General features: G+C 44.6%; 2 protein-coding genes across 3 annotated transcripts in view; one reads left to right on the top strand and one right to left on the bottom strand.

Moving 5' to 3' along the window:
* The window catches only part of LOC121567030 (ATP-sensitive inward rectifier potassium channel 1-like), a 9,058-nt gene extending 3,811 nt beyond the window's left edge, over positions 1-5,247 (bottom strand). Inside the window, exon 1 of the mRNA XM_041876969.1 lies at positions 5,146-5,247. The gene's annotated coding sequence lies outside the window, so the exon portion shown is untranslated. The remainder of the gene's footprint in view (positions 1-5,145) is intronic.
* Positions 5,248-15,006: 9,759 nt separating this feature from the next.
* LOC121558463 (G protein-activated inward rectifier potassium channel 4-like) lies at positions 15,007-65,566 on the top strand. 2 transcript variants are annotated; one of them, XM_041871841.1, is made up of 4 exons: positions 15,007-15,387; positions 35,831-35,913; positions 43,950-44,823; positions 64,211-65,566. In XM_041871841.1, exons 2-4 carry the CDS (start codon positions 35,851-35,853, stop codon positions 64,567-64,569), a joined length of 1,296 nt encoding a protein of 431 aa, XP_041727775.1. In that variant the 5' UTR covers positions 15,007-15,387; positions 35,831-35,850; the 3' UTR covers positions 64,570-65,566. The 2 variants fall into 2 exon arrangements, with proteins under 2 accessions (XP_041727775.1, XP_041727779.1); XM_041871845.2 differs by having other exon boundaries at positions 64,158-64,301.
* The last annotated feature ends 6,523 nt before the right edge of the window (positions 65,567-72,089 follow it).

The raw sequence follows: 72,089 nt of genomic DNA, 5'->3' as shown, positions 1-72,089 counted from the left end.
GATTGCCATGGCTCAGACTACACAACCCCACCATCAATTGGATCACAGCCTGAGACCGTGCACTGACTACCGGGGGCTGAACGGAGTCACCACCAAGTACCAGTACCCCCTCCCTCTGGTTCCATCGGCCATCGAGCAGCTGCGAGGGGCCCGGTACTTTACCAAGTTGGACCTGAGGAGTGCCTACAACCTAATCCGGGAAGGAGACGAGTGGAAGACGGCATTCAGCATTACCTCAGGCCACTATGAATACTGCATCATGCCCTACGGCCTCGCCAACGCACCTTCCGTGTTCCAGTCTTTCGTCAATGACTTGTTCCGAGACATGCTGAGTAGACAGGTGGTGGTGTACATCGACGATACGTCAGAGCGGTCCAACTCCGCCTCCGGGATCACAACCTGTTGGTGAAGGGGGAGAAATGTGAATTCCACCAACAAGCCATCTCCTTCCTGGGATACAGGATCAGACCTCAGGGGGTGTTCATGGAAAAAGCGAAGATGGACGCCGTCAGGTCATGGCCAGTTCCCACCACCATCAAGGGCCTACAGAGCTTCCTGGGCTTCACAAATTTATTCTGCGTTTCATCAGGACCTTCAGCTCCATAGCCGCCCCGCTCACCTCTCTCCTTAAGGGGGGGCCTCAGAAGCTGGCCTGGAACCCTGAGGCTGACGCTGCCTTCAAGAGGCTGAAGGAGAAGTTCACCACAGCGCCCCTCCTAAAACACCCAGATCCAGCTCGTCCTTTAATCCTGGAGGTGGACGCATCTGAGGAGGGCGTGGGTGGGGTCCTCTCCCAGCGGCAAGGTAAGCCAGAGAAAATGTATCCCTGTGCCTTTTTCTTGAAAAAGCTTACCCCCGCAGAGAGGAACTATGGAGTTGGAGACAGGGAGCTGTTGGCGGTGGTCCTCGCTTTGGAGGAATGGAGACGGTGGCTGGAGGGTGCAGTTGATCCATTCCGGATTCTCACTGACCACCGGAATTTGGAGCACATATGGGCAGCGAAACGGATGAACTCTCGTCAAGCCAGGTGGGCCCAATTTTTTACTCGCTTTCAGTCTATTCTGTCCTACCGCCCAGGTTCCCAGAATGTGAAAGCCGACGCACTCTCCAGGATGCACCATACCAGAGAAAGGAAGGATCTGGGGGGTCCTATCCTGCCACCGTCTCTCATCGTGGCACCTGTCTTTTGGGATGTGGATGAAGACATCCGCCTGGCGGCTCAGGAGGACCCAGGGTCTGCCAATACCCCTCCGGGGTGCGTGTATGTACCCACCAGGGTCCGTGACCGGCTGCTGATCAGGGCGCACACCACCCTTACGGCAGGGCTCTCCGGTATGACGAAGACACCTCGGAACGCCCCGGCAGGCAAACTAGTTCCTCTCCCATGCCTCAGCGACCTTGGTAACACCTGTCCATAGACTTTGTCACCGACCTCCCACATTCTGACAGCTTCACCACAGTCCTGGTGGTCGTAGATTGGTTCCCCAAATCATGCCGTTTTTTGCCCCTAACTGGTCTTCCTTCTGCTCTCCAGGTCGCTGAGGTCCTGTTCCAACAGGTTTTCCGGCATTATGGACTTTCGGTAGACATTATCTCGGACCGTGGCCCCCAATTCACCTCCCGAGTGTGGAAGGCTTTCCTGGAGAAGATAGGGGCCATGGCCAGCCTCACTTCCGGGTATAGGCCTCAGTCGAATGGGCAGGGGGAGCGCATGAACCAGGAGCTGGGGAGGTTTCTTCGTTGCCACTGTCAGGACCGGCAGGGTGAGTGGGAAGGGTTTCTACCCTGGGCAAAATATGCCCAGAACTCCCTCATTCAATCCTCCACGGGGCTCATGCCCTTCCAGTGCGTCCTGGGGTACCAGCGGCTCTGGCCCCTTGGACACCCAGCCAGACCGATGCACCCGCTGTCGACGAGTGGTTCCGCAGGGCCGGACAGGTCTGGGATGCCGCCCATGTCCATCTTCAGAGGGCCATTCATTGGCAGAAGGACCAAGCCGACCTCCACCGCAGTGAGGCCCCCGTATTCCAGTCTGGTGATTGTCCACAAAAAACCTCCCTCTTCGCCTGCCCTGCAAGAAACTTAGCCCCCGGTTTGTGGGGACGTTTAAGGTCCTCCGGCGGATAAATGAGGTATCGTACCGGCTGCTCCTTCCCCCTCACTACCGTGTCTCACCCACCTTTCAGGTGTCTCTCCTCAGGCCGGTGGTTCCTGGTCTTCTGGCTGATGCCGTCCCCCGGTATACGCCCCCTCCGCCCCTGGATATTGACGGGAGTCCAGCGTATGCGGTGAGGGACCTGCTGGACTCCAGGTTCCGTGGGGGACGGCTCCGTTACCTGGTGGACTGGGAGTTGTATGGTCCTGAGGTGAGGAGCTGGGTTACGGCTGGACATTCTGGACCCCAACCTAATTTGGGACTTCCACCGTCGCCGCCCTGACCGGCCCGCTCTTCGTCCTCGGGGTTGTCCTCCAGACCGGCGACGTCCTGCGGCGGGAGCCGTGCATCCAGAGCGGGGGGGGTACTGTCACGTCTCCTCCCGTTGCTCCCCTCCGGTGCTCTGAATTGCCGGTCTACTGAGCCACCGGTCTGAGTGCACCACCTCGGCAACACCGGAATGGAAACCCAACGCACCCTAATCACCTCCACGCACCTGCACCTCATCATTTCATCACCACCCCTATACATCCCTGGACTGTTCTGTGTTGTGTTGTGTGTGATTGTTAGTGTCTTGTCGTGTAGTCGCTCTTTGTTGTTCTCTTGCTCAGTGTTAAGTAAACCTTTACATTGTTGATTCCTGCATCTGCGTCCTGCCTCTTTGTATCCTCAGTACTCGTACAGAACCTCATAACCCTTTCACACCTAATCATTATTTCTTCCCCAGTGTTACTGTAATGTGATGTAACGAATGCTGAGATAATTTGAGGTTTACTTTGATACAATGCTTGGCTGATGCTTTTCTATAATATCCTTTTGAAATAGTGATAATTTTATTAGTCATTTTCAGTAATAACTATTCAGCAATTAATGATTTCCTCTGGGAAATCGGATAATCATTTTTTTAGGTGTATTACACACTGTTCTGCAACCAATGCCAAGGTAATAGCGGCTATTTCCGCCCTTGTACTCATCAGTTTGTGATTAATTGCAATGTTATGACTACGCTTATTCACATTTTAATGTTTGAGCCAATTAAATACTTCACTCAATATTTACACTGATAAATGTAAGCATATGTTGTATAATTTGCTTCTACAGTGAGAGGTCAGAAAGTTTGCAAATTATTTCCCCCCTTTCTGAGAGAGACTGTGGTTACTGTAAATATCTCAAATAACAATAACAAAAAATCTCCCAAGACCATATCCTTTTAATGTTAAGATCCTCAACAATATACAAGACCACAAACTAGCCTATACATGCACCGGCAAACAAAGTTTGGAGTGGAGTAAGATCAATCATATTACAGTGGCTTGCGAAAGTATTCACCCCCCTTGGCATTTTTCCTATTTTGTTGCCTTGCAATATGGAATTAAAATGGATTTTTGGGGGGTTTGTATCATTTCATTTACACAACATGCCTACCACTTTGAAGATGCAAAATATTTTGGGGGGTGAAACAAGAAATAAGACAAAAAAACAGAACTTGAGCGTGCATAACTACCACATATTCTCAACTGGATTGAGGTCTGGGTTTTGACTAGGCCATTCCAAGACATTTAAATGTTTCCCCTTAAACCACTCGAGTGTTGCTTTAGCAGTATGCTTAGGGTCATTGTCCTGCTGGAAGGTGAACCTCCATCCCAGTCTCAAATCTCTGGAAGGCTGAAACAGGTTTCCCCTCAAGAATGTCCCTGTATTTAGCACCATCCATCATTCCTTCAATTCTGACCAGTTTCCCAGTCCCTGCTGATGGAAAAACATCCCCACAGCATGATGCTGCCACCACCATGCTTCACTGTGGGGATTGGGTTCTCTGAGTGATGAGAGGTGTTGGGTTTGCGCCAGACATAGCGTTTTCCTTGATGACCAAAAAGCTCAATTTTAGTCTCATCTGACCAGAGTACCTTCTTCCATATGTTTGGGGAGTCTCCCACATGCCTTTTGGCAAACACCAAACGTGTTAGCTTATTTTTTTTCTTTAAGCAATGGCTTTTTTCTGGCCACTCTTCCGTAAAGCCCAGCTCTGTGGAGTGTACGGCTGAAAGTTGTCATATGGACAGATACTCCTTCAGGGTTTTCTTTGATCTCTTTGTTGCCTCTGATTAATGCCCTCCTTGCCTGGTCCGTGAGTTTTGGTGGGTGGCCCTCTCTTGGCAGGTTTGTTGTGGTGCCATAATCTTTCCATTTTTTAAATAATGGATTTAATGGTGCTCTGTGGGATGTTCAAAGTTTCAGATATTTTTTTATAACCCAACCCTGATCTGTACTTCTCCACAAATTTGTCCCTGACCTGTTTGGAGAGCTCCTTGGTCTTTATGGTGCCGCTTGCTTGATGGTGCCCCTTGCTTAGTGGTGTTGCAGACTCTGGGGCCTTTCAGAACAGGTGTATATATACTGAGATCATGTGACACTGAGATTGCACACAGGTGGACTTTACTTAACTAATTATGTGACTTCTGAAGGTAATTGGTTGCACCAGATCTTATATAGGGGCTTCATAACAAAGGGGATGAATACATAAGCACGCACCACTTTTCCGTTATTATTGTTTTTGAATTTTTCGAAACAAGTTAATTTTTTTATTTTACTTCACCAATTTGGACTATTTTGTGTATGTCCATTACATGAAATCCAAATAAAAATCCATTTAAATTACAGGTTGTAATGCAACAAAATAGGAAAAATGCCAAGGGGGATGTCTGCTTACTGGCAGACATGCCACTTTTCACTCATAGTGTTTTGGGAAGCAGTGCTACTTGGAAGCAAGATGAACATTAGCGGAATGCCAATAAAAAATATATGCATCACATATTTTTAGGAGAGAGTATTTGTAACACGACAAGCTCACCCTAGGCTCAAAGTGGGTGCATTTAAACATGATAGATATCATCATTGCACTGTTGTTATAACAGTAGAATACCAAGTGACTCACTGGATGATAATGGCCCAACTACAGAAGTTGAGATCCTCACTCAAACTGAGCTTACCTGTCAGTGCAGAAACTGTGAAAATCCAAAGTTGTGTTGCACACTGGATCCCCTCTGTCTCTGTCGCTCTCTCAGCCAGTCTCTGATGGTGTGCCCTCTGAACTGTAGTTAGTGTTCTGACACCTCTCTCAGTACTACAGCTGTGTGTGCTTTTATAAAGCCTTGCACTGATGGGATTGGAATCACTTCAGGTGATGTTTACACACACACAAACATAAAGTAGGCTACCCATACAGCCCTCCAGCAGGACTATTGCGTGGGCATGTGTTTACCCCACACAGCGCCAGTACCCAGGTCCAGCCTGACTGCCTCCTGCCACACCACCAGTGTCTTGGGCAGGGCTCTCAATGTCTAGATCAAGAGGAAGCTGTGTGCCACTGTTTACAGTACACATACATGCACAATCACACACACACGCTTGTGTGTGCTGTTAATGGGGGAAATAAAGATCTTGAATCGTAGCCAGATTTTGTGATGATACGTGTGACATAGGATATGAGCTGTATCTGCTATTGAATTGTCAACCTGAGTCAAACAGTGATGCTGCATTTATGATGCACAGTCCCATTCCCCTGGCCTACCCATAGCTCACAGTTCCTGAAGTGTTAAGACATCCACTTTCCCATTTCCTTATTTACATTTTTACATTTTAGTCACTTAGCAGACGTTCTTATCCAGAGCGACTTACAGTAGAGAGTGCATCCATTTTCGTACTGGTCCCCCGTGGGAATCCAACCCACAACTCTGGCATTGCAAGCGCCATGCTGTACCAACTGAGCCACATGGGACCACCTTATTCACAGATGACTGTAATATTTCTGAGGCCTAGTGAGCTCAACCCCATTGTGAATGAAAAGTAGACCTAGCAACATAAATAGGTTAGACTATGAAAGATCAACAGAGGAAGAAGATGAAAGAAAGAGACCATGTCCTCGATCAAAACAGATAGCTCTCTTGGGTAAAACTAGTATTATGTTCATTCATTGGGCGTGGAGGAGATGTGTGAATGTGAGGGGTGGGGGGTAGACTTTGTGTGAAATTGTGTTTGTGTCGTCTTTCAAAAAAGGTGGCATTATTATCTTTCAGTGAGTTCCAATAAATATGACCCTTTATATAGGTATGTTGACACACAAGAAGGGATCATGGCTGACTGAAATTATTACTTAATCTTCCTAGGTATAATGGTTCCCACTAGTTACCACATCCACAAAGTCAAAATTGACTATATCGTATAAAAAAAAAAATGAAAACTAAAATGAGCTTTTTGGTCTTAATTTAAAGTTAGGGTTAGGCATAAGGTTAGCAGTGTAGTCAAGGTTAGGGTTAAGGTTAGGTGTAGGTTTAAAATAACATTTTAAGAAGCTACATTTAAGAAATAGGCAGGGTTTATGACTTTGTGGTAACTAGTGACGACCAGGTATAACACTCAGAGAAGCAAGCTTTTGTCATTATGATTCTAGGACAGGGGCATACAGTTGTGATGTTTTTGTGTGGTTGAGGAGAGTGAGGCTGTAAATATCAATGGTACTGTTCCAGTTAGACCTTGACGTGGCTTGCAGGCTTTCCTCAGACACTCTGTGGTTGCAGGTTACCATGATAATATAATAATAATAATATGCCATTTAGCAGACGCTTTTATCCAAAGCGACTTACAGTTATGCGTGCATACATTTATTTTTATTTTTTTGGTGTATGGGTGGTCCCGGGGATCGAACCCACTGCCTTGGCATTACAAGCACCGTGCTCTAGCAGCTGAGCTACAGAGGACCACGATGGCGTCTTACAAGTGCAGGTATAGACTCTCAGGGTCACATAGAGTGTGTGTGAGTCCCTTCCTCCCCTGCCTTGTGAGAACAGGTTGCATTAAATAGCCTCCCATGGCACGTCCTCCCCTCTGAAGACTTCATGACGATTAAGCAGCCTTCTAGCTTGAAGAAAGTAATTACACCGAAATGAAAGAAAAGGACTAAATGAAATCTGAGCCTTTGAAAAGCTGAAAATCAATTCCTTTCTCCAGTGGCCTTTCTCACCCTGTTCTGTTCTGTGAGGGTACAGTGTCGTGTGCTATGGTATGAGTGCCAATGTAATTTCTTACAGATGTAGGATCTTAATTTGATCACCTTGTTGCAGGACAACCTTCCTGCAATGCAGGACATTTAAAACTTGTATTGATTTTGAGGTTTAAAAAGTATTCTAAAGTTTGTAATTCCCACTTTCAGACTTAATTTTCCCTTACAAAGTATGTATCAACCCATACAAAAATGTCCATTAATTATAATCCACATTATACTTGTGATGAGTACTGAGGATACGAAGAGGCAGGACGCAGACGCAGGAATCAACAATGTAAAGGTTTACTTAATACTGAGCAAGAGAACAACACAGAGCGAGTACACGACAAGACACTAACAATCACACACAACACAACACTGAACAGTCCAGGGCTACATATGGGTGGTGATGAGATAATGAGGTGCAGGTGCGCTGAAGGTGATTAGGGTGCGTTGGGTTTCCATTCCGGTGTTGCCAAGGTGGTGCACTCAGACCGGTGGCTCAGTAGACCGGCAAATCAGAGCGCCAGAGGGGAGCAACGGGAGGAGACGTGACAATAATTCACATTTCCTGTTGCCGCAGGATTCTTTTCCTGCTGTAGCAAACAGGCTCAAATGAAGATCCTACATCTGTAGAATGTTATGTGCCACTAAGAGGTGGAAAGAGCACCATTTGTAAGAGAGAATATTAAGTTAAAGTCCAACAAGCTTTTTTTATTGTTCCCCCTGACTGGTTTAGTTTCTCCACGTCTGCTGTTGTAGATACCACCGCACCATAATTAGATCCCCTTTAATTTACAATTACAGGTACAGTCCTTCACATTTAGCTGTTGTTTGTTTGGGTGATATAAAAGCTTCCATTTATGGTTGTTGTGGAAATAATATAAACATTATTTTACCACTTTATCCCACTGCTGAATATTTCCCTTCAGCCTGTAATCTTTTCCTCTGTCTGCACTTCACTCCACTTCAACAACATGAGGCTGATTGGGATCAGAATGAGCCTATAAAGTCGACGTACTGATCCTTCTAACCCCGCCAGGCCTCCCTGAGAACCACAGAGCTGTGCAGCTTGATGAGGTATTACTATCAGACATTGGTGCTGATCAAACACTGTTCCACTTACAGAGACAAAACCCTGGCTGGAGTGGTTCTTCCTCTGATCCTGACAGCGCCTCCCGGCAGACAACATTTTATAGACAACACTGTTACAAGAGATGGCTTACAACAAGCCTCTCTCTCCATCCCAGCCAGCAGCCACAGCCTGTACTAGTTATTCACCTCTGCAACAAACCTGCTGCGATACTTACAACGGTAGATGCACACAGAGCACAGCAGCTGTCAGTGCAATTCTTCAATTATTTACTGTTATACGTATTCTCTCCCCAGTGTCAGTGTCAGGGCTATCCTTCTCGCAACACACACCATTGTGTGTAAGTGGTCTAGTCTTCCAGTCGAGTGCATCCTTGCTTTCCTGTTTTTAAGTTGAAATCCCAACCCTCTTCTCGAGAAATTGTTGCAGTTCTCACTTTAAATAGTGTGCCTGATAGGAGGAAGAAAGCAGGAGAACCTAACCAATACTTCAAAAACATTGACAATGTTTTTAACTGAGGTGTCTCAGATAAATTGTTCAGTGGTTCTGGAATGTTAACTTTTACCTCCCCATTTGATTTATTTTAAGAGCCCCATAGAGGAAATGAAAGTGTCCTGAACAATAGGATAGAAACCCATTATATGAGCTTGAGTAGATCTAGCTGAATAATGTATCCACATAAAATAAGTAGGTCCACACACTATTAGATAATTCATAATTTAAACACTAATAGATGTTCTCTTTCCCATAAGTTAGCTCTTGCATCAAACATGTGTACGTATATTGATGTTTGGCTGGTAAATGGATGGTCTAATCTGGGGTTGTTCTTGAAATATCCTTTCAGTCTTTGACCAGCAGCTCAATTGAAGACAATGATCTACACGATCTGTATGTACAAAATGTTTGCTTTGCTGACAAGGTGATTTATTGAAGTCGGTCCCAGCACAGATGATAAATTAAAAATGTAATCATTTTCTGGTGCCAATCAATATGCTTCATTATGAATTTATCATTGCCATGCTATTAATGGTGGCCCTCTGCTTAATACCAAATGCAAAATGATAATTTTGTGAAGAGGATAAATATTGTAGACATTAACGCAGGGACTGCACCTTAAAAGCAGTTAAAATCTAGAACTTTCTGCTGCACTGTTTAGTCAGCCAACAGAGCAGATTGATTATGGAATACTATTTTCATTTTTGAAGCAATTTTTATTTATTTATTTATTTATTTCACCTTTATTTAACCAGGTAAGCCAGTTGAGAACAAGTTCTCATTTACAACTGCGACCTGGCCAAGATAAAGCAAAGCAGTGCGATAAAAACAACAACACAGAGTTACATATGGGGTAAAAAAATACATAAAGTCAAAAAATACAACAGAAAATGTATATACAGTGTGTGCAAATGTAGCAAGTTATGGAGGTTAGGCAATAAATAGGCTACAGTGCAAAATAATTTCAATAAGTATTAACACTGGAATGATAGATGATTATGTGCAAATAGAGATACTGGGGTGCAAATGAGCAAAATAAATAACAATATAGGGATGAGGTACTTGGGTGGACTAATTTCAGATGGGCTGTGTACAGGTGCAGTGATCGGTAAGGTGCTCTGACAACTGATGCTTAAAGTTAGTGAGGGAGATAAGAGTCTCCAGCTTCAGAGATTTTTGCAATTCGTTCCAGTCATTGGCAGCAGAGAACTGGAAGGAATGGCTGTCACGATCGTCGACTGAAGACACGGACCAAGGCGCAGCGTGATAAGCGTACATTTTATTTCAGTACACAACACGAACAAAACAACAAAACGAACGATACGTGAAGTCCTGAGGTTACAACACCAAAACAAACCTTACGGAACAAGATCCCACAAAGACTAGTGCAAAACAGGCTGCCTAAGTATGGCCCCCAATCAGAGACAATGAGCTACAGCTGTCTCTGATTGGGAACCACCCTGGCCAACATAGATATAAACGATCTAGAACAAAAAACATAGAAAACTAAACAATGAAAATCCACACCCTGGCTCAACATTTAAGAGTCCCCAGAGCCAGGGCGTGACAGTACCCCCCCCCCCAAAGGCGCGGACTGCGACCGCGCCACACAAACACAAGAGGGTAGGGGCCGGGTGGGCATTCCGCCTCGGAGGCGGATCCGGCTCCGGGCGTGACCACCACCTTTTCTCCACCTACCCGTTGCGTCCCTGGTCTGGTCCCGCTGACTGGAGCTGGACCCGACGACGGTGGACCAGACCTTACCGGCTCCGGACTGGAGCCGCTGGCCGGAGCTGGACTGGACACCGGTGGAGTGGATTGCTCTGGCTCCGGAGTGGATCCGCTGACTGGAGTTGGACCGGACCCTGGTGGAGCGGATTGCTCTGACTCCGGAGTGGAGCAGCTGACCGGTGCCGGACCAGGCACCGGTGGAACAGGCACGGGCCGTGCCGGACTGGACACACGCACCACTGGCTTGGTGCGAGGGGCAGGAACAGGCCGGACCGGGCTGGCGACGCGCACCACCGGCTTGGTGCGAGGGACAGGAACAGGCCGGACCGGGCTGGCGACGCGCACCACTGGCTTGGTGCGAGGGACAGGAACAGGCCGGGCTGGACTGGGAACACGCACCACTGGCTTGATGCGGGGAGAAGGAACAGGCCGGGCTGGACTGGGAACACGCACCACTGGCTTGGTGCAGGGAGCCGGAACGGGCCGGGCCGGACTGTGGAGGCGGACTGGAGGTCTGGAGCGGAGAGCTGACACAACCCGTCCTGGCTGAATGCCTATTTCCACACAATATGTGTGAGGCATCAGCACAGGACGTACAGGGCTGTGCACTCGTACTGGCGCTACAGCACGTGGCACTGGCGCAGGATATACGGGACCGAGGAGGCGTACTGGAGGCCACAAGCGTTGAGCCGGCACACCCCGTCCTGGCTGCATGCCCACCTTAGCACGACACGTGCGTGGTGCTAGCACCGGACGTACAGGACTGTGCCGGAACACTCGCGGCACAGTACGTGGCTCTGCATAACACGGAGCCTGCCCAGTCTCACGCTTCCTAGCCTGAGTACGGGGAGTTGGCTCTGCTCTAACTCTAGGCTCCGCCAACCACCCTTTTAGCCCCCCAAAAAAATTGTCTTGGGGCTGTTTCTCGGGCTTCCTCCTCGGCCGGTACCCTCTGCGATGCCGCTGCTCCTCTCTGTAGCGCGCCTCCACAGTCTCCTCCCAAGGACGCCGATCCATTCCGGCCTGAATCTCTTCCCAAGTCCAGGATCCCTTCCCGTCCAGGATCTCCTCCCAAGTCCAGGCTGTCTGTTCCTGGACACGCTGCTTGGTCCTTTTTTGGTGGGATCTTCTGTCACGATCGTCGACTGAAGACACGGACCAAGGCGCAGCGTGATAAGCGTACATTTTATTTCAGTACACAACACGAACAAAACAACAAAACGAACGATACGTGAAGTCCTGAGGTTACAACACCAAAACAAACCTTACGGAACAAGATCCCACAAAGACTAGTGCAAAACAGGCTGCCTAAGTATGGTCCCCAATCAGAGACAACGAGCTACAGCTGTCTCTGATTGGGAACCACACTGGCCAACATAGATATAAACGATCTAGAACAAAAAACATAGAAAACTAAACAATGAATATCCACACCCTGGCTCAACATTTAAGAGTCCCCAGAGCCAGGGCGTGACAATGGCGGCCAAAGGAGGTGTTGGCTTTGGGGATGACCAGTGAGATATACCTGCTGGAGCACATACTACGGGTGGGTGTTGCTATGGTGACCAATGAGCTAAGATAAGGCGGGGATTTGCCTAGCAGTGATTTATAGATGGCCTGGAGCCAGTGGGTTTGACGACGAACATGTAGTGAGGACCAGCCAACAAGAGCATACAGGTCACAGTGGTGGGTAGTGTATGGGGCTTTGGAGACAAAATGGATGGCACTGTGATAGACTACATCCAATTTGCTGAGTAGAGTGTTGGAGGCTATTTTGTAAATGACATCGCCGAAGTCAAGGATCGGTAGGATAGTCCGTTTTACGAGGGCATGTTTGGCAGCATGAGTGAAGGAGGCTTTGTTGCGAAATAGGAAGCCGATTCTAGATTTAACTTTGGATTGGAGATTCTTAATGTGAGTCTGGAAGGAGAGTTTACAGTCTAACCAGACACCTAGGTATTTGTAGTTGTCCACATACTCTAGGTCAGACCCGTCGAGAGTAGTGATTCTAGTCGGGTGGGCGGGAGCCAGCAGCGTTCGATTGAAGTGCATGCATTTAGTTTTACTAGTGTTTAAGAGCAGTTGGAGGCTACTGAAGGAGTGTTGTATGGCATTGAAGCTCTTTTGGTGGTTTGTTAACACAGTGTCCAATGAAGGGCCAGATGTATACAAAATGGTGTCGTCTGCGTAGAGGTGGATCTGAGAGTCACCAGCAGCAAGAGCGACATCATTGATATACACGGAGAAAAGAGTCGGCCCAAGAATTGAACCCTGTGGCACCCCCATAGAGACTGCCATAGGTCCAGACAACAGGCCCTCCGATTTGACACATTGAACTCTATCTGAGAAGTAGTTGGTGAACCAGGCGAGGCAGTCATTTGAGAAACCAAGGCTCTTTAGTCTGCCAATAAGAATGCTGTGGTTGACAGAGTCGAAAGCCTTGGCCAGGTCGATGAAGATGGCTGCACAGTACTGTCTATTATCGATCGCGGTTATAATATCGTTTAGGACCTTGAGCGTGGCTGAAGTGCACCCATGACCAGCTCGGAAACCGGATTGCATAGCGGAGAAGGTACGGTGGGATTCGAAATGGTCGGTGATCTGTTTGTTAACTTGGCTTTCAAATACTTTCGAAAGGCAGGGCAGGATGGATATAGGTCTGTAACAGTTTGGATCTAGAGTGTCACCCCCTTTGAAGAGGGGGATGACCGCGGCAGCTTTTCAATCTCTGGGGATCTCAGACGTTACGAAAGAGAGGTTGAACAGGCTAGTAATATGGGTTGCGACAATTTTAGCGGCTAGTTTTAGAAAGAAAGGGTCCAGATTGTCTAGCCCAGCTGATTTGTAGGGGTTGGCACAACAATCCCTCCCTCCCTTACTCCATAGTCCTGTTTCTTCCGTTATGAGGAGTTTATTCGTGGTGTGAGTCCTTGGTGTGCTCTAATTTCCCTGCTCTGATTCTAACTGGTCCACCTGCCTGGTCCTTCTTGTTCCTGGGAGCTGGTAACATTTCAGTTCATTGGGGTATCATGCGCTCTGACAAGAGGATCAATCAACTAATGAACCCTGGGACAAGGCAGTGGAATGCAAGGGGGGGAGGGAGGTAGGGAGTAAAGACCAGTTAGGGAAGGAGGGAAATGTCTGACCCATTTTCCAGGGTCACATCCGACAACCCTGTGCCTCATGCAGTGCGACAAATCTCCTTCGCATAGAGTTGTTCAGGCTGTTGATTGTGGCCTGTGGAATGTTGTCCCACTCCTCTTCAATGGCTGTGCGAAGTTGCTGGATATTGGCGGGAAATGGAACACGCTGTTTTACACGTCGATCCAGAACATCCCAAACATGTTCAATGGATGACATGTCTGGTGAGTATGCAGGCCATGGAAGAACTTGTTCAGCTTCCAGGAATTGTGCACAGATCCTTGCAACATGGGGCTGTGCATTATCATGATGAAACATGACGTGATGGTGGCGGATGAATAGCACGACAATGGGCCTCAGGATCTTGTCACGGTATCTCTGTACATTCAAATTGGCATCGATAAAATGCAATTGTGTTCATTGTCCGTAGCTTATGTCTGCCCATACCATGACCCCACCACCACCATGGGGCACTCTCTTCACAACGTTGACATCAGCAAACCGCTCGCCCACACGATGTCTGCTATCTGCCCGGTACATGGATTAATTTGTGAAGAGCACACTTCTCCAGCGTGCCAGTGGCCATCAAAGGTGAGCATTTGCCCACTGAAGTCGGTTGAGACGCCGAAATGCAGTCAGGTCAAGACCCTGGTGAGGATGACGTGCACGCAGATGAGCTTCCCTGAGACGGTTTCTGACAGTTTGTGCAGAAATCCTTCAGTTGTGCCAACCCATAGTTTCATCAGCTCTCCGGGATCTTTTTTTTTCAGCTCATGAAACATGGGACCAACACTTTACATGTTGCGTTTATATTTTTGTTCAGTGTACATGGCTAAATTAATTAGTATGAGTATGTAATGTATTTTCTTTCCATTCACAGTGTCCCAACATGCTCTTATAGAGTTGAGCTTTCGTGTGCACTGTAAACACAGTTTTCCTATTTACTATTGGGATCCAATGTAGCTAACAAAAATAGTGCAACTCCATTGTGAATACTGTACATCACATGTGTACTCATGGGTATGGAAATGGCTGAATTGATGAATAAAAAGTAACCCAGATAACATTTACATAATACTATGGTTCTGGAGTTCAGGAGGTAAACTATTGTCTTAAAGCTTGAAACTTAAAAATGTGGTGTAATAATTCTCTCCCTTGACACCATGCACCCAGATCCCATCACATCCACTCTCCTTGTCTCCTCTCTCTCTCTCTCTCTCTCTCTCTCTCTCTCTCTCTCTCTCTCTCTCTCTCTCTCTCTCTCTCTCTCTCTCTCTCTCTCTCTCTCTCTCTCAGTATTTTTCTCTTCCCAGCTCATTCCTCTATGCCTTTGCCTGCAGAGTGAAACGAGCCATGTGGTAGGCAGGCACACACATAGACGCTCTTTGCACAAATACGCACACACACAGACACACACACATACAGACACACACGCACATGTAAAGGACAAATCCTGAGAGACAAGAGCTCTGTGTGGAAGTGAGAGAAGCGCAAGAGGGGGAGGGGGTGGTCGGGTGAGGAAACACTCACATTCACATGCTCTCTCTCTCCCTCATACACACACACACACACACACACACAGAACTAGAGCAGTGAAGAGGAGAAGAGAAGAGCTGGGAGGCAGGAGGGCTGCTGAACAAAGCAAGGGAAGGAGAGGGGAGTCCATGGGAGAGCAGCAGCCGTGAAATGCCTCGACGGGAGCCTGCCAGCTACTCCTGTAGCCACCTAAAGGTAAGACTCATGCTACACTGAGAAAAAGTGGGGAGACACGGATGTAGCAGAGAGAGAGGGAGGGGGAGAAAGTATAGCGCTGATGCAAGCCTAACGCTGTGGTTATAGGGTACCCTCAGGCTGCAGCTGAGCGGTTAAATCTGCCTTTGAATGCAGTGCCGTGCTGTCATTACCTTCCGTAATTCACCACCTCGCCATCATCCATTTAGCCGCGTGTTAGATCAAAGAGCGTATGTGAATTAAAATCATATAGTATGGCTCTTATGCTCCCTAAGAGAGAGATACCTCAGATACCTCCAGCCTGCCTGCCTACCTGCCCGCGACCTCTGTCCCATCACAGCCTGCCTGTGTTCTATATCACTAATGTCACTGCAGTGGTAGATCACATATGCATGTGTTTGCCCTCACTCCAAGGGCTAGGTAAACAAAAAGCAATGGGTTTTCAGCCCTGTCAGACCACTCTGAGATGCTGCTGATGCTACTGCCTAGCTGCCTGGTACGAGAGGATGCTTTAATTCTCCTACAGTGCAATGCAGGAGGTTTACGAGTGCAGCAGCCAACAGCGTGGGGGTTTACTACAGAGGGTGACAGCACAGCGCTGTGTGTTGTGTTTCCGATTCCACACATTCAATGAAAGAAGGTGGATAGAGAGGGATAGAGAGAGAGAGAGTGTGAGAGAGCGAGAGAGAGAGAAAGAGAGAGAGCGATAGAGAGAGAGAGAGGGAGAGAGAGAGAGAGAGAGAGAGAGAGAGAGAGAGGCCGTTATCTGTTTGTGGTAGCTTTCCGCTGGAATATCGGAGCAAATCATTTGTATTGATTCCATTGAAGCACTCAGTCCTCTCTGAGCCGGGGATTAGGGAGGCTGGTTTCAGGGCTGTGATGTGCTATTGTCTGCTCTTATAGGCTGTCCTGGTTGAGTGCACTCTGCACAAAATATCTTGAGAGTTGTCGCTGTAAAACTTTCATGACAATGGGGTCTGTGGCCATGTCCAACGGGCATGTTTTTCCTACGCAATGTTCCCGGGAATGTCCTCAGCAGGGAATGCAGAGGTAGTGTACTAGTGTTCAGTACTCATGCAGAATGTGTACGTGATCATAATTTTTTCATACATTTCCCATTGAGCAGTGTAAAGGCAGGGCTAACAGGGAAACACTATAGGAGAAGGATGGTGCAGAACAGTAGCACATAGCAGATATTTTATTCTAGGCTCACCTTTTGATGCAATGTGTCCCGTGTACCTCAGTTGGTAGAGCATGGCGTTTGCAATGCCAGGGTTGTGGGTTCGTTTCCCACGGGGGGCCAGTATGAAAATGTATGCACTCACTAACTGTAAATCGCTCTGGATAAGAGCGTCTGCTAAATGACTAAAATGTAAATGGCAGTTTTGTTTGTGTGTGTGTAACCAGTCTATTGGTATAGGTATCACTTAATGCTGACCAGTCTATCCGTATAGGTATCACTTCATTCTGACCAGTCTATCCGTATAGGTATCACTTCATTCTGACCAGTCTATCCGTATAGGTATCACTTCATTCTGACCAGTCTATCCGTATAGGTATCACTTCATTCTGACCAGTCTATCCGTATAGGTATCACTTCATTCTGACCAGTCTATCCGTAAAGGTATCACTTCATTCTGACCAGTCTATCCGTATAGGTATCACTTCATTCTGACCAGTCTATCCGTATAGGCATCCCTTCAATCTGACATGAGCCTTTGATGAAACAGTGCAGCCTGGACGGCTGTTTGATTGTTGCACGGGGTGAAAGTTGTAGCACCGTAAGTGATTTTGATGGATGGCCCTTTGACCTTGTAAACTGCATTAGAGTTCTACTGTAACTCCTCTTGTAAAGCCATCATCATGATCATCCAGCCTCTGTGCATCATCTCAGTCAACCACTGAAACCAATCCAGTCTCTCTCATGTTGTGGACAGAGGTTCGATTCAGCCCAGAAAGCTAGCCCAAATCTAAGGAGACATTGAGATGAGATTACTGTGTGTGTGAATAATTAATTGTGTCTGTTTATTTAGTGAAGACAGGGTCTCTGGGGAAGGGGGTAGGCATGGCTGTGATAAAAAGCAGCCCATTCCCGCTTCTATTGCAGCAATGCATCTGTGTCAGGAGCTTAGCCAAGCGTGAACAATTATTTGTATTAAGTGCTATGGACTGTGTGTCTGTATGATTTGAAAAGAAGGCTACTGCCATGTCTGGCAGTGCAATAATTTGCTCCAGACCTGTAAAGCCACTCAGCTAGGCAGAATGGGAGAGCGTTCCTTGTCCAGGTTAATTGGCCGTTACCGAGGTGGAGGTGGAGGTGGGAGGAGAGTAATAATTGGCCATGCTCTAATCTGTCCAGTGTCACCGACCGGAGAACAATGTGGGATGACATTGAGGTTTTAGAGACAGAGCTCCTTGTAAAAGTAATGATGTCCTTTACAGTTGAAGTCGGAAGTTTACATACACCTTAGCCAAATACATTTAAACTCAGTTTTCACAATTCCTGACATTTAATCCTAGTAAAAATTCCCTGTCTTAAGTCAGTTAGGATCACCACTTTATTTTAAGAATGTGAAATGTCAGAATAATAGTAGAGAGAGTGATTTATTTCAGCTTTTATTTATTTCATCACATTCCCAGTGGGTCAGAAGTTAGTATTTAGCCTTTAAATTGCTTTACTTGGGTCAAACATTTCGGGTAGCCTTCCACAAGCTTCCCACAATAAGTTGGGTGAATTTTGGCCCATTCCTCCTGACAGAGCTGGTGTAACTGAGTCAGGTTTGTAGGCCTCCTTGCTCGCAGACGCTTTTTCAGTTCTGCCCACAACTTTTCTATAGGATTGAGGTCAGGGCTTTGTGATGGCCACTCCAATACCTTGACTTTGTTGTCCATAAGCCATTTTGACACAATTTTGGATTTGTCCATTTGGAAGATCCATTTGCAACCAAGCTTTAACTTCCTGACTGATGTCTTGAGATGTTGCTTCAATATATCCACATAATTTTCCTTCCTCATGATGCCATCTATTTTGTGAAATGCACCAGTCTCTCCTGCAGCAAAGCACCCCCACAGCATGATGCTGCCACCCCCGTGCTTCACGGTTGGGATGGTGTTCTTTGGCTTGCAAGCCCCCCCCTTTTCCTCCAAACATAACGACATTATGGCCATAACGACATTATGGCCAAACAGTTCTATTTTTGTTTCATCAGACCAGAGGACAATTCTCCAAAAAGTACGGTCTTTCTCCTCATGTGCAGTTGCAAACCGTAGTCGGGCTTTTTTATGGCGGTTTTGGAGCAGTGGCTTCTTCCTTGCTGAGTGGCCTTTCAGGTTATGTCGATATAGGACTCGTTTTACTGTGCATATAGATACTTTTGCTGTTGTTTTGGGATTGATTTGCACTTTTCGCACAAAAGTACATTAATCTCTAGGAGACAGAACGCGTCTCCTTCCTGAGCGGTATGACGGCTGCGTGGTCCCTTGGTGTTTATACTTGCGTACTATTGTTTGTACAGATGAACGTGGTACCTTCAGGCGTTTGGAAATTGCTCCCAAGGATGAACCAGACTTGTGGAGGTCTACAATGTTTTTGCTGAGGTCTTGGCTGATTTCTTTTGATTTTCCCATGATGTCAAGCAAAGATTCACTGAGTTTGAAGGTAGGCCTTGAAATACATCCACAGGCACACCTCCTATTGACTCAAATGATGTAAATTAGCCTATCAGAAGCTTCTAAAGCCATGACATCATTTTCTGGAATTTTCCAAGGTGTTTAAAGAAACTTTGTGTATGTAAGCTTCTGACCCACTGGAATTGTGATACAGTGAATTATAAGTGAAATATTCTGTCTGTAAACAATTGTTGGAAAAATGACTTGTGTCATGCACATAGTAGATGTCCTAACCGACTTGCCAAAACTATAGTTTGTTAACAAGAAATGTGTGGAGTGGTTGAAAAACAAGTTTTAATGACAACCTAAGTGTATGTAAACTTCCGACTTCAACTGTATCTTTAAGGTCATTAAGGGGATTAAGTTGCTGCAGCTCGTATGGACTGGAGCTCCATTGTTAAAGGGTGGCTGAACTTCCTGATTTGGCCTCGTTTTAGATTTGGTTCATTAAGAAATGCTAGCGGCCATGACTGAATTCAAACGTGAGTTGGTTTCGGGGTGTGGTTTGATGTGGGTGTCTCGTGTGTGTTTGCAGGTGGGAAGAGTTAGCCAAATTCTTTCGCCAATTAGCTTCAGCCGGCTGGTGTGCGACCGTAGCAAAATTGGTTTGACTTTGGATAGCCTATCTCCGGGTCGGTCTAGTTAGGGTCTGTCAATAAATGACACAATGTAAATGAGACAATATTTTCATGTTGTACACCTTTAAAGCTCTCATTAAATGCTTTCAATATCTGTATATTAATTTCTAGAAATTATAGTTGGATGTTTTAAAGTTATTGAAATTTGGAGCTATTGTAATTTGAACATATTGTCCCATGTCCATTGTGTAATTTTGGATGAGACTGACTTTATGACCAAAATTATCCCATTTACACTTTGTAATACATTTTGACAGTAAAATAAATGTTTCGGACTCATATCGATGCCACATAGGCTGTTTTCTAAATGTGAAGTTGGATTTTAGGGGCAGTTGCTCTTTAACCCTGATAAAGACATTCTAGAGTATAAAAAATATATATATGTATGCACTCACTAACTGTAAGTGGCTCTGGATAAGAGCGTCTGCTAAATGACTAAAATGTAAAATGTAGAGGAGATCTCATGCCACTGTTCCTTGTGGCCAGCTGGTTAACAAGCAGGTCAAGTTAGATGCACCTTATCTCTCTCAGGGTCAGACTGGTGCATCAGTCCTTTCTCAGTTTGTGTTCACCTTAAGTCACTTTGGATATAACCATCTGCCTAATGACTATATCATTATGATCTACTTCAGAAATATTTTTATGACATTATAATCCTTAAGAGTCTATTGACACACCCGTGCATCAATAATTAACATAATAAGAAAATCCCTATCAAAATCTGTCAGTTTAAGCTAGAGACATCTGGGGTTTTGCATGGGCTGCCTCTCAATCCACCGCATCCGCCTATGTCGGCCTTTCAAATCAAATCAAATCAAATGTTATTTGTCACATACACATGTTTAGCAAATGTTATTGCGGGTGTAGCAAAATGCTTGTGCTTCTAGCTCAGACAGTGCAGTAATATCTAACAAGTATTATCTAACAATTTCACAACATATACCCAATACACACAAATCTAAGTAAGGAATGGAATTAAGAATATATACATATATGGAGATGAGTAATGCAAGATATGTAAACATTATTAAAGTGACTAGTGTTCCATTTCTTAAAGTGGCCAGTGATTTCAATGGGCAGCAGCAGCATCTGTGGTGGAAAGTTTCAGAGCTACATAGCTGTTTGTCAGACCAGGAGACATCCCGAAAATCGGTCTTCTCACGAAAACGTGTGTAGACTCTCACGAACATGATGGTGTTCTACGTTTTGCTCTACGACCCCCACAAGTGTCACGGGACTCATCTGAAGGTAACACATACAATTGAATAGAAGTATGGAGGTAATTGTGTGCCAACAAAGACCCATGGGGCGGCGCACAATTGGCCCAGCGTCGTCCAGGGTAGGGGAGGGAATGGTCGGCAGGGATGTAGCTCAGTTGGTAGAGCATGGCGTTTGAAGCGCCAGGGTTGTGGGTTTGATTCCCACGGGGGGCCAATATGAAAAATATTTTTAAAAATAATGTATGCACTCACTAACTGTAAGTCGCTCTGGATAAGAGCGTCTGCTAAATGACTAAAATGTAAATGTAAACAAAGAAAAGGGGTTAAATATGTGTCCAAAAAACTAACAAAATTCCTGAGCTTTCTTATGTCTCCTAGATATGGGACAGACACTTCAAAACCTTATTCCTTTATGAATGTGTTATTCAATGTGTTTCTGTGGGCTATACATTAGTAAAGGCCAATATATATATATATATATATATATATATATATATATATATATTTTTTTTTTATATATACATATAGTGGTCTAAAAATCTAATAGCTAAATGATCCATGGTATAACCATCATAAAACAATTCCATATGTTAGCTTAGTAGAACCCTTTCATATGACAACATGAATGTATTATTGGTTCTATAATATGAAGCAGTAGTGGTGTCTATCCTGGAGAATCATAATTACAACCCATGCTATTATTAAGGTGAAATAAGTTAACATGTTGTTGACTTAACCATCTCCAGAGGGGTTGTCCTTTGCGTACACATCTATCTATGAAGCCAAATGTGAGCATCCATCACCCAGGGGGAGAAGTTGCCCTCAGTCAGCCCATTAACAGACATATGTCTAACAGACTCAAGGCCTATTGAGTGACACCATGGATGTTCTGATATGGTATGTGGTGGTGAGAAGAAGCGGCCTCCTCAAAGGACTGGTGCAGGGACAGAGCGAGGTGCCGCAGTAATTCTAATTAGGTCTGTGTGACCTTTGGCTCTTCCTGCATGCTCTCGGCACCCCCTCCTCTCTTCCTCTCCTGCTTTCTACCTCCTCTCGTCCATCCATCCCTCATTCTCTCACTCCTACAGAGATGGAGCTGTGAGAGAGAGAATGTGGGCTCTGGGCCGTAAATCATGATAAGAGGCTGACGAGGCACCTGATAAAAGCGGGACAGGGTGTTGCAGGGTGTTGGCGCTCCTGTCCTCTCCTTAACCCCCATCCCACTCTCCCGCCACATTCATGTCCTATAGGACTGCTCTGGTCCAGTGGAGTGGGTGTTATTGGCTTGGCCTGGTACTCAGTCCATCCAGCATCACTCAACAGTGTTGGGGAATCTGGGGCATCACTTTTATAAATACACGTACCCTTGGCACAGGGGTGCGAGAGGACGAGATTGGAGCAAGCAGCAGAGACTCAACTTGCAGCAGCTATTCCTGGCTGTGGCTGTGTGGCATACATTTGTTTTGGTCCGTTGTCATTTCATTAGACTAATAGTCTCCAGTGTGGGCAGGACGTCGAGCTGAGGCGGTGTCCGTTGCTCAGGAGAAGGTGATCCCTGAGAGATGATACAAGTACTGTACTATATACGCTCAAGGCCGGCTATCAGCCACGGGGAGGGGAAAAAGGAGTCTGGGCCTGGAGACAAGCTGGCTGGCATCTACAGGCTTTGGAGACGTTTTTAGTCATTTGCCCTGACCGACCTCAAAGTGTCATAAGTGAGCGGAGATAGGGATGAAGCGCTGCACTGTGGGCCACTTGTCTTACGCCTCGATCACACCGACAGCGTCATTGCATTTTGGTACACCAGAAGTACATTAATTTCCAATGGAACACTGCATTTGCCTTGCAGCATTGCGTTGCAGAGGCAGTTACAGTGCATTCTGTGTGGTGCATATGTTGGATTTATCGAACGTATGCAAAACTGTATGCGTAGACAGCTTGACAGAAATGGTAACAGAAGGTGAATATTGAACTTTTGTTGCACACATATCCAGATTATGCTGCGTACCATTTTGCGCAATGATGCTCTCGGTGTGATCGAGGCATTAGCCTGTGACTAACTCACGCATGAGAGCCTGGTAATCATGACACTGCTGCTGAGTGTTAACTCTGGGAAGAGAGAAGCAGGGAAGGGGGAGAGAGGAGCAGGGAGGGGAGGGAAAGTTCCGGTAAGCTCCCAATGCTGGGCCACAGAGATGTCAGAGACATTGGAGCAATGTATTCCACTAGAGGAGACATCTATCTTATGCAGTGATTGTGCAGATCATCTCTGCGCAGATACTGTTTAAAGACTCAGCTCTCTCTCTCTTTCCTCTCCTCTGTCAGACCTGTGCTTTGTTTTGATGACTCCTCAGAATTGGGTTTTCTGTGGAAAATGGAAAGCTTCTGTATGACCTCAGAATATATGGATGAGTGCCCCCTAATAGCAGAATTTGTATTGTAAACCAAAGGGTTACTGCATAATTAGCAGTTTCTCACCTCACTCATCATTCTTTGAGGAATGGACAGTATCGTGATATACTGTAGCTTGTTCACAGATCTAGCTTGAAACCATTTGCAAAATATGCATGTCTCATGGATATTTTCAGGCAGGAAATGTGTTTGTTTCCCAGACTCCCCAAATTTGCTCTTTTAAAGAGCTTTGATTACCTTCAAATGATGATAAAATAAAGTGCTCTAAACCCAGTGTGATCTTGTTGATCAAGTTTTTTAAATTCTCAGGCAGAGTAATGATTAGAGGGTAATCTAAGGCCTCTGTACTATGGTCCTCTAGAGGCCGGTTTAACTCTTTTGGCCGACGACTGTGTTATTGGAGCAGTAATTAGTATTGATACAAACCCTGTCCTGGCCACCTGGCTCCTCACGGCTATCCCTCACCTTTCCAAACTGCACAGAGGGCTGACATCAACTACATTTTAAAAGTGCCTCTAATGAAGATAATTAAACCTTACAATAGCTGTTTGTGTAACTCAATCATTGGACTGTCCTCAAAAAAACATAATGTGAAAGTGTACAGGTGGAAACACTACAGCAGCCTGACACAGCTGCAAGAGAGAGAGAGAGAGAGAGAGAGAGAGAGAGAGATGAGAGAGAGAGAGAGAGAGAGAGAGAGAGAGAGAGAGAGAGAGAGAGAGAGAGGTTTACTTCTCTGCCACCGACAGATGAGCGCACACTCCTAAACACAATTCACCCAAAGCATCCTGTCGCTCTCCAAGTAACAAGATAAACGCTTGTTACCCTCTTAAAGATAAAACGCTGAGCTGGAATCGGTGTTCGCACAACTGCTAGTGAGTCTGCAGCGAGAGCAGAGCAGCAATCAAACGCAGGCAGAGTATGCACACAGGTCCTGGGTTCACCAGTCACTTGGGAGATGTTTAATGCATGAAAGCCTAAACTGACTTGGAAAGCAGGACCTGGTGACACTATAATGCATTCACCCAGGGTTCTTCTGGGGCTTTGTGTGTCTTGTATTCCTCTGTCTGTCTGTCTTTCTACATCTCAGATGCCTGTCACGTCGCTCTGCCCTTTGCTTTAGACCCGTCAATGTCAACACTGTATTCCTGTGTGGATCTCATGTGTGACGTGGGCCCTCGCTCCTCCACCCCGCTTTGCATTTTCTCTCCATGATACCTTGCCTTGCATCTCACTGATCAAAACGGAGCAATGTAAGAGCAGGAGAGAGACAAATCAGATGGTGTTGTTATTCTCCGGTAGAAGCAATCTAGTGATTGCTCTCTGATTGACAGAGGTGGGATCAAGTCACTATTATTCTAGTCACAAGCAAGTCTCAAGTCACAAGGTTGGAGTCTCAAGTCGAGTCCCAAGTAGAACGGGTCGAGACTCGAGTCAAGTCCTAGTCGTGCATTCTAAGAGCAAGTTGAGACGAATCATGTCTCAAGTAAAGAAATAAGCTATACCTGCAATGAGTTGTTCAACTACAAATATTTGTCTATTTATTGAAGCTACCAGACAGCCCTTTTCATTATTTTGTCTACAGAATATTTTGATTATTCATTTTAACAACAAATTCCAAATGCAAGCTTCATAAGTAAATTATACATTTCAAGCAATTTTGGCATGTACCTAAAGACCAGTAGGCCTATGCTAGTAATTGTTGCTTGTTGCCCCATTGCTGGTGAGCTTGCAAAGTACACAGTTAATATTCTTGATCACACATTTTTGGGAGCTGCATATTTATTCATGGCAATCCTCTCCCTACAATTTGATGTTTGTGCTGCACCCGATCCTATAGCTGTATAGCAAATCAGCAATCTGTTCACTAGCTCAGAGGTTCTCAAACTTTTTGACCCCCCCCATCCCCCAAAAACTGTGGTTCAAAGCTTGCAACCCCCGCGCACGCACATGCATGAGCGCACAATGGCTTCTCAAATGTAGTCTGTCACAACAGCCATAAATTGCAATGTATTTTCAAAAAAAAATTTACACCTGTATTTTGAGTTGAAAGTCATTAATGTTAGCAGCCAATATCAAGTAGAGATATCATGTCACTTCTCTGGAGTCCAGAGCAAGAAGAATCATACGGCCTACCTGTATGCAGCGGAGAGTGCAGGATCGGATGGAAAGCATGGTCTGTCTGCACCAAACACTATCACCTTGGAGGGCCGCCTGCCTGCAGAATGCTTGTCAACTAGGTAGCCCTTTTCTTCCTCACAAATACTGTCATTATTTTACCATAATACAGTGCATTCGGAAAGTATTCAGACCCCTTGACTTTTTCCACATTTTGTTACGTTACAGTCTGATTCTAAAATAGATTCAATAAAATCCTCATCAATCTACACACAATACCCCATAATGGCAAAGCGAAAACAGTTTTTTTGAAATTCTTGCAAATGTATTAAAAATAAAAAAACTGAAATACCTTATTTACATAAGTATTCAGACCCTTTGCTATGAGCCTCGAAATTGAGCTCAGGTGCATCCTGTTTCCATTGATCATCCTTGAGGTGTTTCTACAACAGGATTGGAGTCCACCTGTGGTAAATTCAATTGATTGGACATGATTTGGAAAGGCACACATCTGTCTATATAAGGTCCCACCGTTGACAGTGCATGTCAGAGCAGAAACTAAGCCATGAGGTCGAAGGAATTGTCAGTAGAGCTCCGAGACAGGATTGTGTCGAGGCACAGATCTGGGGAACGGTACCAAAAACATTTTCGCAGCGTTGTAGGTCCCCAAGAACACAGTGGCCTCCATCATTCTTAAATGGAAGTTTGGAACCACCAAGACTCTTCCTAGAGCCGCCCTGCCAAACTGAGCAATCGGGGGAGAAGAGCCTTTTTCAGGGAGGTGATGACCCGATGGTCACTCTGAAGGAGCTGCAGAGTTCCTCTGTGGAGATGGGAGAACCTTCCAGAAGGACAACCATCTCTGCAGCACTCCACCAGTCACGCCTGTATGGTAGAGTGGCCAGACGGAAGCCACTCCTCAGTAAAAGGCACATGACACATGAGTTTGCCAGGGCACCTAAAGACTCAGACCATGAGAAACAAGATTCTCTGGTCTGATGAAACCAAGAAGTAAACACTTTGGCCTGAATGTCAAGTGTCACGTCTGGAAGAAACTTGGCACCATCTCTACGGTGAAGCATGGTGGTGGCAGCATCATGCTGTGGGGATGTTTTTTAACGGAAGGGACTGGGAGATTAGTCAGGATTGAGATAAAGATGAACGGAGCAAAGTACAGAGAGATCCTTCATGAAAATCTGCTCCAGAGCGCTCAGGACCTCAGACTGGGGCGAAGGTTCACCTTTCAACAGGACAACGACCCTAAGCACACAGCCAAGACAATGCAGGAGTGGCTTCTCGACAAGTCTCTGAATGTCCTTGAGTGGCCCAGCCAGAGCCCGGACTTGAACCCGATCGAGCATCTCTGGAGAGACCTGAAAATAGCTGTGCAGTGGCACTCCCTATCCAACCTGACAGAGCTTGAGAGGATCTGCAGAGAAGAATGGGAGAAACCCCCCAAGTACAGGTGTGCCAAGCTTGTAGCGTCATACCCAAGAAGCATCGAGCCTGTAATCGCTGCAAAAGGTGCTTCAACAAAGTATTGAGTAAATGGTCTGAATACTTATGTAAATGACCATGTGATCACGCTCTCCGTAGCCGATGTGAGTAAGTATTTTAAGCAAGTCAACATTCACAAGGCCGCAGGGCCAGACGGATTACCAGGACGTGTACTCCGAGCATGTGCTGACCAACTGGCAAGTGTCTTCACTGACATTTTCAACATGTCCCTGACTGAGTCTGTAATACCAACATGTTTCAAACAGACCACCATAGTCCCCGTGCCCAAGGACACTAAGATAACCTGCCTAAATGACTACCGACCCGTAGCACTGACGTCTGTAGCCATGAAGTGCTTTGAAAGGCTGGTCATGGCTCACATCAACACCATTATCCCAGAAACCCTAGACCCACTCCAATTTGCATACCGCCCCAACAGATCCACAGATGATGCAATCTCTATTGCACTCCACACTGCCCTTTCCTACCTGGACAAGAGGAACACCTACGTGAGAATGCTATTCATTGACTACAGCTCAGCATTCAACACCATAGTGCCCTCAAAGCTCATCACTAAGCTAAGAATCCTGGGACTAAACACCTCCCTCTGCAACTGGATCCTGGACTTCCTGACGGGCCGCCCCCAGGTGGTAAGGGTAGGTAACAACACATCTGCCACACTGATCCTCAACATGGGGGCCCCTCAGGGGTGCGTGCTCAGTCCCCTAATGTACTACCTGTTCACCCATGACTGCATGGCCAGGCACGACTCCAACACCATCATTAAGTTTGCCGACGACACAACAGTGGTAGGCCTGATCACCGACAACGATGAGACAGCCTATAGGGAGGAGGTCAGAGACCTGGCCGTGTGGTGCCAGGATAACAACCTCTCCCTCAACGTGACCAAGACAAAGGAGATGATTGTGGACTACAGGAAAAAAAAAGAGGACTGAGCATGCCCCCATTCTCATCGACGTGGCTGTAGTGGAACAGGTTGAGAGCTTCAAGTTCCTTGGTGTCCACATCACCAACGAACTATCATGGTCCAAACACACCAAGACAGTCATGAAGAGGGCACGACAAAGCCTATTCCCCCCCAGGAGACTGAAAACATTTGGTATGAGTCCTCAGATCCTCAAAAAATTATACAGCAGCACCATCGAGAGCATCCTGACTGGATGCATCACCGCCTGGTATGGCAACTGTTCCGCCTCCAACCGCAAGGCACTACAGAGGGTAGTGCGTACAGCCCAGTACATCACTGGGGCCAAGCTTCCTGCCATCCAGGACATCTATACCAGGCGGTGTCAGAGGAAGGCCCTCAAAATTGTCAAAGACTCCAGCCACCCTAGTCATAGACTGTTCTCTCTGCTACCGCACGGCAAGCGGTACCTGAGTGCCAAGTCTAGGTCCAAAAGACTTCTCAACAGCTTCTACCCCCAGGCCATAAGACTCCTGAACAGCTAATCATGGCTACCCAGACTATTTGCACTGCCCCCCCACCCCCACCCCCCACCACATATTTTTACGCTGCTGCTACTCTGTTAATTATTTATGCATAGTCACTTTAACTCTACCCACATGTACATATTACTTCAACTACCTCAACTAGCCGGTGCCCCCGCACATTGACTCTGCATCGGTACCCCCCTGTATATATAGCCTCCCTACTGTTATTTTATTTTACTTCTGCTATTTTTTTCTCAACACTTTTTTGTTGTTTAAAAAATAAATGCACTGTTGGTTAAGGGCTGTAAGTAAGCATTTCACTGTAATGTCTGCACCTGTTGTATTCGGCGCATGTGGCCAATGAAATTTGATTTGATTTGAAATGTGATATTTCAGTTGTGGTTGTTTTGCTACATTTGCAAAAAAAATCTAAAACCCTGTTTTTGCTTTGTCATGATGGGGTATTGTGTGTAGATTGATGATGGGGAAAAAAACAATTTAATCAATTTTAGAATAAGGCTGTAATGTAACTAAATGTGGAAAAAGTCAAGCGGTCTGAATACTTTCCGAAGGCACTGTATATATATAGTCGGATGTTTACATACACCTTAGCCAAATACATTTAAACTCAGTTTTTCACAATTCCTGACATTTAATCCTAGTATAAATTCCCTGTTTTAGGTCAGTTAGGATCACCACTTTATTTTAAGAATGTGAAATGTCATAATAATAGTAGAGAGAATGATTTATTTCAACTTTTATTTCTTTCATCACATTCCCAGTGGGTCAGAAGTTTACATACACTCAATTAGTATTTGGTAGCATTGCCTTTAAATTGTTTAAATTGGGTCAAGCGTTTCGGGTAGCCTTCCACAAGCTTCCCACAATAAGTTGGGTGAATTTTGGCCCATTCCTCCTGACAGAGCTGGTGTAACTGAGTCAGGTTTGTAGGCCTCCTTGCTCTCAAACGCTTTTTCAGTTCTGCCCACAAATGTTCTATAGGCTTGAGGTCAGGGCTTTGTGATGGCCACTCCAACACCTTGACTTTGTTGTCCTTAAGCCATTTTGCCACAACTTTGGAAGTATGCTTGGGGTCATTGTCCATTTGGAAGACCAATTTGCGACCAAGCTTTAACTTCCTGATTGATGTCTTGAGATGTTGCTTCAATATATCCAAATAATTTTCCTTCCTCATGATGCCATCTATTTTGTGAAGTGCACCAGTCCCTCCTGTAGCAAAGCACCCCCACAGCATGAGGCTGCCACCCCCGTGCTTCACGGTTGGGATGGTGTCATTATGGCCAAACAGTTATATTTTTGTTTCATCAGACCAGAGGCCATTTCTCCAAAAAGTATGATCTTTGTCCCAATGTCCAGTTTCAAACCGTAGTCTGACTTTTTTATGGCAGTTTTGGAGCAGTGGCTTCTTCCTTGCTGAGCGGCCTTTCAGGTTATGTCGATATAGTATGAAAAATGTATGCACTCACTAACTGTAAGTCGCTCTGGATAAGAGCGTCTGCTAAATGACTAAAATGTAAATGTAAATATAGGACTTGTTTTACTGTGGATATAGATACTTTTGTACCTGTTTCCTCCAGCATCTTCACAAGGTCCTTTGCTGTTGTTCTGGGATTGATTTGCACTTTTCTAGGAGACAGAACGCGTCTCCTTCCTGTATGATGGCTGCGTGGTCCCATGGTGTTTATACTTGTGTACTATTGTTTGTACAGATGAACGTGTTACCTTCAGGCGTTTGGAAAGTGCTCTCAAGGATGAACCAGACTTGTGGAGGTCTACAAAACAAATTCTGAGGTCTTGGCTGATTTCTTTTGATTTTCCCATGATGTCAAGCAAAGTGGCACTGAGTTTGAAAGTAGGCCTTGAAATACATCCACAGGTACACCTCAAATTGACTCAAATGATGTCAATTAGCCTACCAGAAGCTTATAAAGCCATGACATCATTTTCTGGAATTTCCCAAGCTGTTTAAAGGCACAGTCAACTCAGTGTATGTAAACTTCTGACCCACTGGAATTGTGATACAGTGAATTATAAGTGAAATAATCTGTCTGTTGGAAAAATTACTTGTGCCATGCACAAAGTAGATGTCCTAACCGACTTGTCAAAACTATAGTTTGTTAACAAGAAATTTGTGGAGTGGTTGAAAAACGTGTTTTAATGACTCCAACCTAAGTGTATGTAAACTTCTGACTTCAACTGTATATATATATATATATTTACATTTTTTACATTTTTAGTCATTTAGCAGACGCTCTTATCCAGAGCGACTTACAGTTAGTGAGTGCATACATTATTATTTTTTCATACTGGCCCCCTGTGGGAATCGAACCCACAACCCTGGCGTTGCAAACGCCATGCTCTACCAATTGAGCTACATCCCTGCCGGCCATTCCCTCCCCTACCCTGGACGACGCTGGGCCAATTGTGCGCCGCCCCATGGGTCTCCCGTTCGCGGCCGGCTACGACAGAGCCTGGATTCGAACCAGGATCTCTAGTGGCACAGCTAGCACTGCGATGCAGTGCCTTAGACCACTGCACCACTCGGGAAACTATATAAATATATATAAATATATATATAGAGAGAGAGAGATATAGATATATAGATATATAGATACACTACCAGTCAAAAGTTTGGACACCTACTCATTCAAGTTTTGTAAAAATATTTGTAATATGTGTTGTAATATGTTTTACATTATATAATAATAGTGAATATATCAAAACTATAAAATAACACTTATGGAATCATGTAGTAACCAGAAAAGTGTTAAACAAATCAAAATATATTTTATATTTGAGATTCTTCAAATAGCCACCCTTTGCCTTGATGACAGCGTTGCAGCGTCATTCTCTCAACCAGCTTCATGAGGTAGTCACCTGGAATGCATTTCAACTAACAGGTGTGCCTTCTTCAAAGTTAATTTGTGGAATTTATTTCGTTCTTAATGCGTTTGAGCCAATCAGTTGTGTTGTGATAAGGTGGGGAGGTATACAGAAGATAGCCCTATTTGGTAAAAAACCAAGTCCATATTATGGCAAGAACAGCTCAAAGAACTTTGAACGTTTCTTCATGTGCAGTCGCAAAAACCATCAAGCGCTATGATGAAAATGGCTCTCATGAGGACCGCCACAGGAATGGAAGACCCAGAGTTACCTCTGCTGCAGATGATACGTTCATTAAATTGCAGCCCAAATAAATGCTTCACCGAGTTCAAGTCACAGACACATCTCAACATCAACCTTTCAGAGGGGACTGTGTGAATCAGGCCTTCATGGTCGAATTGCTGCAAAGAAAACACTACTAAAGGACACCAATAAGAAGAAGAGATGTGCTTGTGCATAGAAACACGAGCAATGGACATTAGACCAGTAGAAATGTGTCCTTTGGTCTGGATTCCATATTGGAGATTTTTGGTTCCAAACGCCATGTCTTTGTGAGACGCGGTGTGGGTGAACGGATAATCTCAGCATGTGTTTTTCCCACCGTAAAGCATGGAGGAGGAGGTGTTATGGTCTGGGGGTTCTTTGTCTGTGATTTATTTAGAATTCAAGGCACACTTAACCAGCATGGCTACCAAAGCATTCTGCAGCGATAAGCCATTCAATCTGGTTTGGGCTTAGTGGGACTATCATTTGTTTTTCAACAGGACAATGTCACAACACACCTCCAGTGTAAGGGCTATTTTACCAAGAAGGAGAGTGATGGAGTGCTGCATTAGATGACCTGGCCTCCACAATCTTCCAACATCAATCCAATTGAGATGGTGTGGGATGAGTCGGACCGCAGAGTGAAGGAAAAGCAGCCAACAAATGCTCAGCATATGTGGGAACTCCTTCAAGACTGTTGGAAAAGCATACCAGGTGAATCTGGTTGAGAGAATGCCAATAGTGTGCAAAGCTGTCATCAAGGCAAGGGTGGATATTTGAAGAATCTCAAACATAAAATATATTTTGATTTCTTTAACACTTTTTTGGTTACTACATGATTCCATATGTGTTATTTCATAGTTTTGATGTCTTCAATATTATTCTACAATGTAGAAAATAGTAAAAATAAAGAAACCTCTTTAATCAGTAGGTGTGTCCAAACTTTTGACTGGTACTATATATACAGTGGGGGAAAAAAGTATTTAGTCAGCCACCAATTGTGCAAGTTCTCCCACTTAAAAAGATGAAAGAGGCCTGTAATTTTCATCATAGGTACACGTCAACTATGACAGACAAATTGAGAAAAAAAAATCCAGAAAATCACATTGTAGGATTTTTAATGAATTTATTTGCAAATTATGGTGGAAAATAAGTATTTGGTCACCTACAAACAAGCAAGATTTCTGGCTCTCACAGACCTGTAACTTCTTCTTTAAGAGGCTCCTCTGTCCTCCACTCGTTACCTGTATTAATGGCACCTGTTTGAACTTGTTATCAGTATAAAAGACACCTGTCCACAACCTCAAACAGTCACACTCCAAACTCCACAATGGCCAAGACCAAAGAGCTGTCAAAGGACACCAAAAACAAAATTGTAGACCTGCACCAGGCTGGGAAGACTGAATCTGCAATAGGTAAGCAGCTTGGTTTGAAGAAATCAACTGTGGGAGCAATTATTAGGAAATGGAAGACATACAAGACCACTGATAATCTCCCTCGATCTGGGGCTCCACGCAAGATCTCACCCCGTGGGTCAAAATGATCACAAGAACGGTGAGCAAACATCCCAGAACCACACGGGGGGACCTAGTGAATGACCTGCAGAGAGCTGGGACCAAAGTAACAAAGCCTACCATCAGTAACACACTACGCCGCCAGGGACTCAAATCCTGCAGTGCAAGACGTGTCCCCCTGCTTAAGCCAGTACATGTCCAGGCCCGTCTGAAGTGCATTTGGATGATCCAGAAGAGGATTGGGAGAATGTCATATGGTCAGATGAAACCAAAATATAACTTTTTGGTAAAAACTCAACTCGTCATGTTTGGAGGACAAAGAATGCTGAGTTGCATCCAAAGAACACCATACCTACTGTGAAGCATGGGGTTGGAAACATCATGCTTTGGGGCTGTTTTTCTGCAAAGGGACCAGGACGACTGATCCGTGTAAAGGAAAGAATGAATGGGGCCATGTATCGTGAGATTTTGAGTGAAACCCTCCTTCCATCAGCAAGGGCATTGAAGATGAAACGTGGCTGGGTCATTCAGCATGACAATGACCCCAAACACACCGCCCGGGCAACGAAGGAGTGGCTTCGTAAGAAGCATTTCAAGGTCCTGGAGTGGCCTAGCCAGTCTCCAGATCTCAACCCCATAGAAAATCTTTGGAGGGAGTTGAAAGTCTGTGTTGCCCAGCGACAGCCCCAAAACATCACTGCTCTAGAGGAGATCTGCATGGAGGAATGGGCCAAAATACCAGCAACAGTGTGTGAAAACCTTGTGAAGACTTACAGAAAACATTTGACCTGTGTCATTGCCAACAAAGGGTATATACCAAAGTATTGAGAAACTTTTGTTATTGACCAAATACTTATTTTCCACCATCATATGCCAATAAATTCTTAAAAAATCCTACAATGTGATTTTCTGGATTTTTTTTTCTCATTTTGGCTGTCATAGTTGACGTGTACCTATGATGAAAATTACAGGCCTCTCTCATCTTTTTAAGTGGGAGAACTTGCACAATTGGTGGCTGACTAAATACTTTTTTTTCCCCACTGTATATATATATATATATATATATATATATATATATATATATATATATAATACAAATGGTAGGCTGTATGTAGCCTATTAAAATATGTATGAAAACCTTCTCCCCACTTTGAGAACCACTGATCTAGCTCATCCGACCTGTGTTGATTGACAGTTTCCTGCTCCAATCAGAGGGCCGAGTGTGCGTTTCACTAGCCATTCTGGCCAGATCATTTCAAGTTATCAGTCTCAAGTCAAAGTCGAGTCCCGAGTCTTGCGGGTCCAAGTCCAAGTCAAGTCTCAAATTTGATTTTCTATCAAGTCGAGTCTCAAGTCATTAGATTTGTGACTTGAGTCAGACTCGAGTCCAAGTCATGTTTCTCGAGTCCACACCTCTGCTGATTGGTGATTATGGAACACATAGTTCATACACTCTGTCACTCTATTGGTTTATTTTTAAACACCAGTGACACTATCAGTTATTACGCTTTTAAATAACTGAAATAGTGTTGTTGTGAAATTGCAGCTAAAATTAGTCCCTATCGACTTGCCCTCTCCCCCTCTCATATCTGGAGTGCTGACTTCCTATATGTGTTATTTAATCCTATTTTTTATTTTATTTTTTCTCTGTCGGTTTGAATCTTATGTAATTGATGTTTAAAAATACAATTTCCAGCACTTTAAAATCAGATCACAGATACAGCAGTCTGTCACTAGATCACTGTATTACACCAACAGACCTAAACCAACAACAAAGAAACCACATTTACTGTTCGAAAGAAGTCTTCGAAACTACATCAAATCACATTTCATGGTGTTACTTTTAAAAAAGCCAAAGAGCTATTATTGTTGTCACATGGGAAGTTTAAACAAAGGACTTAAGACTTAAAAATCTGCTCTGGACAGATTGTGAAGGGTCCAGGCTGGTGATTATTGTGATTCACGTAGTGGTCAGCTTGTCCGTGCAGCATCTGGGCTTTTAACAGCTGGGTTGGTGTTCAGCCCAGGTAGCGTACTGGCACTGATGTGTTCTCAACCTCTCCTCCTCGGGGGGATAACAAAGGTTGAACACGGTAGCTACTGACAGCTGAGACTGCTTCATTCAGATATTACAATTTAGCTAACAGAGTGATGCACATTTTGAACAGAGTCCAATTTCCCATGTGAGTCCAGAGTTAATCCACACATTAGCATTCTGTGTTGGTGAAAAAGGTCTGTCTTATTATGATGAACTGAGGTTCTGTCCTAATGTCCTCACTACTGACTTCACTGTCCTCACGTACCACCTACTGTAGCATGAAGTGATGAATTAAGTAATGTACTGGATTTGCGTTCTTAGTGGCATGCTAGTATGGTTGTTGGAACATAGCCTTTTTGCCTAGATTTGACATGAAAATGGAGACCTGAGCATGCATTGTTAAGATTCAGGCTCACTGTTAGTAGTGGCTCCTATTCAAACAGATGATGGCATAGAAGTATTGATTTCATTAAAGTGATTGACATGACATGTGTAGAAAACTATTTATTGGGGGGTTATCAGTCAATGTAGTATTGACTATGCAGAATTTTTCCTGATCCTTTATTTTTCCTGATTGATCTTATGGGATATATTGTGAAAAATAATTCATTGTTGAGATTTGATTGATGCATAATTCTGTACATTAATTAAAGTGAAATGCTGAATTCATTGGAGATTCACAGTTTGTTGAACCTCCATATCCCTCTCTCCCCACAGGTGTTGAGCTCCACCTGAGGATGGCAGGAGATTCTCGAGTCCACATGGACCACGACATGGAGATAGGAGTCACACCCACAGCGGTAAGAACATGTTTTCCATCCGCACACACAGTCCTCTCCCTCCCCCATTTGTCCTGTGTAACACTGCTGGGAGGTAGAGAGAGAGAGAGAGAGAGGGGGCAGAGCGAGGAATAGGGAAAGACAGAGGGGGTAGTGAAAGATGGAAGTGTCTGGTGTAAGGGAAAAATATAAGGGGACAAGAGGGAACCATTGTGGATCATGAGTTTCCTATAAGAAGGGTGATCATGTGTGTGTGCCTGACTGTCTCTGCAGAAGAGGATGGATGGTTCAGCACACTACCATGGAGAGGGAAAGAGAGGATGATTGTGAGAAAACGACTCACACGTCCTGATAATGAATGGCGAAATAGTCTAGGTTGATTGTCTTTATTTAATGTATTATTCTTAACCGAGTGTGGTGAGGCAAACCAATTGTGGAAAAACACCAGCACACAGCAACTGCTAATGAATTTGTTTATGGAGTATCCGCCCTTGGGACGTCATTGACTCTGGGCTGGCTGCACTACTGTAGCACTGTCTGTGATGGCTTCATCAATCACTCAATTAGGAATTTCTTTAACACTCTCAAATGGAAACAAATAGGTCCATTGTCTATGATTTAGGACTGTACAGGTACAGATGTAGGATCTTCATTTGATCACCCTGTTGCAGGATAACTTGCAATGCAGGAATAAACTTTAAACTTGTAGTGTATTCAAGGTTTAAAAAGGCTTCTGAAGTTTGTAATTTCCACTTTGAAATTTACGAAAAATTTAGCAACCCCTAAAAAAAATGTCCATTCTAATCCACATAATAATTCACATTTCCTGTTGCTGCAGGATTATTTTCCTACTGTAGAAAACTGGCTCAAATTAAAATCCTACTGTACAATTAAAGGCCTTGAGGAAACGTAAACTGATCTTGTTGTAGGGGATGGCTAAAAGCTACCTTCTCGTAAGGAAATAGAGACATTACATTTTGAAGTAACCCCTGCTTTCTCCCAAACACACGTCACAGGAGCCCAATGTCATTGAGTGACTAATTGCTGTATTGGTCAATGGGTGTTGTCTTTCACTTCACTGTCAAACCTCTCATTAACGTATAATCTAGAGAAAGATCAATAAAGCAACGTCTGATACCTGGAATACTCTCTAATGTGTGTGTGTTTATAGAACTACAATGAAGAGTCCCTAACTAGAATTTCAAACAGTTGTCACGAATGTCGGTGGAATGCGGTAGGCCAGATTCAAGCGCAGGACACAGAATGAGATGAAGAACCACTTTACTGAGTAGTAAAGAAATACAAGCAAAACCCTCCAAACAACAAAGGAGGAGCAAAACCCGCTCACACTAATGGCACTCGTACCATACAATAAACACCAAACAGTGGACGTGAACAGGTTAAATAGGCAGACAAACTAACATAATGGGGAACAGGTGTGCAACAACAGACAACAATCAAGTGAACATAGAAACATAACAGAGCGGCAGCAGCTAGTACTCCGGTGACGAACGCCGAAGCCTGCCCGAGCCAGAAGGAAGGGAAGTCTCGGCAGAATCCGTGACAACAGTAGCTATGTTTCCATTAACTTGTCCAGTGGGATGGTTCTGATGAATTTCTCTCAACAAGGAGGGATCGAGGATATCCCTCCTAGGAACCCAGCACCGCTCCTCCGGACCGTACCCCTCCCACTCCACGAGATACTGCAGGCCCCCCACCCGACGCCTCAAATCCAGGATGGAACGGACCGAGTATGCCGGTACCCCCTCGATGTCCAGTGGGGGCGGAGGAACCTCCCGGATCTCAGATTCCTGGAGTGGACCAGCTACCACCGGCCTGAGGAGAGACACATGGAACGAGGGGTTAATACGATAATTAACAGGAAGTTGTAACCTATAACATACCTCGTTCAATCTCCTCAGGACTTTAAATGGGCCCACAAACCGCCTACCCAACTTCCGATAGGGCAGGCGAAGGGGCAGGTTTTGGGTCGAGAGCCAGACCCGGTCCCCCGGTGCATACACCGGAGCTTCACTGCCGTAGAGGTCGGCGCTCGCCTTCTGATGCCTGCTGGCCCGCTGCAGGCGTTCATGTGTAGCGTCCCAGGTCTCCTGTGAGCGCCGAACCCACTCGTCCACCGCAGGTACCTCGATCTGGCTCTGATGCCAAGGTGCCAGGGCCGGCAGATAACCTAACACACACTGGAATGGTGTGAGGTCAGTTGAGGAGTGGCGGTTGGAGTTTATAGCCATCTCTGCCCAGGGTAGGAAAACCGACTACTCCCCTCGCCAGTTCTGGCAATACGACCGCAGAAACCTACCCACCTCCTGGTTAATTCTCTCCACCTGCCCGTTACTCTCGGGGTGAAAACCTGAGGTAAGACTAACCGAGATCCCCAACCGTTCCATGAACGCCCTCCACACCCTTGAGGTGAACTGGGGACCCCGATCAGACACTATATCCTCAGGCACCCCGTAGTGCCGGAAGACATGTGTAAACAGGGCATCGGCAGTTTGTAGGGCCGTAGGGAGTCCGGACAGAGGAAGGAGGCGACAGGACTTAGAAAACCGATCCACAACGAATAGGATGGTTGTGTTCCCCCTTGAGGGAGAAAGATCAGTCATAAAATCCACCGATAGGTGGGACCAGGGTCGTTGTGGAACGGGTAGGGGTTGTAATTTCCCTCTAGGCAGGTGTCTAGGAGCCTTACACTGGGCGCATACAGAGCAGGAGGAAACATAAACCCTCACGTCCTTGGCTAAGGTGGGCCACCAGTACTTCCCACTAAGACAGGTCACTGTCCGACCGATGCCAGGATGACGTGTGAGCCCAATAGAGCAAACGATCGCGGACCTCTAGCGGTACATACTTACGACCCTCTGGACACTGGGGAGGAGAGGGTTCGCTACGTAACGCCCGTGTCAACCTCCCACACCACCGGTGCCACCAGACACGACACCGGAAGTATGGGAGTGGGCTCCACGGAACTCTCCTCCATGTCATACAGTCGGGACAGAGCACCTGCCTTAGCATTCTGGGAGCCCGGCCTGTAAGAAAGGGTGAAAACAAAACGGATTAGAAACATGGACCACCTTGCCTGGCGAGGGTTTAACCTCTTCGCCGCTCAGATGTACTCCAGATTGCGGTGGTCAGTCAAAATGAGAAAAGGGTGTTTAGCCCCCTCAAGCCAATGTCTCCACGCCTTCAGGGCTTTGACCACCGCCAACAACTCCCGGTCCCCCACATCATAGTTGCGCTCCGCCGGGCTGAGCTTCTTCGAAAAGAAAGCACAGGGGCGGAGCTTGGGTGACGTGCAGCTCCTTCAGGTGACTAAAAGCCCTGTCCGCCTCAGCTGACCACCGCAGACGCACCGGTCCCCCCTTCAGCAACGAGGTAATGGGAGCCGCTACCTGACCAAAGCCCCGGATAAACCTCCGGTAGTAGTTGGCAAACCCCAAGAAAGGCTGCATCTCCTTTACCGTGGTTGGAGTCGCCCAATTATGCATGGCCAAAACGCAGTCACTCTCCATCTTCACCCCAGATGCGGACATGTGGTACCCTAGGAAGGAGATGGACTCCTGAAAGAACAGGCATTTCTCTGCCTTAGCATACAGGTCATGCTCTAACAGTCTTTCAAGCACTTTATGCACCAGGGACACATGCTCGGCCCTTGTAGTGGAGTATATAAGTATGTCATCAATATACACCACTACCCCTTGTCCATGCAGGTCCCTGAAAATCTCATCCACAAATGATTGGAAGACTGATGGAGCATTCATTAACCCGTATGGCATGACAAGATACTCATAATGTCCAGAGGTGGTACTAAATGCCATCTTCCACTCATCTCCCTCCCGGATACGCACTAGGTTGTACGCGCTCCTGAGATTCAATTTTGTGAAGAAGCGTGCCCCGTGCAATGATTCCGACATACTAGCTATCAGGGGTAATGGATAGCTGTACTTGATGGTAATCTGATTTAAGCCACGGTAATCAATGCACGGGCGTAAACCACCATCCTTCTTCTTCACAAAAAATTAACTTGGGGAGTCAGGTGAAGTGGATGGCCGAATGTATCCCGGTCTTAGAGACTCGGTGACATATGTCTCCATAGCCGCACTCTCCTCCTGAGACAAAGGATACGTGACTCCGGGGAAGTGCAGCTCCTACCTGGAGATTTATCGCGCAATCCCCCGGACGATGAGGTGGTAATTTAGTCGCCCTCTTTTTACTGAAGGCGATAGCCAAATCGGCATACTCGGCAGGAATGTGCATAGTGGAAACCTGGTTTGGACTCTCCACCTTAGTTGCCCCCAAGGAAACTCCTACACACCTCCCTGAACACTGACCGGACCATCCCTTAAGAGCCCTCTGTTGCCATGAAATTGTGGGGTCATGAATGGTTAACCAGGGAAGACCCAACACCACAGGAAACGCAGGAGAATCAGATAGAGGCTAATCCTCTCCTCATGACCCCCCTGCGTCCTCATCAGAAGCGGGGTGGTGACCTCCCTGATTGTGCCTGACCCTAACGGGCGACTATCTAAGGCGTGCACAGGGAAAGGTTTATCAACAGACACAGTAGGAATCCCTAAACTACGAGCATGCTGGCAATCAATAAAATTCCCAGCCGCGCCTGAATCTACTAGCGCCTTATGCTGGGAATGGGAGGAAACTTCTGGGAAAACAATATCTATACACACATTAGCAACAGGATGCTCTGTGGGAGTCGGGTGCCTACTCACCTGAGATGGTCGACCAGTGCCCTGCCTCGACCTCCTGAAGACCCTCCCCAAGTCCGACCAGCAGTGTGTCCTCTGCGGCCACAGTTGGTGCAGGGGATGGTCCCTCTGTCCATCTCCCTAACCGCAGCACCCCCAAGCTCCATGGGGGTAGACTCTGAGGTGCTGGGGGATGGAAGGTCCAGGACCTCTATACCAGGCGGTGTCAGAGGAAGGCCCTCAAAATTGTCAAAGACTCCAGCCACCCTAGTCATAGACTGTTCTCTCTGCTACCGCACGGCAAGCGGTACCGGAGTGCCAAGTCTAGGTCCAAAAGACTTCTCAACAGCTTCTACCCCCAAGCCATAAGACTCCTGAACAGCTAATCATGGCTACCCGGAATATTTGCACTGCCCCCCCACCCCATCCTTTTTACGCTGCTGCTACTCTGTTAAGTATTTATGCATAGTCACTTTAACTCTACCCACATGTACATATTACCTCAACTACCTCAACTAGCCGGTGCCCCCTGCACATTGACTATCAACGGTACCCCCCTGTATATATAGCCTCCCTACTGTCACTTTATTTTACTGTATATATAGCCTCCCTACTGTCACTTTATTTTACTTCTGCTCTTTTTTTTCTCAACACTTTTTTGTTGTTGTTTTATTCTTACTTTTTTTGTTTAAAATAAATGCACTGTTGGTTAAGGGCTGTAAGTAAGCATTTCACTGTAATGTCTGCACCTGTTGTATTCGGCGCATGTGACCAATAAAATTTGATTTGATTTGATTTGATTTGAATGGACGGCCCCCGATCAGAACGTCCGCGGGCTGCCAATAGGTTATCCAACCTGATGGACATGTCCACCAATTGGTCCAGGGTGAGATCGGTGTCCCTGCAGGCCAGCTCCTGACGGACGTCCTCCCTTAAGCTGCAGTGATAATGGTCGATCAGGGCCCTCCAAAACAACAGAGGAGCAAAACCCACTCACAATAATGACACTCGTACCATACAATAAACACGCACACCAAACAGTGGACGTGAACAGGTTAAATAGGCAGACAAACTAACATAATGGGGAACAGGTGTGCAACAACAGACAACAATCAAGTGAACATAGAAACATATAACATAGAGCGGCAGCAGCTAGTATTCTGGTGACGACGAACGCCGAAGCCTGCCCGAGCCAGAAGGAAGGGCAGTCTCGGCAGAATCCGTGACAACAGTAGCTATGTTTCCATTAACTTGTGCAGTGATTTTTTCATAGAAAATAGATTCAATTGCCTGCTATGGTGCGTTTACATTTAACTATCGTGTGTGGATGAAAACAGCTGGCCGAAATGACATCACACCTAAAAAAAAAAAAAACTACAGTATTGATTAAAAATGAAGTGGTTGATATATTTCCATGACCTATTTCGGCAAATTGCGGATTAATAAATTGGTGACAGCCTGTATGCCCTCCCACCTATCTGTTTTATGTCTCAGGTAGCCCACAAAAGCCAGCATGGATAGCCATATTCTAATAATTCTTGTGTCAACGTATCGCCACGGTCCGTGCCATGGTGAAACTTGCACTCATGTAGATCTGAAATAATTAGATTGTGAAAGTTGCATCCAGCCAACCAGAAAAGCAAGTCGAAGCAAATCAGCTATTCTTGAAATTCAGGACAAGGATCCTGCAAAGATTTAACAGGCAGTAGGCATTTAGAATTAAATATGAAGTGTAGCTTCATAGTTACGTGTTGACATCACGTGCCCCGCGTACCTTCAAAATTATTTGGCAATCATTTATTAGAAAAACACTGTTTCCATCATCATTTGTCGCAATAAATAAAGTTTGACAAAATAAGAATCCACCCCTGTCGAATGGATACAAATGTTGTAGATCTTTACAAAATGTCTGTTTCCATTACGCGTCACAATTTTTTGTTGAATAAACCTGGGTCAATGGAAACCTGCCTACAGTATTTAGATCTATATTTAAATCATTTGCAGGACTATTGCATGTATTTTCAAGGGCATGTCTTTAATTTGAATTCCTTAAATTGAACATCAGGAGCCATTATTTCAGTTTTGGAGCTGGATCTGAATAATACTCAATACAGGTTGTAAAAAAAAAAGACTAGATTGGCAGCCTCGGATGTAACGTTACTCTGGCGAGAGACTGAGCAGTGAACACAGGTGTCTGATTAGCACCCAGAGATTCAGAGGGCACAGGAGGGACAACACCACAACAGCAATACCACATTTCAGCTAACAACTGAGCTTGTCATCTCCAACGATCAGGACACAGAGTGCCAATGTGCCCTTGGCCCGTGTGTGTGTGTGTGTGTGTGTGGGGTGAGGGGGGAGGGGGGGGTGAGGTACAGTGTGTGCCAGTGTCCCATAGGGGGTGAGGTACAGCACTAGGGACAGGGGAGGCGCAGCTGTGGAGACAGATCGCCTGGCTGGAGCCGGGCCAGCAGTGAGGAACGAAGACCCTGTACCCTTGTGTTCTCTCTCTCCTCTCTCCCACAGTCCTGGTGCACCATGTGCTTGGAGAGACACTCTCTCACACAATGTTATGGGAGCAGTTTTCAATTAGCCAGAGCATCGTATGAGGTCCTCACCCAGCACTGGTGCAGCAGAGACACAGTATATGTCGTATTTATTTACAGTTGGTCAACGAGGGTGGCAGTTGAAGGTGGTTGAGGATGAAATCAAAGCAATTACTCTCATATAACATGACAGTGTGACAGCACTGCAATGCACACATTGTAGCAACAAGTGTAATATGAGGATGTTTTACATATTATAGCAACAAGGGTAATATGAGGACATTGCACATGAATAGAGGCAGATGTTTTTGCTGACCATTTGACCTGACCAGGAAAAACAATGGCCTCTAGCGATAGACTGTAACGAGAGCTCAGTATTTTTCCTGAACTGGTCACTCCTGGCTCCACACAGTGGCGCAGTGGTCTAAGGCACTGCATCGCAGTGCTAGCTGTGCTACTAGAGATCCTGGTTCGAATCCAGGTTCTGTCGTAGCCGGCCGCGACCGGGAGACCCATGGGGCGGCGCACAATTCGTCCAGGGTAGGGGAGGGAACGGCCGGCAGGGATGTAGCTCAGTTGGTAGAGCATGGCGTTTGCAACGCCAGGGTTGTGTGTTCGATTCCCACAGGGGGCCAGTATGAAAAAATAAAATAATAATAATGTATTCACTCACTAACTGTAAGTCGCTCTGGATAAGAGCGTCTGCTAAATGACTAAAATGTAAATGAACTACTGAAGACAATGATATTGTCACCAACGTCTCTGCGGAACTGTCTCTCTGTCTCTCCAGGTGCAAAAGCTTCCTAAACACATGCGGGAGGCCCAGATCTCCACTGAGCGCACCCACCTCATCGCCGACCCCATCAAGAAGCCCCGGCAACGCTATGTGCAGAAAGACGGCAAGTGCAACGTTCACCACGGCAACGTGCAGGAGACCTACCGTTACCTTAGCGACCTGTTCACCACCCTGGTGGACCTGCGCTGGCGCTTCAGCCTCTTCATCTTCACTCTGGTCTACGTGGTCAACTGGCTGTTCTTCGGCCTGCTGTGGTACATCATCGCCCTGATCCGAGGGGACCTGTGGCACAGCGACGAGGAGGGCTGGACCCCCTGTGTTGAGAACCTCAACAGCTTCGTCTCGGCCTTCCTCTTCTCCATCGAGACGGAGACCACCATCGGCTACGGCTACCGCGTCATCACAGAGAAGTGCCCTGAGGGCATCATCCTGCTGCTGATCCAGGCCATCCTGGGCTCCATTGTCAATGCCATGATGGTGGGCTGCATGTTCGTGAAGATCTCCCAGCCCAAGAACCGCGCCGAGACGCTCATGTTCTCCCACAAGGCGGTGATCTCTGTGCGGGACAACAAGTTGTGTCTCATGTTCAGAGTCGGGGACCTGCGCAACTCCCACATCGTGGAGGCCTCCATCCGGGCCAAGCTGATCCGCTCACAGCAGACCAAGGAGGGGGAGTTCATTCCTCTCAACCAGACGGATATCAACATCGGCTTCGACACGGGAGACGACCGTCTCTTCCTGGTCTCCCCACTCATAATCTCCCATGAGATCAATGAGAAGAGCCCCTTCTGGGAGCTGTCCCAGGCGCAGATGGACAAGGAGGAGTTTGAGATTGTGGTCATCCTGGAGGGCATGGTCGAAGCTACAGGTACGTCCTCTTGAACCAAGGCTAATAGGTCACCAGAGTATAGGTTACCAGGTTAGTGGTCACCTGAGTGAAGTTCACTAGTGTATTGGTCCGCTAGCCCATATACCCTTCATGTACAGTCGTGGTCAAAAGTTTTGAGAATGACACAAGTATTGGTCTTCACAAAGTTCGCTGCTTCAGTGTTATAAGATATTTTTGTCAAATGTTACAATGGTATACTGAAGTATAATTACAAGCATTCCATAAGTGTCAAAGGCTTTTATTGACAATTACATTAAGTTTATGCAAAGAGTCAATATTTGCAGTGTTGACCCTTCTTTTTCAAGACCTCTGCAATCCACCCTGGCATGCTGTCAATTGACTTCTGGGCCACATCCTGACTGATGGCAGCCCCTTCTTGCATAATCGATGTCAGAATTTGTGGGTTTTTGTTTGCCCACCCGCCTCTAGAGGATCGACCACAAGTTCTCAATGGGATTAAGGTCTGCTGAGTTTCCTGGCCATGGACTCAAAATGTCGATGTTTTGTTCCCCGAGCCACTTAGTTATCACTTTTGCCTTATGGCAAGGTGCTCCATCATGCTGGAAAAGGCATTGGTCGTCACCAAACTGTTCTTGGATGGTTGGGAGAAGTTGCTCTCGGAGGATGTGTTGGTACCATTCTTTATTCATGGCTGTGTTCTTAGGCAAAAATGTGAGTGAGCCCACTCCCTTGGCTGAGAAGCAACCCCACACATGAATGGTCTCAGGATGCTTTACTGTTGGCATGACACAGGACTGATGGTAGCACTCACCTTGTCTTCTCCGGACAAGGTGTTTTCCGGATGCCCCAATCAATCGGAAAGGGGATTCATCAGAGAAAATGACTTTACCCCAGTCCTCAGCAGTCCAATCCCTGTACCTTTTGCAGAATATCAGTCTGTCCCTGATGTTTTCCTGGAGAGAAGTGGCTTCTTTGCTGCCCTTCTTGACACCAGGCCATCCTCCAAAAGTCTTCGCCTCACTGTGCGTGCAGATGCACTCACACCTGCCTGCTGCCATTCCTGAGCAAGCTCTGCACTGGTGGTGCCCCAATCCCGCAGCTGAATCAACTTTAGGAGACGGTCCTGGCGCTTGCTGGACTTTCTTGGGCGCCCTGACGCCTTCTTCACAACAATTGAACCTCTCTCCTTGAAGTTCTTGATGATCCGATAAATGGTTGATTTAGGTGCAATCTTACTAGCGGCAATATCCTTGCCTGTGAAGCCCTTTTTGTGCAAAGCAATGACGTGTTTCCTTGCAGGTAACCATGGTTAACAGAGGAAGAACAATGATTTCAAGCACCACCCTCCTTTTAAAGCTTCCAGTCTGTTATTCTAACTCAATCAGCATGACAGAGTGATCTCCAGCCTTGTCCTTGTCAACACTCTCACCTGTGTTAACGAGAGAATCACTGACATGATGGCAGCTGGTCCTTTTGTGGCAGGGCTGCAGTGGAAATGTTTTTTGGGGATTAAGTTAATTTTCATGGCAAAGAGGGACTTTGCAATTAATTGCAATTCATCTGATCACTCTTCATGACATTCTGGAGTAAATGCAAATTGACATCACCAAAACTGAGGCAGCAGACTTTGTGAAAATGTGTATTTGTGTCATTCTCAAAACATTTGACCACGACTGTAGACCTGAAATAATTAGATAGGTATAAGCAATATAGTAGTAGTTCCACCTTGCCTTTTGATAGGATTGGGGGAATTGACCAATAATTTTGCATCTACACAAGTGCATAGGGGGTAAGGGGGTAAGCTGGGGGTTGTTTCTGGATAGGGCCTTGGTCAGTTCCATTTCAACTCTTGTCTGTTCAGTAAATCCATTGTGGTTCTTCATATTCATTGATAATTTCATATCTTTCATTCAACAAACGACAATTTCAAACCCATACAAACACAATTTCTAGAGTCACCATGTGGTATGGATCTGCATATACAGTAATACATATATTTACAACTCAGGTAAATATGGCTGTTATAGTTTCATATGAGACCATTATTTTTATTTTTTAATAAAGCTTTTTGAGAGCATCGTTTATTTCCTGTTACCATGACCATCTATGTAATTTTCCACAAAGACAAATTACCAAAAAAAGAACAGCGGCCAATGTCTTTATTTGGAAGGTTGTTGCAGGTAGGCAAATGTTTCCACATCCATACTGAGGCCCCCATCTCCCCTATGTTGGTGCATCAGGGAGGCCTCTTTGAGATGCAACCCCCCTGGAGCGTTAGCTGCCCACACTGGTCTGTGTTTGGGGAGAGGTGGTGCAGTAATGAAAGCAACCGCTCCAGGGGGGTTGCTGACAGCACTGGCCTGACCAACGCATTCTCTTCTCTGGAAAGTTACCACCAAAAACACAGAACCACCTTTTTATACATGTCTGTAAAAAAGCCAGGAAAAGGTGATGAAACTTTTTTTTTCTTAACATTTAAATTCAAGCTGTAAAAAAACTCTCCCATGCCTAATTCAATTTGAATTAATTGCATTCACGAGATCCCCAGCTAGCTTCCTGGTAGCCTTGGAAGTCTTTGTATGCAATATTGATTGAGGAAATCTGCTTATTTATCACAGTAGCAGAGGGAATATAGACACTTGTACAGCCCTGGCCACACTCCACTGCTAATTCCTTATTTGCTTCTCCTAATATGTTCCTGTGGTGTATTAGTCCACTCAGGTAAACACTGTATGTGCAAGCCTTACGCATTGTGTATTGGCCTTTGTTGGAGGACAGATTATAATGCACTAATCTAAATACAATGCATTATACATGTCACTTGCTTACTTTATTCGGTAGGGTCATGTTTTTTCTTCATCCTAGTGAACATTAATGTTTTTAAAAAGAAAGGAGAACCAAGGCACTCTTCATGTAATTACAATGCCTTTATTTGTATGGCATGTTCAATGAAACAAATATTTTAAAACTCTGACACATTTCGGCAGCAGGGCCTTCGTCAGGGAGTACAAAGATACAATGATACAATTATTTCTGTGTGCACCTTGATGAAGGCCTAGCCCAAAGGCAGGCAGATGGCGATATTGAGTCGCTTCATCTTACAGTCCAAAGGGAACGTATGCAGCCTGCTATACACTCGTATCCCCGTGGACCGCAAAGGCGTCAATTTCCTCCTTAACTCGATTTAATGGTGAGAAGGTGGGGGGAAAAACGGGGGAAATATGCATACTTACTTCATGAATCACCATTTTCCACCACCATGCTAGAGTGGCTAAATGCTAGTCCCGGATGTTGCGTATCGCGTTCAGCCAATCAGGTTGCAGCAGTCTCTTGTTTACCCTGAATACTGTACGCAATGTCAGGAAGTAGCATTAGCCACCCTAGCATGTTGGTGGAAAATTGTTTAGTTTAGTCCGTTTGTAACATTACTTGTAGCTGTATAATCTGTTTGTTTGTGTTGTTGGTCTTGGCTAGCTTAATGATCCGGTCGGTAGCTAGCTAGCACTCACTCACGCACTCACTCACGTGGCTGCTAGCGCCTTCATGAAAAGGGACATGAGGGAAGCTCTACAATATTAGGTTTTTCTAAGTAGAGAGAACGCTCGGGAGCAGGCAATGTTGAAAAGTAATATTTAGACCTGTTGTACTTTTCTTAAATTTAGTTTTATAATTGACTAAAACAAGCAGACAACAAGAAAATCGTTTTTGAAAAAATTAACGTTTTAGCTGTGAACCAATTGGGTAACCTAGGTAACCACAGGTTGTTTTCCCCACAGGCGAACGGGGCCGCGACGTTCTACCTCTGGTGGCACAGCATTACACGATGGCATGGCTCTGTAAATCTGGTTTTGGTTTGGGTACCGTGAAGAAACCCATTGTGGCGTGTCTGGTGGGGTATGTCTGTTTAAAGTATATGCAGGTAGCCTAGCGGTTAAGAGGTTTGAGACAGTAACCGAAAAGTTACTGGTTTGAATCCCTGAGCCGACTAGGTGAAAAATGTGTCGATGTGCCCTTGAAAAAGGCACTTAACCCCAATTGCTCCTGTCAGTTGCTCTGGATAAGAGTGTCTGCTAAATGACTAAAATGTATGTAAATAGATTATACAAGTGGTTAGGCATTTTTAACATACAGCTGTTTCTCAAAAAGAGAAGTAGTCAATCTTTCCTCAACCAGGAAAGACTATCATGCATGTTGTTGATGTTAGTTTTGTGTGTGCAGTTAAGGACAAGGCATTTTGAACCAGCTGCAGCTTTGCTAGGTCTTTCTTTGTCGCACCTGACCATATTACCAGACAGTAATCAAGATGGACAAGACCAGAGCCTGAATAACTAGTACAGTTCATCTTTGTGTAAAAAACGCAGAACATCTTTTTATAACAGACATATCTCTCCCCATCTTATAAATGCAGTGACTACAAGAAAAACCCAGCAGCATAATTAGGAATATTTTAATCGGTGGACAGAGGATTTTCAGTTTGCATTTTAACCTCCCCTGTTTTTAAAATACAGAAATCACCAACATCTAATTTTATCTGGCACGTCTTTTCATGCATGTGAACATTTCTGCTCTAGTTCTTTTAGGATTTGTATTTATTTAATTTGTCTTTCCTTACCACCAGTAGTCAACCCTCACACTCACACCGTGCCTGATGCCTAGACTCAGGCATTAAATCGCATCGCCTTCCTCTTGACCAGTAAGAGCATGGCACACTGGACCGTGTCACATGGCAATCACTGATCATTGAGTAATTCTGACCCCTCCTCCACTATGTCATGATACTAAAGGGGTCTTTAGCAATCACAAACTTTTCTCACAGGAATTAACAGAAGGACCTCTCCCGACCTGGGAATTGTGGCCTTCAACCATTTTGCATTAAATGTTGTTCATCTGCAGGAGAGGAAATCCATGCTACAGGGGGGATATGGTCGGCTCTTGCTAATGACATTGATTTTGTGGACTTTGTGTAAATTACAAAGTACTGCATCTGACGAATGGCCCAAGTGATCAGTCATCTTGGTATTGGCTATAAGCCAGAGAAAGCATAGGCCTACAACTCTTACTGTTTGATCAAAGCCCACAGTACCTAGATTGGGTGATGATGGTTCACTTATTTTTTTGGCGTTACTCAGAGTTAACAACCAGTGGATGTATTATAAGGTCAAAGACACCATTACAGTATATGTATTTGTATTTTTGTATTTATTAAGGATCCCCATTAGATGCTGCCAAGGCAGCAGCTACTCTTCCTGGGGTCCTGCAACATTAAGGCAGTTATATACAATTTAAAATATGACATGACATATTTCATAACACTTTACCCAATACATTTAGTGTGTTCCCTCAGGCCACTACTCCACTATCATATATTTACAATACAACGTCCATGTGTACATGTGTGTAGAGTGAGTGTCTATATGTATGTGTGTATGTACCTGTGTGTGTGTCTCTTCACAGTCCCCGCTGTTCCACAAGGTGTATTTTTACCTATTTTTTAAAATCTGATTATACTGCTTGCATCAGTTACCTGATGTGGAATAGAGTTTCATGTAGTCATGGCTCTATTTAGTACTGTGCGCCTCCCATAGTCCGTTCTGGACTTGGGGACTGTGACAAGACCTCTGGTGGCATGTCTTGTGGGGTATGCATGGGTGTCCGAGATGTGTGCCAGTATTCCAAACAGACAGCTCGGTACATTCAGCTCGTCGACACCTCTCACAAAAACAAGCAGTGATGAAGTCAATCTCTCTTCCACTCTGAGCCAGGAGAGACTGACATGCATGTCATCAATGTTAGCTCTCCGTGTACTTTTAAGGGCCAGCCGTGCTGCCCTTTTCTGAGCCAACTGCAATTTTCCCAAGTCATTCTTTGTGGCACCTTACCACACTACTGAACAGTAGTCTAGGTGCAACAAAACTAGGGCCTGTAGGACCTGCCTTGTTGATAGTCTTGTTAAGAAGGTAGAGCAGCGCTTAATTATGGACATACTTCTCCCCATCTTAGCTACTGTTGTATCAATATGCTTTGACCATGACAGTCTACAATTCAGGGTTACTCCAAGCAGTTTAGTCACCTCAATTTGCTCAATTTCCACATTATTCATTACGAGATGTAGATGAGGTTTAGGGTTTAGTGAATGATTTCACCCAAATACAATGCTTTTAGTTTTGGAAATATTCAGGACTAACTTATTCCTTGCCACCCATTCCGAAACTAACTGCAACTCTTTGTTAAGTGTTTCAGTTATTTCAGTTGCTGTAGTAGCTGACGTGTATAGTGTTGAGTCATCCACATAGACACACTGGCTTTACTCAAAGCCAGTGGCATGTCGTTAGCAAAGATGGAAAAAAGCAAAGGGCCTAGACAGCTGCCCTTGGGAATTCCTGATTCTACCTGGATTATGTTTGAGAGGCTTCCATTAAAGAACACCCTCTGTGTTCTGTTAGACAAGTAATTATTTATCCACATTATAGCAGGGGGTGTAAAGCCATAACACATTTGTCTTTCCAGCAGCAGACTATGATCGATAATGTCAAAAGCCGCACTGAAGTCTAACAAAACAGCCCCCACAATCTTTTTATCATCAATTTCTCTCAGCCAATCATCAGTCATTTGTGTAAGTGCTGTGCTTGTTGAATATCCTTTTCTATAAGCATGCTGAAAGTTTGTTGTCAATTTGTTTACAGTAAAATAGCATTGTATCTGGTCAAACATAATTTTTTCCAATAGTTTACTAAGGGTTGGTAACAGGCTAATTGGTCGGCTGTTTGAGCCAGTAAAGGGGGCTGTACTATTCTTAGGTAGCGGAATTACTTTTGCTTCCCTCCAAGCCTGGGGGCACACACATTCTAGTAGGCTTAAATTGAAAATATGGCAAATAGGAGTGACAATATTGTCCGCTATTATCCTCAGCAATTTTCCATCCAAGTTGTCAGACCCCAGTGGCTTGTCATTGTTAATAGACAACAATAATTTTTTCACCTCTTCCACACTCACTTTACAGAATTCAAAATTACAATGCTTGTCTTTCATAATTTGGTCAGATACACTTGGATGTGTAGTGTCAGCAATTGTTGCTGGCATGTCATGCCTAAGTTTGTTAATCTTGCCAACCTAAAAGGGATTTACCAGTTTCTACAGTCATTTTCTTAATGGGTGCATGCTTATTAGTAACTGGAATAAGCAATTTCATAAATGTGTCAAGTGCAGTGTCTGTTTGCTCCTCATTACACACCCCGGACCAACATATATTCTTTACATCAACAACATAGGAATCACTACAAAACGTATTGTATGACCTCTTATTGTATGACACAATATTAGGCCCAGCCTTTGGAACTTTGGTTTTCCTAGATATGGCTTCTATATTGTGATCACTACATCCAATGGACTTGGATACTGCTTTCAAACAAATCTCTGCAGCATTAGTAAAGATATGATCTATGTCCTGAGTGGCGCAGTGGTCTAAGGCACTGCATCGCAGTGCTAACTGTGCCACTAGAGATCCTGGTTCGAATCCAGGCTCTGTCGCAGCCGGCCGCGACCGGGAGACTCATGGGCGGCGCACAATTGGCCCAGCGTCGTCTAGGGTAGGGGAGGGAATGGCCGGCAGGGATGTAGCTCAGTTGATAGAGCATGGCGTTTGCAACGCCAGGGTTGTGGGTTCGATTCCCACGGGGGGCCAGTATAAAAAAAAAAATGTAATCACTAACTGTAAGTCGCTCTGGATAAGAGCGTCTGCTAAATGACTGTAATGTGGATGAATTAATTATTGTACTGTTTGTAACCACCCTGGTAGGTTGACTGATAACCTGAACCAGGTTGCAGACACTGGTTACAGTTTGAAGCTTTCTCTTGAGTGGGCAGCCTGATGACAGCCAGTCAATATTTAAATCACCCAGAAAGTATACCTCTCTATTGATATCACATACATTATCAAGCATTTCACACATGTTATCCAGATACTGACTGTTAGCACTTGGTGGTCTATAGCAGCTTCCCACCAGAATTGGCTTTAGGTGAGGCAGATGAACCTGTAGCCATATTACTTCAACAGTATTTAACATGAGATCCTCTCTAATCTTCACAGGAATGGGGTTCTGTATATAAACAGCAACACCTCCACCATTGGCATTTCTATATTTTCTGTAAATGTTATAACCTTGTATTGCTACCACTGTATCATCAAAGGTATTATCTAAGTGAGTTTCAGAGATAGTCAGAATATGAATGTCATCTGTTACTAGCAAATTATTGATTTCATGAACCTTGTTTCTTAAGCTACATATGTTAACGTGGGCTATTTTGAGCACTTTCCTTCTGGGATGCTTACTTGTTTTTATTGCTTTACTGGGAAGCTTAGCAGCAGTAGATGTGCTCATGTGCTAACAGTATAAATCTGGTTCTTAGGCACATGATTACTGCACACAATAGCTGTAGGATCAGCGGTGGCGTTCAGGGCAGTTAGAGGGACATAAATTAGGTTACTTATATTGTGACTACTGACGCCCCTGATGTAATGTACATTTGCTGAAGCATTTTGACAACTCTGCGTCACAAAGGTAGGGATTAGCTGAGCTGGGCTTGGGTCATTGCTAAGTCATTGTCTCAACGCAGCCTTATAATGCTGTGAAAGGATCCAGGAACCCAAATTATTTGAGTGGATCCCATCCTCCTTATAAAATGTGTTTTGTTTCCAAAAGGTATCAAAATTGACAACAAAAGTTACACCCATTGAGCTGCAATAATCACGTAGCCAGTTGTAAAGAGCAAGAATCCTGCTAAAGCATTCAATGCCACAATTCAGAGAGGGCACATGGCCAGATATTATGGGTTTTTTGTTAGTGTCTAGCAGAGAGTCAATCAAATTCAGTTTCAACTGTTCAGAGCTGCCCTTCATAATGTCATTAAAACCCACATGGACTACGATAGAATCGATTTCCATGTCCTGACACATTCGGGATCAGCTTAGTAATGTCATTTACTCGAGCTCCGGGATAGGACATTGTTTTTGCACCAGGAACGGTCACATTTCTTACCATGGAGCTGCCTAAAATCACGGCTGGCGAGAAGGACAAGGAAATTCGCCCACTCCCACACTTCACAGGATGCAGGCCTCTGTCACGATCGTTGACAGATGAAGCGGACCAAGGCGCAGCGTGATAAGCGTACATTCTTTATTTGTGTACACAACACGAACCAAAACAATAAACAAACGATACGTGAAGTCCTAGGTCACAACACAAACCTTTCGGAACAAGATCCCACAAAATACTAGTGAAAACAGGCTGCCTAAGTATGGTCCCCAATCAGAGACAACGAGCTACAGCTGCCTCTGATTGGGAACCACCCTGGCCAACATAGATCTAAACGATCTAGAACGAAAACATAGAAAATGTAACAGAAATTCCACACCCTGGCTCAACATTTAAGAGTCCCCCGAGCCAGGGCGTGACAGTACCCCAAAGGCGCGGACTGCGACCGCGCCACCAACACAACGGGGTAGGGGCCGGGTGGGCATTCCGCCTGGAGGCGGATCCGGCTCCGGACATGACCACCACTCTCTGTCTACCCCCGTAGCGCCCCTGGTCTGGTCTGGCCCCGCTGGCCGGAGCTGGACTGGACACCGGTGGAGCGGATTGCTCTGGCTCGGTGTGGAGCAGCTGACCGGTGCCGGACCAGGCACCGGTGGAACAGGCAACGGACCGTGCCGGACTGACGACGCCGCACCACTGGCTTGGTGCGGGAGCAGGAACGGGCCGGACCGGGCTGGCGACGCGCACCACTGGCTTGGTGCCGGGAGCAGGAACGGGCCGGACCGGGCTGACGACGCGCACCACTGGCTTGGTGCGGGGAGCAGGAACAGGTCGGGCCGGACTGGGAACACACACCACTGGCCTTGTGCGGGAATCAGGAACGGGCCGGACCGGACTGGTGACACACACCACTTGCTTGGTGCGAGGAGCGGGACTGGGTTTCCTCATAAACCTCCGCTCCCTCTGCTGCCTAACCAGTTCCTCTCGCCGTGCCTCTACACTCTCCTTCTCCCTCGTGACCAATAGCCCCCGTAACCTGGTGGCCTCCTCTCCTAGTCCGCCGATTCGCCCTGTAGCTGCCTCCAGCAGCCCCGTCGTCCACGCCGTGTGCCCCCCCCAAAATGTTTTATTGGGGTTGCCTCTCGCGTGTCCGTCGTCGGCACGGTTGGCGCCGTTTCTCCTCTCCTGCCTGGGCATTTACTTTTGCCCATGACCCTCTGCCCGTGAATATGTCCTCCCATGACCACCATTCGCCCACCTGAGCCATCGCCCTCTTCTCCTCCTGGGCACGCTGCTTGGTCCTCTGGTGGTGGGATCTTGTGTCACGATCGTTGACAGATGAAGCGGACCAAGGCGCAGCGTGATAAGCGTACATTCTTTATTTGTGTACACAACACGAACCAAAACAATAAACAAACGATACGTGAAGTCCTAGGTTACAACACAAACCTTTCGGAACAAGATCCCACAAAATTCTAGTGAAAACAGGCTGCCTAAGTATGGTCCCCAATCAGAGACAACGAGCTACAGCTGCCTCTGATTGGGAACCACCCTGGCCAACATAGATCTAAACGATCTAGAACGAAAACATAGTAAATGTAACAGAAATTCCACACCCTGGCTCAACATTTAAGAGTCCCCCGAGCCAGGGTATGACAGCCTCCGACAGATGGTGAAGCCCCGCTCAATCCAGAGCAGGGACGGAAGGTTGCCGACGTCGACTTCGAAATCGTAGTAGTTGGCACTGCGGCCGCAGACACAGGCACCCCCAGCGACGAAGGTGCAGGAAGATCAGGCTCCAGTACGGCCATGCTGCAGCAACTTTTGAATGTACAGTGGGGAAAAAAAGTATTTAGTCAGCCACCAATTGTGCAAGTTCTCCCACTTAAAAAGATGAGAGAGGCCTGTAATTTTCATCATAGGTACACGTCAACTATGACAGACAAAATGAGGAAAAAAAATCCAGAAAATCACATTGTAGGATTTTTAATGAATTTATTTGCAAATTATGGTGGAAAATAAGTATTTGGTCAATAACAAAAGTTTCTCAATAATTTGTTATATACCCTTTGTTGGCAATGACACAGGTCAAACGTTTTCTGTAAGTCTTCACAAGGTTTTCACACACTGTTGCTGGTATTTTGGCCCATTCCTCCATGCAGATCTCCTCTAGAGCAGTGATGTTTTGGGGCTGTCGCTGGGCAACATGGACTTTCAACTCCCTCCAAAGATTTTCTATGGGGTTGAGATCTGGAGACTGGCTAGGCCACTCCAGGACCTTGAAATGCATCTTACGAAGCCACTCCTTCGTTGCCCGGGCGGTGTGTTTGGGATCATTGTCATGCTGAAAGACCCAGCAACATTTAATCTTCAATGCCCTTGCTGATGGAAGGAGGTTTTCACTCAAAATCTCACGATACATGGCCCCATTCATTCTTTCCTTTACACGGATCAGTCGTCCTGGTCCCTTTGCAGAAAAAACAGACCCAAAGCATGATATTTCCACCCCCCATGCTTCACAGTAGGTATGGTGTTATTTGGATGCAACTCAGCATTCTTTGTCCTCCAAACACGACGAGTTGAGTTTTTACCAAAAAGTTATATTTAGGTTTCATCTGATCATATGACATTCTCCCAATCCTCTTCTGGATCATCCAAATGCACTCTAACAAACTTCAGACGGGCCTGGACATGTACTGGTTTAAGCAGGGGGACACGTCTAGCACTGCAGGATTTGAGTCCCTGGCGGCCTAGTTTGTTACTGATGGTAGGCTTTGTTACTTTGGTCCCAGCTCTCTGCAGGTCATTCACTAGGTCCCCCGTGTGGTTCTGGGACTTTTGCTCACCATTCTTGTGATCGTTTTGACCCCACGGGGTGAGATCTTGCGTGTAGCCCCAGATCGAGGGAGATTATCAGTGGTCTTGTATGTCTTCCATTTCCTAATAATTGCTCCCACAGTTGATTTCTTCAAACCAAGCTGCTTACCTATTGCAGATTCAGTCTTCCCAGCCTGGTGCAGGTCTACAATTTGGTTTCTGGTGTCCTTTGACAGCTCTTTGGTCTTGGCCATAGTGGAGTTTGGAGTGTGACTGTTTGAGGTTGTGGACAGGTGTCTTTTATACTGATAACAAGTTCAAACAGGTGCCATTAATACAGGTAACGAGTGGAGGACAGAGGAGCCTCTTAAAGAAGAAGTTACAGGTCTGTGAGAGCCAGAAATCTTGCTTGTTTGTAGGTGACCAAATACTTATTTTCCACCATAATTTGCAAATAAATTCATTAAAAATCCTACAATGTGATTTTCTGGATTTTTTTTCTTCAATATGTCTGTCATAGTTGACGTGTACCTATGATGAAAATTACAGGACTCTCTCGTCTTTTTAAGTGTGAGAACTTGCACAATTGGTGGCTGACTAAATACTTTTTTTCCCCACTGTATGTCCACACTTGTCATTATAAATGTTTGTTAGTCTGCTCTATTATGGCTAGATAGCTTTTAGATGGGGTACATCCTCTGCTGCAGTGCTAAATTACTAGGCTTGTACTGTAGTTAATGTGCTGTTGACAAAACAGTAATGATTTTCAGACTAATAGGGGAATCATCTGGATGGTTAGTGGGATCCATTCCTATAGCCAAGCAGAGGATATGCTAAACAGCCACCAATGCAAAACACATCTCCATCTCTTGCACTTTTCGTGTAATTTATTTGCAGTTGGACATTTATAGCCCTGCAGCAAGCATCTGATTGTGTAAGCATAATCTCATTGACAAAAATAAAATCTGACATATGCTGCTGCTGTCAACAGAGCCTATCATATAAACACTCATAGCACACAATCTATAAGGTATGAGCCGCCTGCAGATAGAATGCTACAGCATTCTGAATTCTGACAGGGATAAAATATTGAGAGATGTTGAGGGATTGGAACAGCTTCATTTTCATGTTAATGGCCCATCATCAGTTTTCCCAGGCCGACACTGACAACATTGAGTCAGCCGCTTATATCACTGACAACTTTAATTTCTCTCTCGCCTTGAGCATTTCAGATAATTAGAAAACAAAATGATGATTAATCTTGTCAAAGAACATTATGTCCATGTCTTTGTCATTGCAACAGTAACAGATACAGTGGGGGGAAAAAAGTATTTAGTCAGCCACCAATTGTGCAAGTTCTCCCACTTAAAAAGATGAGAGAGGCCTGTAATTTTCATCATAGGTACACATCAACTATGACAGACAAAATGAGGAAAAAAAATCCAGAAAATCACATTGTAGGATTTTTAATGAATTTATTTGCCAATTATGGTGGAAAATAAGTATTTAGTCAATAACAAAAGTTTCTCAATACTTTGTTATATACCCTTTGTTGGCAATGACACAGGTCAAACGTTTTCTGTAAGTCTTCACAAGGTTTTCACACACTGTTGCTGGTATTTTGGCCCATTCCTCCATGCAGATCTCCTATAGAGCAGTGATGTTTTGGGGCTGTCGCTGGGCAACACAGACTTTCAACTCCCTCCAAAGATTTTCTATGGGGTTGAGATCTGGAGACTGGCTAGGCCACTCCAGGACCTTGAAATGCTTCTTACGAAGCCACTCCTTCGTTGCCCGGGCGGTGTGTTTGGGATCATTGTCATGCTGAAAGACCCAGCCACGTTTCATCTTCAATGCCCTTGCTGATGGAAGGAGGTTTTCACTCAAAATCTCACGATACATGGCCCCATTCATTCTTTCCTTTACACGGATCAGTCGTCCTGGTCCCTTTGCAGAAAAACAGCCCCAAAGCATGATGTTTCCACCCCCATGCTTCACAGTAGGTATGGTGTTCTTTGGATGCAACTCAGCATTCTTTGTCCTCCAAACACGACGAGTTGAGTTTTTACCAAAAAGTTCTCTTTTGGTTTCATCTGACCATATGACATTCTCCCAATCCTCTTCTGGATCATCCAAATGCACTCTAGCAAACTTCAGACGGGCCTGGACATGTCCTGGCTTAAGCAGAGGGACATGTCTGGCACTGCAGGATTTGAGTCCCTGCGGCGTAGTGTGTTACTGATGGTAGGCTTTGTTACTTTGGTCCCAGCTCTCTGCAGGTCATTCACTAGGTCCCCCCGTGTGGTTCTAGGATTTTTGCTCACCGTTCTTGTGATCATTTTGACCCCACGGGGTGAGATCTTGCGTGGAGCCCCAGATCAAGGGAGATTATCAGTGGTCTTGTATGTCTTCCATTTCCTAATAATTGCTCCCACAGTTGATTTCTTCAAACCAAGCTGCTTACCTATTGCAGATTCAGTCTTCCCAGCCTGGTGCAGGTCTACAATTTGGTTTCTGGTGTCCTTTGACAGCTCTTTGGTCTTGGCCATAGTGGAGTTTGGAGTGTGACTGTTTGAGGTTGTGGACAGGTGTCTTTTATACTGATAACAAGTTCAAACAGGTGCCATTAATACAGGTAACGAGTGGAGGACAGAGGAGCCTCTTAAAGAAGAAGTTACAGGTCTGTGAGAGCCAGAAATCTTGCTTGTTTGTAGGTGACCAAATACTTATTTTCCACCATAATTTGCAAATAAATTCCTTAAAAATCCTACAATGTGATTTTCTGGAGAAAAAAAATCTCAATTTGTCTGTCATAGTTGACGTTTACCTATGATGAAAATTACAGGCCTCTCTCATCTTTTTAAGTGGGAGAACTTGCACAATTGGTGGCTGACGAAATACTTTTTTCCCCCACTGTATAAAGGGAATGCATCAAATGGTCTTGTAAGATACTCTGATTATCATTCTCTCAGCACATACTGTATATTATTAAAATGTCAATACACTATTTATTAGAACCTGCTTCAAATACAATATCACAAATTAACATCTTATGAGACCCTCTTACATTTAAAATTCAAGCCTAGCTAAGCTAATAACCCACCTATTTAATCCTCCTTGACAAACTGAACAGAAAACACGTCAGCAGGTATTGCAATGCACATGAGAAAACTGGGTGTTTTGTGTCCCCATGCAGCCTGCATTGTTTTAACAGCTGTCATCCTGTGTGTGTGTGTGTGTGTGTGTGTCACTGTCGTACCGGACACCCCCGCAGCCCCCGCAAGGCAGGGGGGCACAACGAGCTCTGGGAGACAATGCGCCTATCATAATTTTTTTAAATCATTTTAATAGTAACCCTCTAAAAAGTCAATCATAAACCCTTTCCATATGTACTAGGAAGCTAAGTGTTTGTTTCTTGGGCTTCAGGAATGTGACTGAAAAAGTGCCTCAGGCCTTAAACATTTTTTTTTACTGATTGAACGTATAAGGGGATGTCGGTGAATAAATACCATTGGCCAAGGTTAAGACAGCGCCAGTGCAATGAGTGGAGCTTACTCAGGTGTTCAAAAGCGCATATCAGACCGAGAGCCTAATGCTTCTTAGGTAGTTCTTTACGATTTTTAGTTTAGAAAACAATCTCTCCGCAGAAGTTACAGGGATGGTAAAAACAGCTTGACTTCCTTAGCAACATCAGGGAAACTGGGCAGAAGGGAGTTGTGTTTTAAATACTAGTTCTGCAACATCTTTAATTGAGCCTCTCATTCTCCATAATTGCCGGCCTCAACACGTTACGGAAAGAGATTAACTGTATGGGAAGCTCTGGGGACAGGTCGTCTGTACACTGGACAGCCGATAAATTAGCAGATGCAAATAGATTATCATGTTTAGCAGACAACAGTTCTTGAGCGCTTGAACAAAAAAAGCGGTTTGCGATTCGTTCATACTGGGGAACCGGCGTTTGAATTGTGTAGTTGCAATATCAACAGTCCCTTATCTCTGGTGTATCTTGGCATGCATCATTCTGGCCCTGCAGGTGAAAACATTTGCACACAAAAAAAGCAGGACATCAGGGGAGTCTCTCAAGTAGGATTTACATTTTAGTCATTTAGCAGACGCTCTTATCCAGAGCGACTTACAGTTTTAGTGAGTGCATACATTTTTCATACTGGCCCCCCGTGGGAATCGAACCCACAACCCTGGCATTGCAAGTGCCATGCTCTACCAACTGAGCTACAGAATTTGCCTTGAATATTGCAGCCCATTTGTGTAGGCTAATAGCCAGACAAAACACGCTGAGCTCAACAGTAAATAGTTGCTGAATTTATCCTCAAGCTGACTACTTTTTTCCACATTGTTAGGCTATTTGATGTGTAATTTTTATAAAAAGCTTTTAAATATCATCTAAATAGCAGCTAAATACGATATATAGGCATAGATAGTACACTGCATAATGAAACAATCCCTTCTAAGCTAGTGTTTTGAGGATGGACTGACTGTATTCTTTGGCATTAATAGACTTTGTGGGGGTCCAGAGAAACTGTGTTACCCAGTGGTGTGTGTGCATGCATGCGTGCGTACGAGCGTTCCATTGCGTCAGCTGAATTCACTGTCAGGCAGCACACACACAGCTCTCTAGATAGAAGGGGCCAGAAACACGTTCCAGTGTTCTATTGACTCCCAGGCTTAAGAGGGATCCAGGTCCAGTATGTGAGTGAATGGGCTCTGTTTTGCTGCTGCTGGATGCTAAATGAATGATGCAGAGAGGTGACATCTCTCTCCCACACATGCCTCTTCAAGCTTGAGGGCCCTGAGAAGTGACTGTGGATGGGGATGGAGGGGAGGGGAGGGGTGGGTAAAGACCTCCATGGAGTAGTGTTATAAAAGCCCATGGATTATTCCAATCCCAACTCCAAGAAGAGCTGTTCAGAAATTGTGGTGAACAACATGCTACAAGCACTGGTTTACTTCCCCAAAAAATGTTTTATGTGGAATATACTTTTGTGTTTTAGTAGCTAGTGGAGTTACTATGCCCAAAGACCCTAGTAATCAAACAGCTTCCTATAGTGTTTCTTGTTGCCTACACGCACTGCTGTTGTTTTTAATGTTTTCAGAAGAGTTGGGGGATGAGACAGTTTCACCTTATTTATAGACCAAATATGCCTGTTATATTCCATTTTCCGACATCTTTGTTGTTGTGTAAATGCTGAAATCTATATAAAGATGTCCTTGGGTATGCATCCCTTTAAAAGAGAGAATAAACTTAGTCCTAGGCATATGAAAGGGAGGGAGGGTGTGGAGAGAGATAAATACATTTTTGTCTGTTTATTGAACAGTCTTCTCCAATATCCCTCCTGCTCACTGTGTGATTTCAAAGAAGAGCGTGTCAAACTTAAAACAGAATGACTAACAGATTCATGAATGAATGTGTTAAATATCGTTTTTTGTTGTTGTATTATGTAACAAAATGTAACATTTGCATGATATAACCGCATATAGGTTACTCGTGTAGCCTGTACATTTGCATAATGTACACTGAGCCCACATGTAATTCACATGTTAACCTAGATTTTTAAATTGTATGGAAAACATCCATTGTACATTATCAAGTGGATTTATTACTTAATTTGAAACATGAACAAACACTGCTTACAGTCAACCAACCAGGTCTTAGAGCATTTCGTATTATTCTGTATGTAAATCCGAGATATCCATTTAGTATGATATGTTACTTTTGGATGGTATGTATTAATTTGTGGATGTCCATCACCCATTTCGTAAGATATGTTACCAATTACAATTTGTATTATATGTTACTAATGTACTAAACATATAATATGTTACAAATTTACTAAATGTACAATATGTTACGATTTTTCAAAAAGTACAATATGCTACAAATTTGCTAAACGTATGTTACGTTAAGAATTCTAGCTAAGTCGCTAGGTTGCTAACGTTAGCAACCTTTGTGTTGCTAGACATTCACGTTATACGCCCATCCCAACCACCCTACTTTGCTTTTTGCCTTAAGTAGCCATCTGTCTTATGTAACCATACCAAACTTAACATATCATACTAATTTGGAGTCCTGGATTTTTAGTAATTTCATTTCCTGGTTTATGTTTACTATGTTACGTCTAGACTATGAGACCAGGCTGAGTCAACAGGAGCATACTGCATCTTTCTCTCTTTTCCCATAGAATAGATGTTGTAGTAGGTGTTTGTGTCTTCTTCTTCCCACGCAGAGTAATGGATTTACTATGCCCTGATGTAATCACAGCAGGAGAGTAGCAGGCTCCTGGAGATGCTGTTATTTAGCTCTAGATCACAGCAGATAGGTGGGTCTTTGTTTTCCCCAACAGACCAAGAGATATTTATTCAGTGATTCACCCAAAAAAAATATCCTATGCCAGTTCGCTAAAGAAGCAGTTGGCTTTGCAGATCAATTAATTGTGTATCAAGGACGCTGTGCGCTGTCAATTACCATGAGGACCCTCCAGTATTCTGCCCTACCAAGCAAAAGAGCAGCTAATTGAGTGGAACTGAGAAAAACGGTTTTAAAGTGTTTTTATTGTCAAACCAAATTAGTTGTAGGCAGATCACTGGAAATGTGTTTATTTGTTGTCTTACTAACAGGTTATTTTTTATTCATATTGACCCTGACCTCTGATATGACCTTTGACCCTAAACGGTAGTTACTGCCTTCTTGCTTGGTACACCCACTGGAATATGTTTCCATTACAATTTATTATTACACAAACTTGTGTTCATAGATTTATTTGTATGTGGCTGTCAATTTCATATAGTTTAATACTTGTATCAGCAAAGAACAATCAATAATACCAAGGTAAACCGTAGACACTGCAGCCCAAAGCTAAAAGGTAAAAGGCATTAACTGAGGTAAGTGATGGCAGTTACTGCTTTTTTCCTTGGTTTCACTGTAACTTTTTTGCAGCTACTGCCAACATGACCCCCCATTTTCTCCATAACACAAAACAATGGAGGCAGGATATACTCTATGTCCACATGATAAAGTATGTATTAAATGTTTCAAAAATGTCAGTATCACATTTTTTGACCAAATGTGCAGTTACTGCCATTTTGCTTGATAGGGCAGTATAGGCTACATACTCAATGTGGATAGATATTCCCCATCAAATATGTTGGACACTACAGTGAGGGCAGTATCGTTAGTGAGATCTAACTTATAATACTTTGTAGAGCACACTTTGGATTTATATCAGGTTATGAGACAGAGGCTCCGGAGGCATGGACATTGGCGTAGACACACAGAGAATCCCAGGTGGAGTACATATTCTTGGACCTCTCAGTCCTGATGCTCCTCATACCTTATTCTCACTGATCCTCTCTGATCTCAGACCGTTATTGATTCTAGAGTTGAGCCTTGTTTGTGAATAATTTACTATTCCTCCCTCCATCTGGCTCTCATTTTCTGTGTGTTTGTGTGTGTGTGTGTGTGTGTGTGTGTATTTCTGTGTGTGCAAGTGCGTTTGTGTGTGTGTGTGCATGTGTGTGCGTGCCTGTGTGTGTGTTAACAGGGATGACCTGCCAGGCCCGGAGCTCTTATCTGGACAAAGAGGTGTTGTGGGGCTGGCGTTTCACCCCGGTCCTGTCTCTGGAGAAGGGCTTCTACGAGGTGGACTACAACAGCTTCCACGACATCTACGAGACCAACACGCCATCGTGCAGCGCTAAAGAGTTAGCCGCTACGCTACGAGAGGGCCAGCTGCTCCCCACGCTCTCTCTGCTGACGCCCGAGCCCCCCAAACCCTACACCCTGGACCCCCTGCCCACCCACAACCCTCTCACCAAAGAGGTGGACAAAGGAGAGGAGGGGGAGAGGGGGGAGATCAACGGCTCAGCTGCAGCTTTGGAAGACCAGCCTACACTGGACTGATTACTTCAGATAAGCCAAACCAGAAACAAAGTTACTAAAGACTATGCTTAATTTAGTCAATGGCCAGCTTGTTCCATTGCATTGCTTGGAGATCAAAGATCCCCCCCTCCCCATGCAATACTTCTCTAGAGTGTCAATCTATAGTATATATTTGTTTTGTATACACAAATACACACAAACACACACACACATACACACACACTTATACATAAACGTACACATAATATGCTCCGGATTGGTCGTATTGTCTTTTTATATTTGAGGCGACCACATATTTCCATTACAGTAGTAATAGTTCAAGTGATATACTGTAACCTGAAGTGGAACAGTTAGCCATGACGAACGAATATCACAGCTTACAAATGATCCAATATCCTCATTTTAGAGGTTGTTGATTCTGCTGATCGAGTATTGATTCCATCTCTTGGCTAATATCGCCCCACGTTGCTCCCTGCTGCTTCTAACACAGTGACAGAATATGTGCGGACCAGATCATTATCTTCAATTCTATCACGCTTTGTTATTACTCCACTACGGAAACTCTTAACTGAAGGCAATATGTACGCAGCCGCGCTTTAGCACTCCTTCGTTCCTGTAGGCAGGAATTGGAGCTCAGCTCAGTTCAGCTCGCCGCTATAGATCAAGCTCTGTCTCTTTGTATTGGGTACGATTAGCCCCGTTTCGCATTTTGTCCAATCACCCTCGCGTTTCCACTGTCATGCTTAATCGCATTACGTGTGATGAATATACTAGAGCAAAACACAGGGCCCAGACAGCCCCTCAGTATTGGACCCAGAGGAACGGGCAGTGCCTCATTTTGATACTCATGATACATAAGCACAAGTTCTGTGACCCTGATATGCCCCCCCTTCCTTCCCTCCATCCCTGTCCCCCCTCCTGCCCCTGACTGGTGCATATTTTAGTGCAGGGTTCTTCAATTCCGGTCCTGGAGGGCCGAAACACTTCTGTTTTTATTTCTACCTGGTAGTTAATTGCACTCACCTGGTGTCCCAGGTCTGAATTAGCCACTGATTAGAAGGAGAGGATGAAAAACAGAGGTGTCTCGGCCCTCCAGGACCGGAATTGAAGAACCCTGTTTTAGTGCATGGTGTTGAGTAGAGGCTACTGATGATACAAGCAGGTTTATAATGATGTCTACGCTCATGAGTATTTCTTCCCTGCACTGTGACATAATACAAGCTATTAGTGCTATTTCTCTAATTTCACCTTTGGTTAGTTATCTTTAAATCAAATCAAAATACAATAAAATTGTATTGGTTGAGTACACACATTTTGCAGATGTCCAGATTCAGTTCCATTCTACCCATAGTCCTGGTCTGGACTCAGCTAGCTCCTGTTGTCTCTGCTTGAGAGAGTGTATGACCCTGTCACTTGTCCTGTGTGTCACATTTTCTACAGTTTTCTTTTGAGGATGTGTGTGACAGAGCTTGCATGATAATGAACTGTCCCCCCGACATAGCAAGTTTAATACACTACTAATACTACAGGGTATTTTCTAGGCATGCAAACTACAATGAACATTTTCTACATTGACAACCAATATGTTGATGATAGCTAAGATGACAAATCTCTTAAATTTTAACCCTTCTCCCCCCTTCTATAACATTTATTTGCATTTTTCCGGACACTTGTCCCATCAATGTATTTTATTTCACTGTGACATTATAGCATCATATTTATGCCATTTGCATAAAGATACTTTATCATTAGAGAAAAAAACTGTTCCCATAGCTGGAATGTCATCTGTTTTCTGTGTGTTCTCATGGGAATAAACCTAATATGACCAAAAGCACATTACAGTATGTTTCTGTTAGAGAACTGTGTGTGTGTGTTTACGTGCGTGTGTGTTTGTGTGTGTGTTTGTGTGTGTGTGTGTGTGTGTCTGTGTGTGCCCACACGTGTGTGCACGTTTATGTGGGTCTCTTTGTCTGCCTGTCCATGCACACCTGTGTGTGCATTTGTTAGTGTGTTAATTTAGTCCTCTGTAAGTATGTGTGGTTAGGAGTTATTCCCCTCACAGAGAGAGAGAGCTAGTGGAAATGAGAGCACACAGTAGAAGCTGCTGCATAAGCGAGGCCTGGTTTCACCCAAGGCTCGGCAAAACAGTTGTGACTTTTACACATGCTACCTGACAACTGGATTAGAGGTGCATCAAATCATGAGAAACAAACTTAAGCAACCATTTGTAATTGGTGTGGAACAATCTCATCTTGCACAGAAGCTCTGGGCACAAACACATTGCTCAGCACAGGCAGCTGGTAGGGAACAATGATACAAACAAAAAATAGAGATCCAAGGCTATATATGAATTTAGCACCATCTGTACTGTACATACAGCATGTATTGAACCACAAATCCTTGGATGACTGCCAAGAACTGTGTGGGTGATACAGTTTTCCTGTGCTCATCGGTATTGACCAAAAACATAATGTCATAGGTTACCAGGGAAAGGAGCCAAATCCTAGCTATATGATTCCCAGCTTATTCACTGTTGCCTTTCCAAATGATTTCCGATTGAGTAAGAATCCCTGGTAACAGAAATAGCTATACTCACCACCCAGCAGCAAAACACCATCTCTGAGTCAGCTTCTTCAGTGTATTATGAGATTTGTAATGAGATTCATTTGGTTGCCTTTCCCCCTGAAACAGCCTGCTGAACGATTATGAAGATGTCACAGCTACTAACAGGGAACAGAGAAACAACCCGCCACAAAAGTCACTGCCATAATTACATTTCTGCTTGGGTTCAAATCAAAGGCTAGGACAATCAGATCAAGCTACCATCGATAACAAACACCAGCATAGAGGATTTTCTGGCGAGTTGGAGCCGTCAAATCGGTGAGCAACTGCTATTGCAATCATTGTCATGAAGCAACATCCGCCCCACTGGTGTTAGATGTTCAGAACGAGAAAGTGCAGGCTACATAGAAGAAAAATAATAATAATAATAATGAGGATTTCTATCATCTAATCGAGATGTAGATTACATATCATATTCCAGTGTTCAAACTTGGAAACAAGGCTGCATGGGATTTCTCATAATGCGACGTTCAGCCAATGGCAATTTCCGCTTTAAGTATAATGACAGGAGCCTCTTGTGGATTTTACAGCTGTAACGCAGTTCCACCTCCGACACCGCCAAAACAACCACTATGCGGATGTCGGCTGAAGCGGATCTGATTGAATAGACCCTTAGTCTTAAGCGTGGGTTTGAGTTTTCCTACATTATCAGAATGTCCTGACAAGGTCGGAAAACAAGAAATGTTTAGAAAAGTCAGGACTTTTTTAAGGGTTAGGTTTAAGGTTAGGTTTAGGGGTTTGGGGTTAAGGTTAGGGTTAGGGTTGGGGTTAGGGAAAATAGGATTTTGAATGGGAATACATTTTGACTCCCCAAAAAGTCCTGAAAATTCACGAGTGTTTGTGCGTGCGTGCATGCATGCGTGCGAGCGTGTGGGTGTGCCTGCGTGTGTGTGTGCTTGTGGACACACTCACTGTAGAAAAAAAGCTAAACTCTCTAGGACTGATGAATGTACCTATACAGTACAGTTAGTATACATTACCTGGACTAAGGGGCTACTGTTCTTACCAGGGCCATCCATTGCAATGCATGCAGGTTCTCTTACCTTTCAATAATGCATGCTCATTAAGAATATAAGTGCATCGTCCATTAACAAACATGTAACCAAAATAATAAAGGAAAATATATTTTTTAAAGATATGTATATACATATTTAAAAATATATATATGGGGGATTGGAAATGATGCAGACAATTACATTGATGGAAGATACAATCTATCTGCAGTATTTAAAAAAATACAATAAAACATGTAACCAGAACAGAACATCCTGTTTAAGCAAGAGAATTTAACTTAGGGAAAAGCAAGTGGGAGGAATTCACTTGGCATTTGTTCCAAAACAATGGAGTGGGCAGACTCTATCTCTGACCCCACTGAACAACACCCACACACTACTGAACACACACACACACACACACTCCACTTTTAGAGATAGCCTGTACCTGTAAATGTATTAATTTTGAATTGGTAGACATACTGTCTTGTGTTATTTTTCTCTGAACTATACTGAACAAAAATATAAACGCAACATGCAACAATTTCAACGATTCTACTGAGTTACAGTTCATATAAGTAAATCATTAAATTGAAATAAATTCATTAGGCCCTAATCTATGGATTTTACATGACTGGGCAGGGGCGCAGCCATGGGTGGGCCCACTGTGGAGCAAGGCCCAGCCAATCAGAATGAGTTTTTCCCCACAAAAGGGCTTTATTACAGACAGAAATAATCCTTAGTTTCGTAATTTCTCTGTGTGGCTGGTCTCAGACGATCCCACAGGTGAAGAAGCCAGATGTGGAGGTCCTGGGCTGGCGTGGTTACAAGTGGTCTGCGGTTGTGAGGCCGGTTGGACGTACCACCAAATTCTCTAAAACGACATTGGAGTCGGCTTATGGTAGAGAAATTAACATTACATTCTCTGGCAACAGCGCTGATGGACATTCCTGCAGTCAGCATGCCAATTGACTCAAACCTTGCGACATCTGTGGTATTGTGTTGCGTGACAAAATTTGATATTTTAGAGTGGCCTTTTATTGTCCCCAGCACAAGGTGCACCTGTGTAATGCTCATGCTGTTTAATCAGCTTCTTGATATGCCATACCTGTCAGGTGTGTGGATTATCTTGGCGAAGGAGAAATGCTCACTAACAGCCCCGTATAGCTCAGTTGGTAGAGCATGGCGCTTGCAACGCCAGGGTTGATTCCCACGGGGGGCCAGTATGAGAAAAAAAAATGTATGCACTCACTAACTGTAAGTCGCTCTGGATAAGTGCGTCTGCTAAATGACTAAAAATGTAAATATAGACACATTTGAGAGAAATAAGCTTTTTGTGCGTATTGAAAATTTCTGGGATCTTTTATTTCAGCTCATGAAACATGGGACCAACACTTTACATGTTGCGTTTATATTTTTGTTCAATATAAATATCTACAATCATCCACATAACCTCCTACAATGATGCTTGTTTTATTTAGACCAAAACCAGAGAGAAGAGCATCACAAAGCTTGAATCGCTTTAGGTCTACCCATAGCAATCAGATCATTCCCTTCCTCCAACCGCCCTCACAGACCTGGCTGATGTAGATGTCATGTGAATGTGTTTGATTTCCCTCTTTGAGCCCCTGGTTTCAATGTTCTCCTCCAAGTGTTGAGGTGCACCACCGGTGGATGTGATCATCTCTCCATCAGACAGATCTTTGACTTCACCCTCGGGACCAGGGAGGCGAGAGAGAGTTTGGGTCTGACCCTTTTATGCGTCAGGGCTTTGATGGGATGTTACAACCCCCTTCTCCTAGCAGTGGAAACCATCTCCTACTGAGTTGTTGTGAGGCGCGTGTCACCTGCTGTGCTACATGACCGCACATCCCCAGGAACAAGATTATATTTGGAACAACAAGCTCAACAGTCAACCCACAGGTAGGGATATCGACCACTGAGGTAAAAGGCAATGTGAGATTATGTTTTTCATATGAGAAGGACTTCTTGATCTGTTTCGGTGGGAATAAAATCCTCATGACAGGGTTGAAATCTTTTTGGGACTGGTGGTGTTTCATTTTCTGACTCAGACTTAAGAATTAGATACATTTTTGGGCGAGGGAGGAAATGTAATATAAACAGCAAACTTTTCTTGGGCTCTGTGGCTTTTTCAGTACTTTACTGAGCATGAGCTCAAACTCTGAAAGACAGATCATGAGCTTATTTAGATTAATCTTGAGCCTGGAACATTATTGAAGTGGTCTGGAGGTACATTAGCTAGCCATTATTAACTACACTAGAAAATATATGAGGTGCTTATGGGTAGTGAAATGCATCCCATTCTGCATTGAACACAAATAGTTACATTTTGAATCATAATGTATGTAGTTTATGTCTACAGAGTTTGAGTGATGCTTTCGCTGACAATTTTTGTTTGTTAGACAGGAAACAATAAAGGTCCGTCTGATAGTACCTTCTGTCTTTGAGCTTTTCAGTCTCATAACATGCAGTTAAGGAAAAGGGCATCCAGATGGTTATTGGAGAAATGACTACATCGCCCTAATGATTTGGACATCTTTAGTGAAGAAACATTCAAATGAGGATGAAGCAAAAAATTTTAACATTTCCACTTCCTAGTGTGCTCGAAGTCAAAGGACTAGTTCAGCTACACTTTTGATTTGCATTAAAACTATGGTAAATAAAACAGGAGCTACTGCTTTCTTTCCCATTTAGATTAGTGTACATGTGTAGTTGTGTAGAATTATGTTGAATATAATAATAAACTACATTAATCAATCTGACTCCATTATTATGTGAATAAATGCAACAGGCCCCGTGCGTCTCAGGAGGATCTAGTCAAGGTAGCGAGCCTTACATCACCTCTCAGTATGACTATAATGAACATGTGTCTAACTTGCACCATTATGCAATAATTAATCCTGGCGACCAATGTTCTAGTATTCATTTAGGCCTCTGGTGATTCAAGAGGGAGAGAGTGTTCTGTTCAAAGTGAGAAAACCTACATCAATGGTACTGGTAAATCAATAGGCCCAAACAATGGCTCTAAGTAGAGGCCTCAGTTAGTTGTGTCTTGAAGCTCTATCGTCAAAAGATACTTTGTTGTAACAAAGTTTTGAGCTTCTGCAGGGCTTGATTCTGCGCCGAGACAGTTTTCTATACCAATATTCAAACTCTACAACCAGTTGGGGTGCAACCTCCTTGTTCAGCCGAATCTGATAAACAGACTTCAAAAGGCAGACAAATGGTTCTGGGCTATTTAAGATCCACCACTGTATACAGTAGGACTGAGTCAGTAGTTCTACCTGTAGTAAGGCCTCTACTGTAGAATAATGTCCACTGTGTCCAAAAAGATTGTGATTAACTATCTGTAAAGAACACTTGAATAACTTGCTGACAAAATACCAACTTGGCACAGACGTCAATTCAACGTCTCTTCCATATTGGTTCAACGTAAATTCATTGAAATGACGTGGAAACAACGTTGATTCAACCAGTGTGTGCCCAGTGGGTATGCCCTGAGGTGCCATTTTCATGGCCAGTTTTAATTGTAAAAGAATATGTACTGCCTACTTTGCAATTTGCTACTTATTGGTATTGATTAACTGCAGGGAGCAAATGACATTTGAGCCACTTATTTTTTGCTCTATTATTTGTTTACTAGAGTACTTCACCTTGACTATGTGTTCCCCACTTCCACCTACACACTAAAACACAGTGTGAAACATAAGAGGTATACTGTACTCACTCTCACTACAGTCGTGACGCATCGCTGGATGACTAAACAGTATAGTTTAACAGTATACATTTTTCTGCTCACCCATACAAAATGACACCTACCGTCCCTCATAAATATAATATATTTCATTTAAACTGCAACATTAAGCTTAATATATTCAGCGTAAGGCAAAAACCACCCCATTCGTT

This window comes from Coregonus clupeaformis, chromosome 5 (assembly GCF_020615455.1).
Source record: "Coregonus clupeaformis isolate EN_2021a chromosome 5, ASM2061545v1, whole genome shotgun sequence".
Classification (NCBI taxonomy): Eukaryota; Metazoa; Chordata; class Actinopteri; order Salmoniformes; family Salmonidae; genus Coregonus; species Coregonus clupeaformis.
The sequence above is the reverse complement of the archived record's forward strand: the minus strand, read 5'-3'. Positions and strand labels throughout refer to the sequence as shown.

Bases quoted from the DNA above. Each gene is read 5' to 3' on its own strand.
- LOC121558463 (XM_041871841.1), top strand. From the start codon at position 35,851: ATGGCAGGAGATTCTCGAGTCCACATGGACCACGACATGGAGATAGGA. The intron at 35,914-43,949 runs GTAAGAACATGT...CTGTCTCTCCAG, and splicing joins TAGGAGTCACACCCACAGCG to GTGCAAAAGCTTCCTAAACA. The intron at 44,824-64,210 runs GTACGTCCTCTT...GTGTGTTAACAG, and splicing joins GGGCATGGTCGAAGCTACAG to GGATGACCTGCCAGGCCCGG.